Genomic DNA, 57,239 nt, shown 5'->3' with positions numbered 1-57,239 from the left:
GGGTAATCGGGATGGGTGTGTCAGAGGCAGTGCGATTGGCACAGGATAGAGCAGGGTTTAGGGCTGTTGTACACAGGGTCGCTATGAGTCGCAAGCGATTCGACGGCACATAACAACAACAACATTCCTAGTACCACAGCCCCGTCTAAACCCAGCCTGTACTTCTGATAGTTCTCTGTTGATGTGCTATTCCAGTCGTTTTGGGATAATCTTCAGCAGAATTTTGCTTGCATGTCATATTAATAATATTATTTGATAATTTCCACATTCTGTGGGATCACCTTTCTTTGGAATGGGAACAAATGTAGATCTCTTCCAGTCAGTTGCCGAAGTGATTGTTCTCCAGATTTCTTGTTCAATATTTTTTTTCTTTTTAATTTTTTTTAAATGAGATCAGATTTCATTCAGCCAATTGGCCAGGTAGATATCTTCCAAATTTCTTGGCATAGATTTGTGAGCTTGTCCAGGCTCCCTATTTTCTGATGAATTATTCATTCTTAGTAATATGCTACTTCTTAGAATGGTTTGTATCAACAAGTTATTTTCAATACAGTCACTCTGTGTGTGTCTTTCATCTTCTTTGGCTGGCTCCTGCACCATTTGCTATTTTGCCCATAGAACGAATCTTCAGCACTGCAAATCTAAACTTGAATTTTTTATTTCGTTTCTTCAGCTTGAGAAATTCCAACCACGTAATTGCCTTTCAGTTTTCTAACTCCCAGTCTCTGTATATTTTGCTATACTATGTTTTATCTTTTCAGGCAGCCCTCTGAAACCTGTTCATTATCTTATTTTGTCATTTCTTCCTGTCTCTTTAGCTTCTCTATGTCAAAGAGTTTCAGAGTCCCTTCTAACATCCATTTTTATTATGATTATGAATAGCAACAGACTATTGTTCAATTTAGAGCCATAAGATGAGCCCCTTAGATTGGAAGACACTCAAAATACAACTAGGGAGTAGCAGCCTCCCCAAAGTAGGGCCCCCCTAGTGACATCAATGGGGTAAAGTTTTCAGTCAGTAAAGGACATTCATTTGCTGATGTGGCAAGACTCAAATTGAAGAGAAACAACTGCAAGCATCCATTAATAACTGGAAAATCCATAAACAGCAGAGGAACATTGTTAGAAGTAGTGTGAGAAGACAAGCTGGTTGGAAAGGACTGAAAAAAAAAAGAGAGAAACAACTGCAAATATCCACTAATAATTGCACAGCAGAACATATGAAACATGAATTTAGGAAAATTGAAAATTAAAAAATGAAATAGAACACAAAAAGATTAACATCCTGGGCCTTAGTGAGCTAAGATGGATTTGCATTGGCCATTTTTAATTAGAGAATCATAAGATCTACTCTGCTAGGAATGACACATTGAAGAGGAATAGTGTCACATTCTTCATCAAAAATAACATTTCAAGATATATCCTGAAAGTCAATATTGTGATAGGAAACTATCCATATTAAGTAGACAAAAAAATATCTTTTAATATAACTATATCCAAACACAGACACTAACCACTAAACCCAAAGTTGACAAAATTGAGAATTTCTTCCAACTTCTGTTGTCTGCAATGATTCAAACAAGCAATCATGATGCATTAATAACAATTAGTGCCTAGAATGCAAAAGTTGGAAACAGAGAAGGACTGGAAGTTTTAATATAGCTTTGACAAGGGAAATGAGGCTGGATATTACATGTCAGAATTTCATAAAATCAGTGATTTATTCATTACAAATACCTTTAAAAAACATAAACAGTGACTTGTAGGAGTAACTTGCATAGGATATTTATGATACCATTCAATAATTTCCCCATTCTGCTGGATCACCTCTCTTAGGAATGGTAGGCCAGATAGTTGTCTTCCAAATTTCTTTGGCATAGACCAGGGCTGCGTCTGTTTGTTGAAAAATTTCCATTGGTATTCCATCAATTACTGAGGCCTTGTTCTTTTGCCAATGCCTTTAGTGAGACTTGAACTTCTTCTTTCATCAACATTGATTCCTGATCATATTACTTTAGAATGGTTCTGTGCCAGCCAATTCTTTTTGGTACAATGACTCTGTGTATTCCCCATCACCAGACACTTCTCTCTCTCATATGGCTATAGAGTTAGAACCAACTCAGAGCTTTTCCTCCAGTGAGTTTTCAGAGGGTGCAAATTGCATGGGAGGAAATGACTCATCTTTCTTTTGGCAGACCACTAGAGTTCTGCCTTTTGCCTAGCAGCACAACTCCCAACGGACTTGGCCACCAGAGGTCCCTCAAATACTACTTGGAGTAGAATGTGTTTAGTTGAACATGTTTTAGGTGCAAATACTACTGTTGTTGTTATGTACTTCCAAGTTGGAACTGACACATAGCTGACCCTCCAGAAGATTTTCCAGAGGCAGTAATTGCACAGGATGATAATGTCGATCTGTCTCGCATGGAGCTGCTGGTGTATTTGACTTGCCTGCCTGTGGGTGGGCAGCACAACTCCTTATCTCTAGGCCACCAGAGCTCCTTACAAAGATTACTGGGAGTACCTAAACACATTCAGCTTCTTCTCTCCCTTGGTATGTACCCACTCTCAGCTTGCCTGTGTAATTTGGGCACTGGCTAAGTTCTCATCCTTCAGTATGGCAACTCAAGGCTTGAATTTTTTCTTTAGTTCTTTCAGCTTGAGAAACACTAAGCATGTTCCTCCTCTTTGGTCTTCTAACCCCAGCTCTTTGCACGTTTTGTTATAATAATTTGCTTTTGGCTTCTCCAGTTATTCTTTGAAATCTGTTATCAATCTTAGTTCAGCGTTTCTTTCCTTTGTTTTGACCTCCCTACATTCTAGTGCAATTTTCAGAGTCTCTTCTGACATCTCCTTCCACAGACAGCCCCCGTCCACAAGATGTAGTCAATCTGATTCCTGTGCAGTCTATCAAGTGATGTCCATGTATACAGTCAGTATTTATGTTTTTCTAAAATGTATTTGTGGTGTTCCTCAGAGGCAAAGAAAATAAAACTTTTTCTGACATACTTTGGGTCTGATATCGGGAGGAGTCAGTCCTCGGAAAAAGACATCATGCTAGGAAAGGTGGAGGGTCAGATAAAGAGAGGAAGATCCTCAACAAGATTAATTGATACTGACTGTAACAATGGGCTTCAATATAATGGAGACCGTGAGTACGGCATAGGACAGGGCAAGGTTCAGATCTGTGGTTCTCAGGGCTGCTACAAATCATAGTCAACTTGACAACATATAGCAACTATTGCAGAGAAAGCCATGGGATTGAAAAACAAAAACAATACCATATGCCTGAGTTAAATGTTCTAAGTATGAAGACTTGAAATTAGAGATAGACAGAAAGGATATGATGCCAGGCACCCAAAATGACTTCTATACCTACCTGTGTTACCTTCATCTGTTTGGACAACAGCTTCTTGTTCTAGGTTTACGTTTCGAATACGCATAGTGTTCTGGGATTCTCATTCTTCTCAGTGTTGGTCATAGTTTGCTATGATCCACACAGTCAAATTTCTTTGCATAGCAAATAAAACACAAATAGACAAAAAAAGAAAAGTGTTTGCAATGGACAAATCATTAAGTTTCAATACTGATGAATAATAATAATTCTATAAGCAAAATTTTGAATGATGCAGAAAACATTAACAAGAGATGGAAGAATGTAAAAATGGCTTTCTCTAAATTTTTTGCAATATATCAGTAGAGACTATTTAAAAAAAAAAGAAAGAAAAAAAGGAAATGGAAGAAGCACACAGAATCACTGTACTGAAAAGAACTGGCAGGTACAAAACCATTTTGAACAACAGCATATTCTCAGAAAGAAATTATAATGAAGGAAGAAGTAAAAGCTGCACTGCAGATATTGGCAAAAAATAAGACCCAAAGAATTGATGAAATACCAGTTGAGGTGCTTCAACAAACAAATGTAGTCCTGGTCTTGCTCACTAACTGACACCAAGAAATTTGGAAGACAGTTACTGACTGGAAGAGATCTATTTTTGTTCCCTTTCTCATAAAAAGGGATCCAAAAGAATGTGAAAATTATCGAAAACAAAATTGCATATATCACATGTAAGTAAAATCATGCTGAAGATTTATTTAAGAATTGCTAGACCAGTATATCAACAGAGAACTTCCAGAAATCCAAGCTGGATTCAGAAGAGGCATGGCATGAAGGATATTATCACTGCTGATGTCAAGTAGATCTTGGCTGAAAGCAGAGGATATAAGAAAGATGTTAGGGGAGCTCTGGTGGCCTAGTGGTAAGGAGCTGCAACTACAATCCCAGAGGTGCACGGTTCAAATCCACCAGATGCTCTGCCAAGGAAGGAGGGACAATCTCCTCCTGTACCAGTCAGATCTGATTTGACGGTACACTCACACAAAAATAATAATAAAAAAAATAAGAAAGATGTTTACTTGTGTTTTATCGACTTTTTAAAGGCTTCTGCACAGTAAATCACACAAAAAAAATTGGTATCATAACAAGTTATGGATAACATTGAGAAGAATGGGAATCCCAGAACTTAATTGTGTTGCTCATGCTAAATATATACACAGACCAAGAAGCATTGTCTAGACGGGAAAAGGGAGCATTGCATGATTAAAACGAGGAAAGGTATGCTTCAGGGTTAGGTCCTTTCTTCACACCTATTCAAACTGTCTATGGAGCAAATAATTTGAGAAGTTGAACTATATGATTAAGACTTTGTTATTAGTAGAACTACCTTTTTCTCCTATTTTCATGGACTGAATTATGTGTCCTCCAAAATGCACATAAGTAATGATGCAATGTAATGATACTTAGAAGCTGACAGAGGACCTTCTAGAACTGGGACCCTGTATGTGAATGTCTTACCTCTTAAACTGTAAAAGAATAAATTCTGGGTTGTTAAAACAAAAACAAAAAATGTATGTGTTATCAGGATTGGAGGAAGACTCATCAACAATTTCCTTAACACAGATGACACAACCTTTTTTGCTGAAATAAGGCTTGTAAAGAGGACTTGAAGCATTTACAGTAGAAGCGCAAAGACTATCAATATGAACTGTATCTCAACATCAAAAACAAAACAAATTCATTGCCCTCAATTCAGTACTGACTCATAGATGACCCTCCAGCAGGTTTTCTAAGGCTGTAATTGCATAGATTATCCATTATTCTCCCATCGAGTAGCTGGTGGATTCAAACTGTCTACCTTTGGGTTGATAGCTCAATTCTTTATCCCTAGGCTACCAGAGCTCCCTTCTCAATTTTGAGAAAACAAATACTCATCGCAGGACTAATAACATCTCAAGGAAACACTGCATGGTGAAAACCTGGAAAAGGAGTAGGTCAGAGGTATGTCTTGTCTCCTCATACCTTTTCAATCTATATGCATATCAGATCATTCAGGAAGCTAGCCTTTATGAGGAGTGTGGCATTAGAATTGGAGGAAGACTCATCAACAACCTGTGTTGATTCAACTGATACAACCTTGCTTGCTGAAAATGAGGGCCTGAAGTGTTTGCTACAGAAGATCAAGGACTGCAGTATTAAATATGGATTGAAGCTCAACATCAAGAAGACAAAAGATTTTTGCCATTGAGCCAATCGGCAGCATCATGACAGATGGAGAGAAGATTGAGATTGTTGATGATTTCAGCTTGCTTGGCTCCACAATCAACATTCTTGGTACTAGCAGTCAAAAGATGAATTGTGTTGGGAAAATCTGCTATCAGGGACCTCTCCAGAGTACTAAAGAGCAATGATGTCAGTTCTGGAGACTAAGATGTGCCTGATGCAGGCGATTGTCTTTGAAATTACTTGCTATTCATCAGAAAGCTAGACAATAATTAGGAATGGCAGAAGGAGGATCTATGCCTTTGAGCTGTGGTGCTGGAAAGGAGTGCTGAACATACGGAGCACCCCTAAGAAAACAAATGGGTTTGTCCGGAAGAAGGTGAAACAAATTGCTTCTTAGAGGTGCGGATTTGGAAGCTCTGTCTCACATATGTAAGGAATGTTGCCAGGAGGGCCCAGTCCTTGGAGAAGGACATCATACTTGAAAAGGTGAAGGGACAGTGTGGACAAGATGTATTGACACAGTAACTGAGATAACGGAGTTAGGTGTGTCGGGAGACAGTGAGACTGCCTCAGGCTAGGGAAGGGTTCAGAGCTATTATGCATAGGGTCCCTATGAGCTGCAGGCATCTCAACTGCACATAACTCTCACAGATAAAAGGTTAGTCATTAATAATCTCATTTTACTTGGATCCACAATCAACACATGGTAGCAACAGTCAAGAAATCAAAAGATATGCTGTATTGGGGAAAACCTGCTCTTAAGGACTTCTCCAGAGGAGCTCTGGTGGCCTAGTGGCAAGAAGCTGCACTGTAATCCCAGAGATATGTGGTTCGAATCCACCAGCTGCTCTGCTGAAGGAGAGCAATCTCCTCCTGTACCAGTCAGATTCGATTTGACGGTACACACACACACACACACACACTCTAATAATTTTTTTAAAAAAAGGACCGCTCCAAAGCGCTAAAGAATAAGGAAGTCAGTTTAAAGATTAAGGTGCGCCTGATCCAGGCCATGATATGGTCAATTGGTTTCTATGCATCTAAAAGTTGGACAATAAATAATCAAAGGAAAATGAATACCTTTGAATTGTTGTTGTTGGAACCTACCCCTAGCTGATCCTTGGGTTTTCAGAGGCAGTTAATCTCAACGGAGGAGATTGCCCATCCTTTTCCTTGAACCCCACCCCCCACCCTCACCTCCCACTCCCGAGCCTTTGGGATGGCAGTGCTGTTTCTTGCCACTAGGCCACCAGAGCTCCCTCTCTGAATTGTAGTGTTGGTAAAAATAGTGAATATCCCAAGGATTGCCAAGAGAAAAACCAAGTCTGTCTTGAGGGAAGAGCAACCAGGGTGTCCTTTAAAGGCAAAGATGGTGAAACTTCGTCTAACATACTTTCATTATTAGGAGAGGACAGTCCTTGGGAAAGCTGGGGAAGGGGGATGGTCAGAGAAAGAGAGGAAGACCTTCAACAAGACAGTGACTGTCACAGGGGCCCGAGCATTTCAGAGATCGTGAGGATGGTGCAAGGATAGGGCAAGATTCAGACCTGCAAATCATACGGTCTCTATAAATCAGTCAACTTGTGGCACAAAACAAGACTTGTATTTCAAGAGCTCACTTGGAAACGTGCTCAAAGTGGCAAACCTAACTTCTGGGTTAGGGTAGGGAGTACTTTTCTTACTGAAGGACTTCTTCCACATTCAATGAGGAACACTTGCGATGCATAGCCTTAAAAGTTCGTCCTCAAGGGACTCTGTGTAATTTCTAGTCTTATCCACGTAAACCTGCGGTGCTCAGGAAAGCAATAAAGTGAGTCTGAGAGCGCAAGTGGAATTGCTTTAAGGGAGCAGCCTTGCTAATCCAGAGGCGACGCCTCTTGGGCGGTTCAAATTCACCAGCTGCTCTAGGATAGAAAGATGAACAACCCTCCTCATGTACTATTTACAGCCTTGGAAATCGGCGGGACGGTCATCTAGACTGAGTTCCGACCCTGCAGTACTGAGTGTGAGGGGATTTTTCGGTGTGGAAATCCAGCAAACAGTCGTTCCCCTTTGCCTTCTCTACCATTGCCTGTCCCCCAGCCCCCGCCCGCCCGTGGCAGCTGCCGGACCTTAAAGCGGGCCTGTAGTCAGCGCTCCTTATAGGGGCGACCTACGCACAACTGGTCTTTCCTGTTTGAAGGTTTCAGACACGCTCTAGAACTCGCGCGCCACGGAGATCGTATTATCGCGAGAATCTGGGAGGCTGCAGAGATGGCGGCGGCGGGAACTGGCTCTACCCCGGGGGCTGGTGCTGGAACCGGCCCTGCGGCGGCTACAAATGCAGCGGAAGAGGGAGAGACGAAGCCAGTGGTAGCGGTAGCAGCCACTCCAGCCGGAGAGGGAACTTCTGCTGCTCCAGCAACGGAGCCCAGTTCCGGAGAGGCCGAAAGTGGGTAAGACTTCCTGCGGCCCTTGGGCGAGTGGAGATGAAGGCTTGCCCCTCTCGGAACACGGGGTCTCTCGAGAGCCTTCCTGCTCACCGCTGCCGATCCCTGGGCTTCCTTACCTCAGCCGGCACCTCGGCCTTGCCTCCAGGTCGGCGAGTCCCCTAGATCTCAGACTACGCCCCTTTCTGCACCTCCGGTGATCTGTGAGCACCTAGGACTCCTCTCTCCCATCCCACCATACCACCATGCCTGCAGCCAGTACGGAACTAGTAGCTTCTTCTTTTAGCAGGAAACCCACCCAGGCATCCCGGGGTGGAGTGGGGAGCACAACAAAAAGTACAACGGGGCAAAACGTAGAACTAGAAGTAAGGTTTTCTCTGAAAACAATGGGAGTGCTGTGTCTCTGAACCTCTCCAGGGACCAACTTCATTCCATGTAGACTTGTCTCTGAGAACCAGTCTTCCCTGTTTACCCTTACCAACTTGCATTTGGCCACGTTCGTCCTAATATTTTGTCAGTAAACTCTGGCTTTCTTTCTGAGGACAAGCTTAGAAAAAAACAGTGTGAAATTCACCTGTAATTTTGGTCGTCGATTCTAGGCATAGGTGTTTAGAGGTTTCTATCTCCTGAAGATTCTTCACTTGGTCTTAGTAAAAAGGCCGAGAATCGATTCTCCTGACGACTCTTACTGATAGTGTTCATTTATCTTCTAGGGATGCAAACTTGGTTGATGGAAGTGGTGGTTTGGAGACAGAATCCTCAAACGGAAAAGATACGATAGTAAGTATTTCTGTTTGTTGGTTGCCAGGCAAAAGATGATTTGTTTTAAAGGTCTCAAATGTAAATACAATCAAGTGAACTAATTTGGTTTTCTGTTTGCTCTCTGGACTCAGGAAGGTGCTGGGGATACTTCAGAAGCGATGGATACCCAGGCAGGCTCAGTGGATGAAGAGAATGGCCGGCAGTTGGGAGAAGTGGAGCTGCAGTGTGGCATATGTACAAAATGGTTCACAGCAGACACCTTTGGCATAGATACCTCGTGAGTACTTTTTAAAGGCTTTCTGCGAATCACGTTATAAAATCGACTTCAAAATGCTCAAGATTTAAATAATTGGTTTGTAGGCAATATAAGCATAGTACTTTGCCTGCACTTTCCAACTACTGTTCTACGAATAGGGTGTTAACTTAAAAAAAATACTTTGAATTCCCTGAACATTTCTGTCTTCTGAGGATACAGCCTTGACAGGTAATGCCTTTGATTGTGAGTTTACTATATAGTTGGGAGATAAAACTACTTTTTTTTTTTTTTTTAAAGACCTGCCTTTATTGGGAGGCCAGCCCTGGGCCCTATACTTGTGTTTGGGTTGCTGTAAGCTGGGACCGTCCAGGGAGGAGGGGTGTGAGGCCACAGAGCTCCAGGCTGGCTTCTCCTGTCCCCCATGTCCCAGTGGTGCTCTTTGCTGGCTGTGTGCAGCCCCCAGTCCAGGGTTGGATCCCTAACTTTGGGGTTATTGAAGGGCAAGGCCTGCTGGTTCATGGGGTTGTCAGGAGAGCACATCCAGCCCTTCTTGAGCAGCTGCTTCAGCTGTGACAGCCGCATGTTGGGGTTCTCTGGCTTGAGTCTCGGGAGATTTACCTCCTCGAAGGTCATGAAGCCTGGCGGTCAGCTGCCTTCTCAGCCCCGCTGGGCACCGCGATGGCGTCCACGCCGCCCTCCTCCAGCACGCGACGGTTCACGTGGCACCTCCAGGTGGCTCCGGGCCTTCTCAGCTGGCTTTGGAGCCTCCCGATGCAGGAGGTCTTGGCGCAGGGTCTCCTCGATCTGGGCATGGGTGACCATGCCGGGTGCTGCCGCTGCCCTGGAGCTTTGAGTCCTCCTCCTCCAGCAGCAGCTCTGTCTTCTTCTTGCGCTCCAGCTGCTCCAGGTGTTGCTTCTCCTTGTCCTTCTTACACTGCTGCTTCCTCATGACCTTTGTCCTCGTCCTTCCAGTGCGCATCCTCCAGTTCTTGCTGCTTCCTGGCATCGGCTGCTGCCTTGGCTTCCGCCTTCCGGGGCCAGGCCGCCTTGGTGTTCTCGCCCTGGAACTTCTGGGCAAGCTCCTTCTCCCAGCCAAAACTGCAGTTTTTATAATAGCATGTACTAATATGAATGTAGTAATAATTATATTTATAATATAATATTCTATAATGTGCATTTTAGAAGCACATTTGAGACAGAATTAAGACTTATCAAGGCTGGATTTTGGGAAAAGTGTTAGTGTAGAAAACGTGTTATCAAAAAACTGAGAGTATGGGGAGCTCTGGTGGCCTAGTGGCAAGAAGCTGCACTGCAATCCCAGAGGCACACGGTTTGAATCCACCAGATGCTCTGTCGAGGAAGGAGGGGCAATCTCCTCCTATACCAATCAGATCTGATTTGACGGTACACACACACACACACACACACAAATAATAAAAATTGAGAGTATCAGTACTTTTCATGCTTGAGCCATCTTTTTTGTTTAATTACACTCACTTCATAGCCTATATTCTAGTTTAACAAAACATATTTCCAGTCATTTATATATTCTTATAAACTTTCAATCATTTCTCAGTTGACTGAGATTAAATTAAGAAATGACTGAGAATTAAAAGGCTACCTATTTTAGAGATGTAATCATTAGCTATTGGCTATACATTATTGCCTCATTATCTGTGCTAATAACTGTGTTGTGGCTCTCTGTAATGTCCTTTATGGTCTCTCTGAAAGGAGTTCTGATGGCATAGTCCATAAGGAATTGTGCTGTTAACCCAAAGGTTGAACCTGTCTGGTCTGGTGGTTCTAATCCATCAGTGAGTCTGTGAAAGAAAAATGGAAAATCTTTTATCATGTGATTGACAGCCTCTGAAAACCCACTAGGATGTCAGCTGTAGTTCATTCTTAACTCAGTGGCAGGCAGTGAGGTTTTAGGATGGTCCTCCTCTTTTAGTTAATTTATCAAAGTGGGTTTTAAAAATACTCATTAATTCCCAATTAACATGTCACTTGAGGCCAAAAATAGAACATTTAAAAAATAAAAAGAAGAAATACTAAAGTATTAGAAAGAAAGAATTCATAAAGAGATCTAAAGGGAAAAGAAAGATCTGCAGGTAGTTAATAGGGTAAGAATGCTTGTCTCAGGGTTACATTTCGACATACATGGCATAGGAAAGAAAATTTACTAGAGAATTAGAAGGAATCCAGGTAAGACTCAAACCACAGTTCAGAGTTTGAGTGGCTTTGGAAAGACTGGTTTTACCTGAGTTTGAGAAGTTACAGCTGAAGCCCATCTGGGGATGATGAATTATCTTTAAAATAAATAGAGTCAACAGAGTATCAATATCAAACACAAAGATTGCTTTGAACACCTGATTGTTTGAATTAAAATAATGGTATACTTATTTCTAGTATGAAGTTTTACCATTTGTAAATAAGTTTATCACAACAACTTGCTTAATAGGAGAGATTCTGAAGAAAAGTATATGTAAAGGAATTCAATCTAACATTGAAAGACATAAGAATAATCCTTTAATTCCTTGAGTGGTAACAAAAGGTGATAAATGGTACATCTGTCAGGGACTGTCTTTGAACAGTCCCTAAGTAATTTCAACAGAGTCAAAGATAACTTGCCTGTAACTGATTTATTCTTTTCCAGCCAATTTACACCAAAGGTCCTTTGTTCTACGGTCACTTTCTTCCAAGACTAAGGTCTTCTTATACTTTGCCAGTCATTCAGTACCTCCCCTTCTGGCCTACCTTCTCCTTTAAGCATGGCTTCCTCGGGTATATCCTCAATCTGCTGCATTCAGTCTTTCCCCTACATTGGCTTCTTCCTCTCCATCTTCAAATAGGAAGGTTTTTCTCCTTCCAAAACTCACCTTTTATAAGATTTTTCTTTTTGTAATACAACCAGTCTTAATGGTACAACTTATTTACTTTCACCTTTACCACATCTAATTGAATGCCAACAAGACTTTACCAGTATTTTTGTTTCCCACCCTGTTTTGTCCTTTTTTGTTAATAACTTTCCAGGTCAGTCTTTTTTTTTTTTTAAGATTTTTTTTTTTATTATTATTATTATTATTTTGTGTGTGTGTGTACTGTCAAATTGGATCTGACTGGTACAGGAGGAGATTGTCCCTCCTTTCCTGGCAGAGCATCTGGTGGATTTGAACCATGTGCCTCTGAGTCTTTTCTTTTTTTTTTAAATGACTATAATTTAGAGTTATTACAGATTAGCAGAAGGGCCAGAATTCTCATATAACCTCCATTCTTATAAAAACACACACAGAGTTTCTCCTAATGTTAATGTATTAATATGGTACATATACTACAATTAATGATCCAATTCGATACATTACAACTAAAGTCCATAGCTTACATTAGGATTGACTCTGTTCTTTAACAGACATATAATACCGGATGCTTATTATTATATTATACAGAATAGTTTCATTGACCTAAAAATCACCTGACTTCTATTTTACACTGTCAGGCTTTTTTTTTTTTTAAACCTTCTACTGGGAAAATCTGCTGTCAGGGACCTCTCTAGATTCCTAAAGAGCAACAGTGTAAGTCTAGAGACTAAGGTGCACCAGATTCAGGCCATGCTTTCTCATTTGCATGGTGTGCATCTGAGATCCAGACAGTGACTAAGGATGACAGAAGAAAAATTGCTGCCTTTGAGTTGTACTGGAGAAGAGTACTGGATATACCATGGATTGCTAAGAGAACAAGTAAGTCTGTCCTGGGGAACGTGAAACCAGTTTGCTTGTTGGAAGCAAGGGTTTTAAAGCCCCATCTCACATACTTTAGACGTGTTACCAGGAGGGACCAGTCCTTGGAGGAGGACATCATGCTTGTAAAGGTAGAGGGTTAGCGCAGGAGAGGAAGACCCTGAATGAGATGGATTGACACAGTGACTGCGACAAGGGGGAGGTTGGCTCAGCATAGGGCAAGGTTCAGATCTGTTGTTCGTAGGGTTGTTATAGGTTGTTGTTGACTTGTAGCACATAACAACAACTGGTACAGTTGAAGAACCTCATATACTTTTCTACTTTTTGTAATCTCTTTCTTTTCAGATCAGTTTTGTCCCTGAACTCAGCATTTTAACCAAAAGAAATTCCTTTTCAAGGAATTCTCATTACCCAAGGTGGGGGGGTGAAATCTGCCCAGCACAGAAGGCTTTCTGTCTTTCAAGCCTTTCTTTTTCTTTTTTTTAAAAAATAACATCACTGATGAGGACTAGAACTGCTTGAAAGGAATATATGATAAGGTATTATTTGCGTGAAAACAGTCCAAAATAAAAGTGGACTGGGAGATAGGGGGTGGTTTGTACAACAATGAAAGAATTTTTTCAAAGAGAAAAAGCAAACTCAGGGATTGGGGACAGGGAGGAAAATGTGTAACAGTGAATGAGTGGAAATCCAAGTTCTGTATAAACTTTCATTAAAATCTAAAAAAAAAACAAACCAAAAACAAACCCAAAACACATCACTGGTAAATCCTCTGCCTGGACCAACCTGCTTGTATCAATGCGGCCCCTTTACCCTTAGCTTTCACTTTCTGACCTCTTTACATAATTCACCTATTTAAAACAACATCCTTAGAGAGGGACATGATGCTAGGAAGGGTGGAGGTCAGTGAAGGAAAGGAATAGCCTAAACCAGGTGGATTGACATGGTGACTGTTGCTATGGGCTCTAGTGTGTTAGGCAGTGTGAATATGGCACAGACTAGGACAGTGTTGAGATCTGTTTATAGGGCTGCTATGAGTCGTATGCAACTCAACAGCACCTAACAACAACAAAAACCTACTCATTTTTCTAAAGCTCTTTCATTTCTTTGTCTTTGAAAAATCTTTAATTCTTCATTCTGAAATTAGATCATTTGTACTCTTATAGACTAAATGTTTTCTGTGTGATTAATTTGCTAATGAAGCATGGAATATTTTGTGATATCTGTGTTGTCTTTTTTAATAATTGTCTACATTTTTAATTAGTGTTTTCATACATTTTGTTGTCTCATTTCAACAACAATAATGAGATAAGAGATAAGTCCTAGACTACTATATCTTCCTCACCTTGCCTGGCATACTCTTTGCTGTTAATAGTTATGTACTCTTGAGTTGAAACTAACTTATAGCGTACCCTCCAGTAAGTTTTCAGAGGTAGTAAATTGCACAGCAGACTGTCCATCTTTCTCCTGTGGAGCACTTCTGGATTTGAACCATGTGCCTTTGAATTGGTAGCACAATGCCTTACCACTAAGCCCCCAGAACTCCGTACTCTTATTTAGTTGCTTACAAAAATAAAGCATACTATAAAGATGCCAGAAAGAACTTCCCACATGTTGAATTATGCACCATAATACCTTACTAAATATTTATGACACATATTGAAAAATTCTCATTAGTAACAGTAATAGTCCCATTTTGGTGACCTTAAGTACTCAGCTGTATTTATATTTTAATACTTTCACCAACAGAGAAGGATTCCTATTGAATGACTGCTCATAAAGTTTGAGTTCAAAAATTCACTACTATATACCATTTGTTTCTTCTCCAGATCCTGTCTGCCTTTCATGACCAACTACAGCTTTCACTGCAATGTGTGCCATCATAGTGGAAATACCTATTTCCTCCGCAAGCAAGCAAGTAAGATCAAATTCTGAAATGCTTCAAAATGAACAGTGTTTTATGGGAGCAGGAAACCTTTGCCTGTTAACATATTAAGTTGAGGTTTAATACTGACCCTTCAGATCAAATGATGACTGTGCTTTATGCCACTGTAGCTCTTTTGATCATTTAATTGAACATTCCTTTGATGATAGAGGTCGAGTTTGTACTGTTTAATAACTTTTGTCTCCCTTTCTTCTCCCCCCCCCCCTTTTTTTTTAATAGACTTGAAGGAAATGTGCCTTAGTGCTTTGGCCAACCTCACATGGCAGTCCCGAACACAGGATGAGCATCCGAAAACTATGTTCTCCAAAGATAAGGTAGGGATGGGATGTGTGATTATGCCAGAGAATCAGTAGGATTTCTAAATACACTATTTAATGAGATTTTTCCTTCCAATTTTTGTGAATATGTCTTACATTAGTTACATTGTTCTTATTTTTGTTTGATTTGTTCATTTCCTAAAATGCACACATTTAACCTAGTTATTAGGGTGATTACTTAAATAGTTTGAGCTAGCTTTAGAAGAGCAAATAACTGTCTATTCACAATTAATAATCCAGTCTGAGGCAAATCTTCTCAGCCTAGTTTGGATGTTTCTATAGTTGCATATTACAGATTTTGTGGGGAGGTGACCAGTTAATATATCCCTTTTGTTATAAAGAAGAGTTCAGCTAGAAAATATGTGACTAAAATTAGAATTCAAAAATAGGGGATTAGCTCATCAATGAGTCTTTACTACCACATGTAATTCATGGTAGAAAATAAAAAATCAGTGAATTTTGAAAATGAAGTTTGGTTTGTTATCTAAAATGGAAACACAGGATTTATGAAATAATACTATTCCTCTGATCCCTCTGAATGCCGGTATTTTCTGTTCTAGTCAGTTCTGGGTTGTTGATAGCATTTCTTTTAAAATCTACTCATTGACTATGGCAGAAACTCTGGTGCCATAGTCTGTAGAGAGTTGTGATGCTAAACCAAATGCGACATCTCTCTGGTGATTCAGATCCACTGCCTACTGCGAGGGAGAAAGATGGGCAGTTCCCCACACAATTTACTGCTTCCTGAACATCCATTGGAGGGTCAGCTATGAGTAAGCACTAAGTTGAATCAATTATCTGACAGTAACTTAGACCTGTGTGGTTGGGATCCAATAGCAGAGGCCTTGTCGACTAAGCAGAGAAGTTTGGGTTGTTTCTATACAAGGAGTCAGCAAAGGGTCTTTCCCCCACTCCCCGCACACCTAGGCTTTTATCTGTGCAGTAAATAAATAACATGATTAGATTTGGGGGCTTTTCCCTTTTTCCTTCCAAAATTATTGAAAACTTTCAAACATATGGGAAGTTCAAAGTCTAATACAATGCACGTACGTTAATTCTTTACTAGATTTTCCATTTGTTAATATTTTGCTGTATTTGCTTTTTATTTATATCCCCCTAATTTAAATTGCGTATATTATACTTTAACACTGACACTTCTACAGACATATCCTCAGACTAAAGCTAATCTTATATACTATGGTATATAATATTCAAAAATTTAACATTGATACAATATCCATCTAGTATACTCTTTCTGTTTACTCAGTATTATTGTTTCAGTGATACCCTTTATTGCTCTTTGCTCTCTCTAGGACCTAATCTGAGATCATTTATTACATTTAGTTGTCAGGACTCTTTGTCTCTAATTTGAAATAGTTCCATTATTGTTACTTTGACCTACTCTGACATTTCTAGGTTTTCAAAACCATTATATTTGTTTTGTAGAACATTATTCTGTTTTCATCTGATTGTGTTTTTTCAAGATTAGGTTCACGTTAAAACCTTTCTACAAAGAATATTGCATAGTTAATGTGTCTTTTCCCTTATACATCAGGAGGTATAACATACTGATTTGTTTTACTCTTGGCAATCTGAAATCTGACTACTTGGCTAAGAGGGTATCTTCCTAATTTGTCCATTGAAAAGGGACTTTTTTTCTTTGTCACTAAGTAATATTGAGATGATAAAGCAAGATTATGTGATTATCATGTTCTCATACTTCCCCAATGCCCAAACCTATATTTAAGGACAAATATATTGATCATTTTCACTAAAGGCTTCAGGGTTTCCACTATATAATTTTTCTTGCCCAATTTAGTTCCTTTTCAGCCTGAAACATCACTTCTTCAGTTTGTCCACCCTGAAGTTGATCTTTTAATTTTTTAACATCTGGTTCCAATTTGGACATCCTTGCTATGTATCGTGGAGTCAGAACTGACCCACAGCTGACCCTCCAGTGGGTTTTCAGAGTCAGAAAACTGTATATGAAATTGCCCTTCTTTCTCTTATGGAGCAACTTATGGATTCAAACTGTGTGCCTTCAGGTTGGCAGCGCAATTCCTTAGCTACTAAGCCATGATAGCTGCCTTAGGGCACAAGAATGTTTAAATACAAATGATAGAAAATAATTATACAAAGATAGAAATATTCTCTCAGAAGAGAGAATGTTTGGAAGTTTTCATCTCCCAGTTAACATCCAATAGGAATGAGTTGGATCTTTTCTCTCCAACTGAATTGTGAGTTAGATTTGTGGACAGACAGCTTAAACCTATGTACAAACCAACCCTGTACAACATAATTAAAAACAGGAAGTACATACAGGGATGCCACTTTCAAACTTGCTTCATAAACTTATTACTTTATTATTTTAAAGATATTTCTGTTTATGTGGAAGTGTTTCTTTAATGTTTTTATGTATAGAAAGGTACATTTTATATAATAAGTAAAAAGCTATAAACCATACCAACTTAAACATAGGAATATTTTGTAAGGACAGGTTTAGGAATAAAATGTGTTTGTAATCTAGGAACTGTTTGTATACTTAACATCATTTTCATGCAGTTAAGTGTTCAGTAATTGAAAGACTTTTTGTGAGTGTAAGTTTAAAAACAGCTATAAAACTTTCAGTACTTTTTTTTTAAAAAAAATTAGGATATTATACCATTTATTGATAAATACTGGGAGTGCATGACGACCAGACAGAGACCTGGGAAGATGACGTGGCCAAATAACATTGTCAAAACGATGGTAAGTAGACTAAAATTAATTAGGCTTGATATTTAGAAAGACAGTGCTTTATTGTTTTTAGCTCTTTATTGTTATTTTAGTGAACGTTTACAAAGCATATTGGTTTTCCATTCAATAGTTCATGCACATTTTGTTTCATGACTTTGATGACAGTTCTCTTCCCACTTCATCCCTGTATCTGCCATTTTCATTTGTCCTTCTTACCTATCATTTCCTCCCTTTTGTGCTATATCCTTGGGTACATGCTGCCCTATTCTTTTGATTGCTTGTTCTATGGAGCTCATTCCTCCTTGGTGTTATTAATCACGTTCTCGACCTGCCTGTTTGTCAGAAATTGAGTCACAGGAATGCTCCATCCCAGGTTGACAGGATGACTGGGGCCATAGTCTTGAGAGTTCCACTAGTCTCTATCAGACCAGTAAGCGTGGTGTTTTTTGTGATCTTTAGTTTTGTTCCAGAACTTTTCAGCAACTCTTTAATAGTAGTTCAGACCCTTACTGAATTCTGGAAGAATGTGGAACAGAACTTTCAGATCCTTTCAGAGTGGTCAGTGGTAGTTGGACACTATTTAATTCCTCTGGTCTTAAAGTCATGAAGACTGAAGTTCAGATGGTTTATAATCTTTTGAGCTAATAGTCTCCGCCTTTAGTCTTTGTTGTGTACAGGAAGAGACCTATAGTTGACTATTCTCAAGTGGAGTTTTTTTTAATTTCCATTCATTCACTGTTGCACTTTTCTCCCTGCCCACCCCTACCCCCCAGTACATTCTTCTCTTTGAAAAGTAAAAGAAAAATTCTTTCATTGTTTTATAATCCTTCCCCCCAGGTCCACTCCACAATGCAGCCTTCGTTCTGGACTCCTATCATGACAATAACACCTAATCACATATCCCTCTTAAACAGTTTTCTCCCTTATCTGTTTCAATGCAGTATATCCCATCTTTCTCAGTCTCTCCCCAACCCCAATATCAGTACTGTTTTACAACAGTGGCACCATGCAGTATTTGTCCTTTTGTGACTGAGATACTTCACTCAGCATAATGTCCTCCAGGGTCGCCCATTTTGAATAATATTTCTTGAGTTTCTAGTTTTTCAATGCAGTGTAGTAGTCCATTGTGTGAATATACCACAACTTTTCCATCCATTCGTTTGTTGAAGGGCACTTAGGTTGTTTCCAACTTTGCTATTATGAACAAAGCCGCAATAAACATGGTGTGCATATATTGGCTTGGATGTTAGTTATGGTCTCTTTGGAGTATATGCCTAGTAGTGGAATTGCTGGGTCAAATGGTATATCTCTATTTGCAACTTTTTGAGAAAGCGCCACACGGCCTTCCACAGTGGTTGCACCATTTTACATTTCCACCAACAGTGAATAAGGGTTCCAGTTTCTCCACAACCTCACCAGCATTTGTTGCTTGCTGTCCTGTTAAATTTTGCTATGCTGACTGGGGTGAGATGATATCTCATAGTTGTTTTGATTTGCATCTTCTTTAGAGCTAGTTGAACATTTCTTCATGTGCTTGTTAGCCATCAGAATGTCTTCTTTGGTGAAGTGTCTGTTCATATCCAGTGCCCATTTTTCAATTGGATTGTTTACCTTTATCTTGTGGTGCTCAAGTATTTTATAAATTCTGGATATAAGTCCCTTATCTGATAGGTCATTACCAAACACTTTTTCCCAGTCTGTGTCTTCCCTTTCTACCCTGTTGAAGTTTTTGGATGTGGATAGGGATTTGATTCTTAGAAGGTACCATTCTTCTATTTTATCTTCTCCTGGTAGATATTCTCGAGCTATTAAGACCCTATTCATCATTCACTAAAAATATGGAACCTTGACTCTGAACTGTTAAGCCTGTTAACCTTGATCCCTCGTGACTATAATTCTAATTTCACAGGCCAAACAACTCATTCCCTTTTTTCTTTTTTTAAAAATTTTTTTAATTTTTTTAAAAAATTTGTGTGTTTGTTTGTGTGTACCGTCAAATCAGATCTGACTGGTACAAGAGCAGATTGTCCCTCCTTCCCCAACAGAGCAGATCTGGTGGATTCAAACCATGCGCCTCTGGGATTGGAGTGCAGCTTCTTGCCACTAGTCCACCAGAGCTCCCACAACTCATTCCCTTAAAGTATTTGGTGATGGCTAAGAAATTTCCATATTTTTTTCCCATTTGCTCTACTATATTCTTAGATCTATTTACAGCACACACAAATACGTATATAGAAATACCACCTGCTGAACCCTATATGGTTATGAACATAGTCTCATTCATTTACACTTACCTGTAGATCTTGCCTGTATGTATTCATTGGTGAATAAGTATCTGTTATTTCTGTTAATGCAGAATTGTATGTTAATAGTAATTACCTTTGTTATCTATAACTTGTGCACCTTTCCATGTCTTCTTTTTACTTTGTGATACTGTACTAGTTACTCCCTTTTTGTATATTGCCTTTTCCTTCCCCTAAATACGTCTCTTAGTTAATTAGTAATTTTTTCTCCTCTCTGATCCCTCAATTCAACTCATTGCTGTCAAGTCAGAACCATCTCATAGCTGACCCTCCAGTGGATGTTCAGAGGCTGCATATTGCACAGGAGGAGATTGCCTCTTTCTCCTTGGGAATAGCTGACAGTTCAAACCTTATACCTTTGGGTTGGCAGAGCTACTCTTTGTCCAGTAGCCCCTGAGAGCTCCCTAGGAGCTATCAAACTATTTCTATGTGTAAACTTTTATATAAGTTTTAATGGTAGTAATGGACTCATGCTTTGTAAGAGTTACATTTTATTTCCTCTAAAATAATAAGACTAAGAAAATCAAAGTGTAATATTAAGTCTAAATCTCCTAGCAGACCTAAAACACTTTTTCATTTTAGAGTAAAGAAAGAGATGTATTTTTGGTAAAGGAACACCCTGATCCTGGGAGTAAAGACCCAGAAGAAGATTATCCCAAATTTGGACTTCTGGATCAGGTATATTCACATACTTTAACATGGTTTCTTTTGGTTATTAAACCAATTGGGGTAAGGGAACCACGTTTTGTTTACATTTAAGTCTTTCCCACATAACACAGTCTTTATGGGCCCATAACATAAGGTACTCCAAATAAGTAGTATTGCTACGTACTGAAAGAACAATTAACCTTAAACCCTGACGCTTGTTTTTTCGTTCTATTTTTCAGTATGTTTTTAACTTTGAGAAATTTATTCTTTTTAACTTCAGTGTTCCAAATTGTAACATAAATATGCCATTTTAAATTATTTCTTATATTCTGTCTTAATTTTACTCCTAAAAGTATTGTGAATAAAAGCGGAATTGATATTGCATTGTAAGTGTAACATGAGACAAAATAAAATGTTCACTCGTTCTTTTATGGCAAGGCTCACATTCATCATCTCAGGAGGTCAGATATTTCAGCTGGGCCCTAAAATATTTGCTTTGCTAACAATTGAAAATTTGAGATTTCACATAGGAATTTCAGTTTCTGTATTTTCTTATAAAATTGTAATTTCTGGATACCAGTTTCCACAGTGAACTGAATAAAAGGAGCTTGTACACTCCAGTTTGTCATTGTTCCCCCATCTTGACCTTACACTTGACTTACACTTGACTTGACGATCCCTGAATCATTCGAGTTTAGGAACCCTTCAAGTTTCAGATTCTTAGGACTATCTCTTTAAAATTCTAATTTGCTGTTGAAAATAGGATTAACACCTGATATATTGCTATTAGAATTTATCTGTTTTCTGAGCATTACCAGATTGTTTTGATTATATAGTTCCCTTTTAAAATATTTTTCTTTCCAGGATCTTAGTAACATTGGTCCTGCTTATGATAACCAAAAACAGAGCAGTGCTGTGTCTACTGGTGGGACTCTCAATGGTGAGCGTTCAAATGTCTCAGGGTCAAAATACAAGTTACCAGGTTCATATATGCCTAGAACTGAATATTTGTTTACTGAGTATTTATGTTTTTTGTTTACTGAGTATTTATGGTTTTTATGTCCAAACTGCAAATTTTAGGAGTTAGTCAAGGATTTGGCAGATGGTAATGAAGGAAAAACTTTTTTCACTTTATATCACAGACTGGTTTAAAATGAGACAGATTTAGTATAAAACCAAGTACAATCTTAATATTACTTAGTGTGTTAATATTAGGTTCCTTACTCATATCCTCTAATATTTAATTTAGAGAGATGTAGTTACTCCCACTCTTTTTCTCCTTAATTCAGGTATTAATTACCATCTTAACTTCCTATACTCATTTTCTAATTTTTCTTACTCTGAAACCTAAGGCTACTAAAAAATTTTTATGTAATATATTTCTGTATTGGTCACATGCTGTAGTGTGTTTTTCTGTTTGTTAACCCCTCTTCTATTGAGAATGCCCTTGGCTGCTAATAGTAATCTCATGAGAGTTGGGGTAGCTGGGAAATAGCAAGCTATTCATCTGATATGTGACATTATTAACTTATCATTCAAAATAGTAACATTTTAAGTATCTAATCTTTTAAATGTTACTAGTATTCTAAGATGGGTTAGAAATTGCTAAATATGTTCTCTTTTACCCCAGTTTTTTTATTGTTAACATTTGACAAATACATGCTGCCACTTCTGTTCTTACAGGTGGAACCTCTTTTGGAGGTGAATTCCTCCTCTGTGTCCTTTCAGCCTCTCTGACTTAAGTATTTTGTGGTTTGGAAAATGCTTTGTGCTGAACTGTGGTAGAAGCTAAGACTAAATAAAAATTTTAAAGCATTGTGGAAATGATGGCTATAGCACTTATGAGACTGTAGTACCAGTTTAATGTTAGTAATTATGAGCTTGTACATTGTCATATTCTGCCCAACATGGCCAGAGGTCATCTTGGTATTGGTGGTTCTGTTCCAGATAGATTTAAAATTTCACTCTTAATTAAAATGCAAATTACAAAGCTATTAAAAGATTAAGGTCACTCAAAGTAGAGATACTGATGTTGCAGCAGACTAAAGTTAAATCTTTCATGAGACTTAGGAGTCATGCTCGATTTATTCATAAAAGTAAGTTCTGGAGAAGTCTGATCCTGTTTGTGCAGAATATGATATATTTTCAACGTTTTGATCCTTTTTATTGCAGCAGAACTGCTGATAATTTCCAAGCTTGCCCCAGTTCACGATCTAGTAGTCTATGCAGTCGTTGATGTAAAGGTGTTTTCCTGCAGTTCAGGGACATTTTCTGAATGAAAATGAAGGGGAAGAACAAAATTAATTGTTCATAATTCAACAAAAAATTTCTTAAAGTCCAAATTTCAGAAATATACAAAATAATATTCTTCCACTTTGTATAAATTATAATATTTTCCTATATAAAACATAGAAATTATCTGTTGGTGATATTTGTTCTTAATTCCATAAGCCAGGCTAGTCTAGCATGAATCTTAAGCATTGGCATGATCTTACTGTTGTTTAATGAATAGGTGTGAAACTAAAAAGTGCCAAGAAATTGAATGCCTTCTGTCTCTTGCAATGTACAGCCTTACTGGATATTTAGTATCACTGGAGAGAAACACCTTTTAATACTTCTATTTTTTTATTCCTTGTTTGATGTACTTATGTAAACTGCTTTAGCAAATACTATGTATTATTTTTCCTGAATATATTGTGCAGTTCAAACAAGTGAAGATACAGTCTCTTATAGATGTTTGTATTGATTAAAGGTGGGGGAGGAAAGATATATCAGTGCAGTTGTTTTCATCCTATCTGGCTATAGGTGTTTGGAATCTTCATGAGTTAAAATGCATTTGTGTCACACTTTCAGAAAGTATACTAGTAGTTTCAGTTCATTAGGAAATGTAACACCAGTATCATTTGTGCTTACTGCTAGAACACAGTGGTCTGGGCTATGAAACTCAGCAGGCTCATTCAGAACTAGGGTGAAACCCTGTATATTTTAGGAGGGAGCTGTGCTTCCTTTGTCTGGGATGTTACACAAATGCATGTTTGATGTGTTAGTCCTCATGAGATTTCACTTATCTACATGATGCTTCTGTCACAGCTGGTTGCACGTGATTTGCTCTCTCTTTAAAGGAGGAATTGCAGCAGGAAGCAGTGGAAAAGGAAGAGGAGCAAAGCGCAAACAGCAGGATGGAGGGACCACAGGGACTACCAAGAAAGCTCGGAGGTAGGGTATACATCCACCCCTGGCCCATCACCATTGGAGTATGCTTTTTGGATGATAGAGTATTAGAGCCATACTCTTCAGTAGCCTGGCCATTTTTCTTAAATCGTGGACATTTGGCGTGGCAAAATAATCCCCAATTAAGAGTTCTGTTGTTACTACACAGACTAGGCAATACCCTTGGGTTAATTACCAAAGAAGTTAAGTTATGTTGACGCATCCATCATGAGAAAGGGTAGTCAGGGAAGAAGGGGTGAAACCAGAACTGAATGTTAACTCCTTTGTGTAAACTTTCTGCTTCTTCCCTCTCATACTCCCGCCCTTGCCTTTGTCCAGTACTGAAATGATAAAATTCTAGTCACTTCTTACTGAGGTTGGCAGCAAATAGCAGATACTGATACCTCTGAACTTCTGTTAATTTGTTTATAATAAAAGATTAACTAAAGAAAATCACCCTCTTCCTTCTTGCTCTTTCTCCCATACTGAGGATTGAATCCATTTCATAGACATCACTATCTGCTTTTAAAGACTACGAGGACAAGCTCTACAGAGCACAAATAATTTAACCAAAACTGCTCTGCTAAATAAAATTAATGCTTTTCATAATCCTGTTTTGCCTGTAGAGGGCAGGATGCTCAATTGAGTAACGAAAAGCATTTGTTAATGAAATCACATGTTGCAGCTGGAATCTAATAATTCAGAGGACTTTATTACACAATTGAAGGCAGTTGAATTAGAGAGGCTTTTAGTTTCTTGATTTTATCTTTTCCTTTCTGCAGTGACCCTTTGTTTTCTGCTCAGCGCCTTCCCCCTCATGGCTACCCCTTGGAACATCCGTTTAACAAAGATGGCTATCGGTATATTCTAGCTGAGCCTGATCCTCACGCCCCTGACCCTGAGAAGCTTGAACTTGATTGTTGGGCAGGAAAACCTATTCCTGGAGATCTCTACAGGGCCTGCCTGTATGAACGAGTTTTGTTAGCCTTACATGATCGAGGTATGTAAGGTATTAATGCTGTTGTTACTTTGAACTGTTCTCATCAGCTTTATCCAACCTAGAATTAGATAAACATGTTTGTTAGTGTTTTACCCACCGTACTCCCATCTCTAGCCAAAATGGGCAAGAAATAATTTCCTGTGACTCTTACTATAAATTCAACCAACTTACAGTAGATTTTTTTTTTAAATTTTTAAATTGTGTGTATGTGTGTGTGTGTGTGTGTGTGTGTGTGTGTGTACCATCAAATCAGATCTGACTGGTACAGGAGGAAATTGTCTCTCCTTCTCCAGCAGAGCATCTGGTGGATTTGAACTGTGCACCTCTGGGATTGCAGTGCAGCTTCTTGCCACTAAGCCACCAGAGCTCCCTACTACAGTAGATTTTATAGCTTATATTTTGAATTAATTTTAAGTTTACAGTACAGTTGCAAAAATAGCATAGCATTTTCACATGTCCTTCACCTTGAACATAGTCTTTTTGGTGAGGTATTTTCAGGCTCAATTCCTTAAATGGGAATGCAGGACCACAAGGTAAGCGCTTCTGTAGTCTTGTTAAGTAGAGCCGCATTTCCTTCAGGAGGGTAGTATGGACTACTTGTTTTCCCTCAGTCTAACTAGTCTTAATTTTACCAATCTGGTAGATGAGAAAACCTACCTCAAATGTTCTAAATGGATCTTTTTCATTCAGTTCAAACATTTTTCATATGTCATAATTAACTCAAGAATTGTTTGTGCCTTTTGTTTTCCATTTTTCTGTTTGGTTTTTGCTCTTTATTGGTCCCGCAATTTTTAAGAAATTTATGTATAAGGGAGCTCTGATGGCCTAGTGTTAGGAAGCTGCACTGCTATCCCAGAGGTCAAATCCACCAGATGCACTGCTGGAGAAGGAGAGACAGTCTCCTTCTGTACCAGTCAGATCCAATTTGACGGTACACACACAAAAATAATAAAATAAACAAAAAAAAGAAATTTCTGTTTTAGGGATGTTAACCTTTTTGCTGTGATCTATGTATGTTGTCTGGAAGCAGGAACGGCATCCACTTCTGAAATGGCTTGCCTCCGGAAACTATGTATGAACAGTGCTCAGGTCTTTTGTTCATAGGGTCGCTATGAGTCGTCTACGACTCGGCGGCACCTAACAACAACAACATGTATGTTGTAAACATTTTCTCCATTTTAGTGTTTTTTTGCATTGTTTATGGTATTATTTTACTCTGTCGAACTTCTAACATTCATATTAAGTGGGTTGTTTTTATTATTGTTTATTGTTGTTGGTTTTTTAAAAATTCTTTTTCATATTGTTTTTTAGCAATTAATGTTAAAAAATATTATTCATTGGCCTTTAGAATGTAGAAATAAATTTAAATAAACATTAACTCATTGAACCACAGCCTTTAGGGTTGCAGTGCAACTTTTCACCACTAGGCCACCAGAGTTCCCTTTTAGACATGGATGTTATTGTTGTGCTGTTGAGTCGTAGACGACTCATAGGGATCCTATGAATGAAAGACCTGGGCACTTGTATTACTTTCCTCCTTTCTCCAGGTTCATAGGTTTTCCAGAGGTAAGCTATTTTGGAAGTGGATGCCACTTCTGCTTCCAAGCCTGTTTTAATCAGGGAGCTCCACCAAATACTGTCTACCATGGATAACCATTATCACATTTGACACATCAGTGTCACAGTTTTTAGCATTACAGCAACCACAAGTTATCTCTGTACAGCAAATGGACAGACCAGTGCTGTACCACTTAGAAGAATGTTTGACCAAAAACAATTAAAACCAGGCCTGAGTGTCACAGATTAAAGTCACCCACCTTTTGCTTGGTAGCGTCACATTCTGTCCACTAGACCAGCAGCGTTCTCTCTATGTTGTTGTTGTTAAGTGTCATCGAGTCATAAATATATACATATATTAAAAAAAAATAAAAAATTTTTAAAAATACATTTCTGGAATATTGCTTTTAATTTCAGATAGCCTATTATTTTAGCCATAAATAACTTCAGTATGTATCACTAACAAATAAAGATGTTATAGTCACTCTGTCTTAACTAGATTAATAATAATTCACTATATAATACTCTGGCAGCTTAGTGGTAAGGATTTGTAGTGCCAGCCCATAGGCACATGGTTCAAATCAACCAGCCGCTCCACAGGCTCCCAAACAGCTAACTTCCTCTGAAAACCACTGGGGGGTCAATTATGAGTTAATTCCAACTCGATGCTGCACGACAACAACATATAATACTTAGTGCGTAATCGGATTTTTACAGTTAGAATGCCTTTACAGTTTGTTTGAATTGATCCAAACAGATCCATTACTACATTTGAAGGCCCATTATTTCTTGACTTAATACATGTCGCTTAACACATGTTGCTGCTAATAATTTAGAAGTGAATAAATTTTTTATGTAAGATGAATTTGTTATTTTATGTGGATTCGCTGGCTCTTGTTAGTGATGAGTTTGATACAGAAAAGTCAGGTGATTTCAAAGTTTAAAAATGGACTTGTCTTGTTTGAACTGTATTTAATAGCTGTAGTTATGGGTGGCAGAGGCATGTGCAAAAGAACATAGCCATCAGCACTAACTAGTTAGAATCAATGAGTAGGATAACAAAGGTAGCACAGTCTTCTGTGGCCTTAATAAAAATTGAAGATAAATCTAAAGTGCATCCTTTTATTTCAAAACAGTCTCTAACTTAAAAATAGTAATTCTGGCTCCCCACCCCCACCCCCACCCCAGATCCAGTGAAGCGTAAATTGCCAAAGATGCTCTGCTACCTTTGGCACTTTTGATTTGTATTTTTGTAAAGATAATTGCTTTATGTGATCTGCTTCTGTATAGCCAATTGCCAGATAGTTTTACAGGTGAGGAATCTGGGAAAAGCTTAGCTGTGTGAGATGACTGACTCAAAAGAAAAACTAGGCAACTTACTTCTGGAATCCAGAAGCAAAAATCAAGATGGTCCTAAAGGAGGGACATTCTATAAACTAAGTGACCAGTACTGAATTCCATGAAAGGCAGTGACTGAGAAACAACCCATATTGGAAGCACATAATTAGACATAACAACTAAATGAAGTAATTGGGTTCTGGAGCAGAAAGGATATTGTTGGGATCATTGGCTTAATTTGAATATGGTCTGTAGATTACTTAATAGTGTTCTATCAATACTCATTTTCTAGTTCTGATTACTATGGTTCTAGATGATGTTAACATTTGGGAAAGCTGAATGAAGGATATTTTGCAACTCATGAATTTGAGTCTGAAAATGTTTCAGAATAATTGGGAACTCATGAATTTGAAAGTCTAAAAATGTTTCAAAATAAAAGGTTAAATCTTAAGAGTGCAGACACATCAAAATTGCTTGCTATGTGTACAACTAGGAGAGGATAACATCAGTGAATGAGACCTACTAAAGATTAAATCCTTGTGTGCATCAAAACTTTTACATAGGGTGAAAGGAAAACCTAATGGCTAGGAGGTAACACTTTGGCAATACCATCTCAGACAAGGGTCTCAGAATGAATGTTTATAGAATACTACACGGTCTCCACAAGAAAAAACCCCAGATAACCCAATTACAAAAAGGCATTAAAATTTAAGAAAAAATAGAAACAAAGACATAGGAACCCTTTTCACAGAGGAAGGACATTTGGATGACCAATAGACACATGAAGAGATTCTCAGAACCACAGACAATAAGAGAAATGCAAATCACAACCACAAAGAGATACCAATTCACTCACGCCAGTAGCCGTGGTAAAGTATATAATAGGACCGCAGGCGATAAATAAATGTTGGAGAGGGTGTAGAGAGATTGGAATCCAAATACACTGTTGGCAGGATTATAAAATGGTACAACCACTCTAGAAGGCAGTTTGTCATTTCCTCAGAAAGCTGAAAATAGAAATTCTATATGGCTTGGTTATTCCACTACTTGAAATATACCCCAAGGGAAATAGAATTGAAATGCAAAGAGATTTGTACACTGATGTTCATAATAATGTTATTCACAATCAAGAAAATGGAAACAGCCAAATGTCCATCAATAAACAACTGGATTGAGAAATTGTGGTACAGTCACATGATGGAATACTATGCAGCACTCAGAAGCAGTGATTTTGAAAAATACTGTATAACATGGGAGAGTCTGGAGAGTGAACTTAGTATCATAAGGACAAATACTGCATAGGACCTCTGTTACAAAGATAGAAGGATTACTAATGTATACAAAAGTCCAAAGGGGAAGGGAGAGGAGAGAGGAGTTGGGCTGAGGGTGGGGATGGGAGGAAATCCTGAGGTCACAGAGTTTGAGGGGTAGAGGAACAGGGTGAAGGAATTAGGAAAGATCCAGTGGAGACCTGAAAAGGTGGGGTAATGGTAGGTATGGATCAATGATGATTAATTTTATAAAAATGGGAATGATGGTATGAAATACAATGTCAGTGGGGAAATGTGTGAAACTCAAATGGGAAAAAAAATTCCATGCGATACAGAATATCCAGTAAAATTACTTTTAATCTATCTTAAATAAAAGTAACAACTGTCCTCCCATTTTTATATCTTTTCTTTGCTTGTATCTTATGTTGAGACTTTCTGACCTAAATTTTCTGAGTTTTCATTTCATTTAACTGTAGCCTAAGCACCTAATGTTTTTGTGGTAATTGTCTCCAAGTACTTCAGATAAGTTTCAGGTCTGTTTTAATCTTCATCACTATAGCTCCTCAGCTGAAGATTTCTGATGACCGGCTGACTGTGGTTGGAGAGAAGGGCTATTCTATGGTCCGAGCCTCTCATGGAGTACGAAAAGGTGCCTGGTATTTTGAAATCACTGTGGATGAGATGCCTCCAGACACTGCTGCTAGACTGGGTTGGTCCCAACCCTTAGGTAAGCTGACGTGCTGATATGGACATCACAGTAATATAAGTATGTAATCCATCCAAGTTTAGAGGATTATGAACAAAAATTTTCTGAGAGATAAGCTAGTAGCATTTCTTAGGAATGTTTCTTCTGTAACTCTTTTCAGAATTGACTTGTAATTCTCTAACTTTCTATATTTCTTTTTATTGAGACAGGTAACCTCCAAGCTCCCTTAGGTTATGATAAATTTAGCTATTCTTGGCGAAGCAAAAAAGGAACAAAATTCCACCAGTCTATTGGAAAACACTACTCTTCTGGCTATGGACAAGGGGACATCCTGGGATTCTATATCAATCTTCCTGAAGACACAGAGACAGCCAAGTCACTTCCTGATACTTACAAAGACAAGGTGAGTTTGTCCTTCCTTAAAGGAGTGCTAGAGGTTTTAAGACATGTGGCCACCAGTGCCTGGAGTCCTGGCTGTGTGAGCTCTTCTGATGCTGTCCACTGTTCACTTTCCCCCAAACATTCTATTATGAAAATTGTCAAACCTAGAATGGAGTTGAAAGAATTTTGAGGTTGAGTGTCCATATGCTCACAATCTATATTAATCATTAATGTGTTTATCCATTCATTAGCCTAGCTAGCCATCTAGTCTACATTTCAAAGAAAATTCACAGGCACAGTATGCCTCTTCATGTACCTTGGTGTGCATATCATTTGCCAGAGTTCCTCATTGTTGGGGTTATTTGGGGGTGGGCTCCCTTATTGTTTTCTTTAATGTAAATTTTGTATTTGGTGTTTAAATTCTAAATGTGTAGGGAGCTTTGGTGGCAAGAAGCTGTACTGCAATCCCAGAGGTACGTGGTTCGAATTCACCAGATGCTCTGCTAGAGAAGGAGGGGCAATCTCCTGTACCAGTCAGATCTGATTTGACGGTACACACACACAAAAAATAATGACATTTTATAAAAACAATAAATTTTAAGTGTGTTTTCACTGGGTTTTGAGTTTGATCCACACTTTATAAAGACCATTTCCATTCCTTTTTCTTATCAAAGGTGGGCCTTTGGATCCGTTTTTTTTAACATTTCCCTATCTCCTTTAAAAAAAAAATTACATATATATCCCGATAGGAAATGATCCCCAAGACAGCTTACTGAGTGAAAATCCAGGGTACAGGACAGAATATGTAGAAGAGCTGTTGTTTGTATAACTTGGTTTGCATGTTTGTTTGTGTGGTATAGTTTTTAAATGTTCACTATTTAATTTGCCTAAACTCTCCAGAAGGGAAACTTGAACACTGATTGCTTTTGGTGTTGGAGACTGTTTACCTTCTATTGTATCTTAGTACATGATCTTAAAAAATGGAATTTATACATTAATAGCATATCAAAACAAAACATTACCTTACTGCCATCAAGTTGAGTCCAAATCATAGCAACCCAGGATGTGTTTCTGAGGCTATAAGTCTTTATAGGAGGAAGCTATCAACCTTTTCTCTGGTGAATTCAGGTTGTTTATCTTGTATTTAGCACCTGTGGAGAAACAGGAAAGTAGGAGTGAGCTCTTAAGTAATGACATTAAACTAATCCTTCAAAATTATATTTATTGTTTAAGGCATTTTAGGTCTTGTTAACATTTTTTTTTCTCCACTGAAGTTATAGAGAAAGGAGAAAAAAGTTAGCCACTTTTATGGGTATTATTATTTTGGTGAGAATGTGTATTTACCTATCTCTGTGTCTCCTCACAGATTTTCCCTGTAAAGGCCTTTATTGAAAATACTCGACAATTATGTACTATCTAGTACTTCTGAATAATTATAAAGTAGTTTAAAATCTAGCAATACTATGTTCACAAAGATTACTAATTGCTGTTAAACCACACTTGCTACAGTTTTCATAAATCTGGCTTTAAAAAATTTTTTTATGATCTAGTTAATGCTTCAGCATGCTTCCTTCCCTCTTTGTTTTCAAGGCTTTGATAAAGTTCAAAAGTTACTTGTATTTTGAAGAAAAAGATTTTGTGGATAAAGCAGAGAAGAGCCTAAAGCAGACTCCCCATAGTGAGGTGAGTTATAGTCATAACCTCAAAACCAAAAGACCTTGATGCCGGAGACCAGTCCCCTAATTATTAAAATGACTCCCTGAGAACAGTGGAGAATTATACAGATAGCTAGTAGGCGAGCACACACAGCTACTCTCTGTGCTTCCACAGTGTATGCGGTTTTTGTAGTGTCATTCTGCTGCTAGAAGAGAGGTCACCAGAGACAGTCTGTAGGAAAAAACAGTATCAAAACTATGACCTACTTTAAAAAAGAACAACCGAAAAAAACCCCTATGACCCACTAAAGGAAACCTCCAGGAGACTAAAGAAGCAAATCAGATATATTTATTCTTTATCAAGGAAAGTATTGAGCTGAGAATGAAATACTGGACTAGGAAAGCAGACCTTGCTTTGTGACCGTGAGCATCAGAACTAGAATGGTTCACTCAGCAATTTTTAGAACCCCTTCCCAGAGTCTCCTTAAAGAGTCTGCACAAGGTCTTGGTACAATCAAAGGCTTGTACTTCTGGGCCAGCCACAAGGACCAAAAATTAAAGGAGAAAAAGAAAATTCTGAGCTGGAAACAATTCCCCACAAAATTGCCATGAACCATCCAGGACAGCAATAGAAGGGCATGTAAGAAATAGAAACTTGTCCTAATCCACAATATAAGTATCCTGAAAAATCTACAGCCAGGAGAAGATAAAATAGATGAATGGGACCTTCTAAGAATCAAATCCCTATGCACATCCAAAAACTTCTTAAACAGGATATAAAGGGAAGCCACAGACTGGGAAAAAGTATTTGGTAATGCCATGTCAGGTAAGGGACTTATGTAGAATTTCTAAAATACTTGAGCACCACAACAAGATAAAGGTAAACAACGCAATTGAAAAATGGGCATAGGCACCACAACAAGATAAAGGTAAATAATCCAATTGAAAAATGGGCACAGGATATGAACAGACACTTCACCAAAGAAGACATTCAGATGGCTAACAAGCACATTACTAAATGTTCAAAATCCCTAGCTCTAAGAGAGATGCAAATCAAAACAACTATGAGGTATCATCTCACCCCAGTTAGAATAGCAAAATTTAACAGAACAGCAAGCAACAAATCCTGGTGAGGTTGTGGAGAAACTGGAAACCTTATTCATTGTTGGTGGAAGTGTAAAATGGTGCGACCACTGTGGAAGGCGGTATGGTGCTTTCTCAAAAAGTTGCAAATAGAGATACCATTTGACCCAGCAATTCCACTACTGGGAATATACCCCAAAGAGACCATAACTGACATCCAAGCCGATATGTGCACACCATGTTTATTGCAGCTTTGTTCATAATAGCAGAGTTGGAAACAACCTGAGTGCCCTTCAACAAATGAATGGATAGAGAACCTGTGGTATATTCACACAATGGAATACTACGCTGCATTGAAAAACAAGGAACTCAAGAAATATTATTCAAAATGGGTGACCCTGGAGGACATTATGCTGAGTGAAGTATCTCAGTCACAAACAGGACTGACCTCAGGGCTTGGGGGAGACCGAGAAAGATTGGTTTAATAATGTACACTGCATTGAAACAGATGAGGGAGAAAACTGTTTAAAAGGGATATGTGATTAGGTATTATTGTCATGACAGGAGTCCAGAACGAAGGCTGCATAGTAGAGTGGACCTAGGGGGAGGGATTGTAAAACGATGAAAAGAATTTTACTTTTCAAAGAGAAGAGTGTACTGGGGGGGAGGGGGAAGGGAGGAAAGTACAACAATGAATGAATGGAAATCTAAAGTCTCTGTAAATTTTCAGTAAAATTATTAATAATAAAAAAATTACAAAAGAAATAGAAACTTGTTTACAGTTAATTTTAAGGAAAAATAGTAAAGGGACTAGGAAAGATAGGCAATCCACTTCCAAAATATATCAGGTCTTTGAAAACCCTGTGAATAGTAGAGCACATTTAGAGTAGACTAACAGATATGTCAACTGAGGCTGAGCCCTCAAATTTGGAAACACAAAGGAGGAGGAACAGTTGTAAGCAGAAATTAATGATTGGAACATGGAATTTGAGAAGCATGAATGTAGGAAAACTGGACATTGTTAAGAAAGAAATTGAAAGCATAAATATTGGCATTTTAGGTATTAGGGAAATTAGATGGATTGCCATGGGAAATTTTAAATCAGATGATCATATGATCTATGCTGGAGATGAAAAGGTGAGAAAAAGCAGTCATTTTCATAGTTTAAAAGGCCATTTCTAGATTCATCTTGAAATATAATATTGTGACAGGATACTATCCATACACATACAAGGAAGACCTGTTAATACCACTGTCATTCAAATTTATGCACCAAAAACAAGAACCAAAGAAAAGGAAATAGATTATTTCTCCCAACTATTGCAGTCAGAAATTGATCAAACATGTCACCAAGATGCATTAATAATAATGGGTGACTGGAATTTGAAAGTTGGAAACCAGGAAAAAGGATCAGTAGTTGGAAAACGTGGACTTGGTGATTGACGGAATGAAGCTGGAGATAGAATGATAGAATTCTGTACAATCAACGATATGTTCATTGCAAATACTTTTTATAAGAAACACAAACCCAGGCTATACACACAGATTTCACCTGATGGTATGCATAGGAGTCAGATCAATTATACCTGTGGAAGGAATCATTGGAGAAGTTCAGTATCAGCAATGATATGTCTGGAGGACAACTACCTGGGCAACAGACTGGAAGAGAAGCATATTTATTCCCATTCCAAAAAGTGACCCTACAGAATGTGGAAAATATTGCACAATATCACTAATAATCACACACTAGCAAAATCCTGCTGAAGATTATCCAGAAACGACTGGAACAGTGTATTGACTGAGAACTACCAGACATATTTCCAATGTCAGATGGATCTTGGCAAAAAGCCAAGAAGAGTACCTGAGGAATGTCTTATCCGTGTTTCATTGACTCTGCAAAGGCATTTGACTGTATTGATCACAGCAAATTGTGGTTGACCTTAAGGAAAATGAGAGTCCCAGAACACTTGATTGTGTTTATGTGGGCCATAGTCTTTGCTAGGCTTCCGAAAGCTGGACAGTAGGGATGAAAGAATTAATGCCTTTGAGCTCTAGTGCTGGAGAAGATTATTGGATATACCATGGACTGATAGGAGGGGAAAAAAGGTTCGTCCTAGAGAGGGTGAGATCAGGATGCCTTGGAGGCAAGGATTCCAAAGATTTGTCTGACATACTTTGGACATGTTGCAAGGAGGGTCCAGTCCTTGGAGACAGACATCAAGCTTGGGAAGGTGGAGGGACAGCATAAGAGAGGAAGACTCTTGATAAGATGGATTGATTCAGTGACTGGGGTAATGGGGGTAAGTGTGTCAGAGACAGATTGGCACAGGATAGAGCAGGGTTTAGGGCTGTTGTACTTAGGGTCGCTATGAGTTGCAGGCAACTTGATGGCACATAACAACATACGTGGGCCAGGAACAGAGGAAGGAAACATGGTATGGCTCAAAATCAGGAAAGGTGTGCATCAGAGATACATCCTGTCTTCATTACCTTTTCAATCTATGTGGAACAGATCATTTGGGAGGCTGGGCTTTGTGAGGAGGGATGTGGCATCAACAACTTACATTACGCAGTTGATACAGTCTTGATTGCTGAAACTGAGTAGGACCTGAAACACTTGCTGCAGAAGGTCAAGGACTGGATTGAAGCTCAACATCAAGAAGATAACAGTTGTCACTACTGGGCCAATTGGCAGCACCATGATAGATGGAGAAGAGATTGAGTTTGTTAACAGTTAAAGGTTGCTAGACTCCACAGTCCACACTCCTGGCACCAGCAGTCAGGAAATAAAAAAAAAAAGAATTGCATTGGGAAAATCTGTCAAGGACCTCTTCAGAGTACTGAAATGCAATGATAACCTAGAGACTAAGGTGTGCCTAATCCAGACCACGGTTTTTGCAATTACTCTATGCATCAGAGAGCTGGACAGTGACTAAGGATGAGAGAAGAAGAATTGATACCTTCAAGTGTGGTGCTGGACAAGAGTCACAGACTTCCAAGAAAATAAATAGATCTGCCTTTGAGAGGGTGAAACTACATTTCTTCTTGGAAGCTAGAGTTCTGAAGCTCTACCTTATTTGGGCACGTGGCCCAGGAAGGACTGATCCTTGGAGAAGGACAGCATGCTCAGAAGGGTGGAGGGACAGCGCAGGAGAAGGTAACCCCGGATGAGATAGACTGATTCAGTAACTAGGGAAATGGGAATTGGTGTGTTGGAATCAGTGAGACTTGCTCAGGACATGAAAGGGTTCAGAGCTGCTGTACATAGGGTCGCTATAGGTGACTCAACAGCAACAACAACAATAAGAAAGCAGTTAAGAAATCTAGGGATGATACAGCCAGAGAGAAGATAGATGGCTCGCTCTTAGAAGAGGAGGCAAAATTGCTTTAGCAAAAGGAGCCTTTTCTGAAATCACAGTATAGAGGTTAAGAGAGAATAAAAAAGTGAAGACTCAGAAATTATCAATAGAATATTCACACATCCTCAAGGCAGAAATGCAGAAGTGGTGCCATAAAGCAAGCAAAAGGTACAAAATAAATAAAAATCTTAATTAGCTATACCCACACCAAACTCACAGTTCTGATTTATAGTGACCTTATAGGACAAAGTAGAACAGCCCCATTGAGTTTCCTATTTAATGGGGAAATTTCAGTACTTTCAAATTTAATGGGAACAAATTTCTCATAGTTCTTGGAGAAGCTGTTGAGTTTAAACCTTTCATCTAGCAGCCCAGCACTTTCCCTACCATACCACCAAAGAATCAGTGGAAGACCACATTACTTTTTTTAAAGACAGCATAATGAGTGATCATTACCAAGGCTTTTAGAATGGAGTTTCTGATTTGCTGTGGACTTGACCATAAAATAATTCCCAGTAGGTTTTCTTTTTGCTATCTTGCAAATCAACTTATTGGGTACATTTTTATGCTCCATTTTTTCCTATTGCCTGAGTGCTAGTAGAAGTAAAATTTATTTCTGTAAGTTTATCTGTACTCATGATTTCTTCTCCAACTCTTAAAGAAAAAAAATAATAAAAATATAGCATAATGAACAATCATATGTAGACCATCTGTTTGATAAAGCTACATTAAGATTTCAGAAAGTAAACCTGAGCACCAACTGTAATGGTGCATGTAAAAATGCTTTTAAAAATCTAAATACTTTAGGGGAGCTCTGGTGGCCTAGTGGTAAGGAGCTGTAACTACAATCCCAGAGGCGCATGGTTCGAATCCACCAGATGCTCTGCCGGGGAAGGAGGGACAATCTCCTCCTGTACCAGTCAGATCTGATTTGACGGTACACGCACACAAAAATTAAAAAAAAAAATCTAAATACTTTATAAATGTAAGATATTTTTGTTACAAAAGATTAAGCTCCTCTTGAGTTACAGTACAACTGTGGTCTGATATAGTGTCAGTACTTTTAAAGGATTTTCTTCGTAAATTCTTTGATTGTTTCATTTTTAAATTATGAAGTAAAACCAGTGGTTTTTGTTTCAGATAATATTTTATAAAAATGGTGTTAATCAAGGTGTGGCTTACAAAGATATTTTTGAGGGAGTTTACTTTCCAGCCATCTCGCTGTACAAGAGTTGCACGGTATGTATATTTTCATCCTGTGAATGTAGCTTGAGGGAGGGAGGTGGGTGAATGGAAGGAAAGATCTCTAAGAAATCTAAATAGGCCTGAGAGCAAAATGGGAATGTATTTTTATTAATTGTACCAGGAATATTTTGGAGTTTTTAGGAAGCATTTCCCTAGATAAAGATCATGCTTTTAGTGTAATATTTGTACTCTGGAGCATGATTTTTCTTTTTTAAATGTAAAAGATGTCAGTGTATTCATAAATTATGTCAGATCATGATAAATCACAATCATCTACCATTATTGTTTAGTAACTTTTGCTTATATTAATTTTTTTCCCTTTTTTAAAAAAGTGTGGTCCGGGGAGAGGGTTGGGAGGGGAGAAAAGTGCAACAATGAATGAATGAATGAATGTGGCGGGGCCGGGGGTGTGGTGTGTTGTGATCCAGCATGAAAAAGGGAACTGTTAATTTTTTTTTTAAATTTATTGAAAAATTTGCTGCTTGGAGGTTTCTGTGTATTTTAGACACCACACATTACAGTTTCAACTTGAACATCACAAATGCATTTTAAAGATAAAACTGTCCCATGTCAGATTGTGTTTTATTGTCAATATTGTGTTTTTTTCATTCCTGTTTGAATGGAATTTATCCCAGGTTTCCATTAACTTTGGACCATGCTTCAAATATCCTCCAAAGGATCTCACTTACCGTCCTGTGAGTAAGATTAAAAGTGTCAGAATTGCATCCTTAAGAGTCTTTATTATTTCTTATTACGGTTCTTTTAATCATCCATTTCCCTGTTTTTCATTCCTTCTGCAGATGAGTGACATGGGCTGGGGCGCTGTGGTAGAACATACTCTAGCTGATGTCTTGTATCATGTGGAAACAGAAGTGGATGGGAGGCGGAGTCCCCCATGGGAACCCTGACTGGGTTCTTCCTTTTCAAACGAGGACATTCTGAAGAATAATACTTGGGTGTATTTTGGTTTTCCCCAAATTGCTGTAAGTGTTATCTCTAAGATGCTGCCGAATACAGCTTCTAATTTTTGCAAGTTAAAAGTCCAGAGTGGGAAGCTGGAGAAGCTTGCTGTTCTTGTAATATTCTTTCTTGACTGTCAGTGGATGCTCTTATGTTGTATACCATATGCCAACATCTGTTAACCCTACGATCCTGTAAAATTTTCTGTGAAATTGGTGCTGTACCACAGACCCTGTAAGCAGGGATTTGTTTTCTTACTGTATTTTCTGCGGCGTGAATAATCTTGTCCAAGTAGCTAACTTATTTAAAGATCTTTCTTTCTGTGGGTTTCAACTCCATCCCATCTATCTCCCTGGTAGTAGTTGGCTTATTTCTTTGAACAGCTGATGAACTCGATAGCTGTACATTCCCAAACAGTCTCAAAGTTTCATTATTGGTGCAGATGTTTTTGTCTTTGAACATTGGTACCTTTGAAACTACTAGGTCTCTAGAATTAATATTGTGAAAGCAATGTTTTTGAAGCCTTAACAAGGGTAGAAACTCCAATAAAACTTGTTTTCATGTTTCTGTGTCATTTGAATCCTTCAGTTTAGGGTATACAAAGGTAACAGTGTCCCAAGAATGAGTAGTGGGAAGAAGGAAGGGCAGTGAGTGGAGGGAGAGGCAGGTTTCTGACTTGGATCTGGCTCCTCCCCTGTTGCTTCTTTTCTTTTTTTTTTTATTTTTTTATATGTTGCTTCTTTTCAGCTAGCTAACCAACCACCCCTCCATCCTGGGAAGATTGGACTTGCAAAGAGGTGAACAAGAGTTGAATGGGCAAATGGTATTTTGTCTGTTTTTATCTTTGAACATTAGTGTCAGTCTGTGAAGGCTGTTTGCCTCCCCTATCTTTGTTTCAAAGAATGCTGATTAAAAGGAGAGTTTTTAAAATACTGAAAATTGTAGTATGAGAATGAGCCCTCCCTTGGGATAGATTTGTGGCTTGCTTGCCTCCCCTTTTTTAGATGACAACAACACATCAGTCTTTTGGCAAATGCAGTCCTTCCAGGATTCCCCCAGGACTCTTGCATATAACTTTTGCTAAGTTAATAGGTAGAGTGGTTCACCAGGTGGTAGACGTTATGTTGCCACCAAGTCACCATATGTTAGGTCTGTGGCTCTTCAATTACTTTCTTGTCACTATGCTTTTTAGGAAATCTGCCAGATTTCAAGTGAGTATTGGTTGCTGTGAGTCAGAATTGACTTGATGACTGCTAACAATAATATATGCACTTTGACTAATGTATTTCTTCAGAGCCCTTATATTTCACTACTCACGTATCTTAACGAGTATGTTTACAAGCTGCTCACCCCTATTTACCAACAAACTTTTGGACTAGTCTTAAAGGGGATACCTGGTTATACAAACATGCATGTCTTAGAGGTTTGAAGGATTCCAAGAAAATAAGAATAATCATATTTAGAGGAAGATGGAAGTAAATTCATCATAATACATACTACCAATTATTAATTAAATACCCACTCTACCTGAATTATAACATTAGATTTATCATAAGTTACAGAAATAATGATTTTGCTGGTTTATACTTTTGCTAAGAATATGTTGTTAATATTTATTTGAAAGACTCAGAGTATCCACTCTTCATATTTGTTGTTAATAGCCATCACATCAGCCCTTTATTAATGACATTCGCATTTACAGAACAAAACTCTGACTTTTGTGATTGTTGGAAATAGATCACCAGGCCTTTCTTCCTAGCCCATCCTAGTCTGGAAGCCCTGCTAAAACGTGTTCAGCATTATAACAAATGTCTTCACCTCTCCATATAATCTTACATAAAATAGTTTCTATGAGCAAGCCATCAGTGACAACTTACTCTAATGTAAAATTGTAACGGACAAAATATCTTCCCAAACACCACAAAAGTAGTTACAGGATTTGAAAAAGACAAATTATAATCCATTAAACTCGTGATCTTTGTTGAGAGCCCATTTCTTTAACATCTGCCCATTTTCTTGTGAAACCAACCAGAGAATGCCTCTTTATACATCTTTTAAAAAAATAACCATTTTGTTTTAGCTGGGAGAGTATGATAGTTCTTTCCCAGAAATGTTTCTTCAGCTATAATTTCATCCATTCTAAAATAGATTAAGAATCAGAATAAATAATAATAAATACTTTTCATGGTAAAATTACAGTACCTCAGTAAATACCAGTGTCAACGCTATTGTTAATTTGTTTAATAAATAAGCTTGAGTCCTTTTTCCAAAGGGTGAAATCGTGAATATTGTTCACAATAGAAAAGATAGTTTCAAGTGGTAATGGCTACTTCTTCATACTTCTTAGAAATTTTAACAGAGTTACCCAAACTTCTATTTTTAAAGCATGAATTCTCCTGGAAAAGGAATGTACTGTCACTCATTGCCCATCTCCCTCCAGCCATGTCCTCTCCTAAAATAATGATACAGTAGCTTATTACTGCCAAAAAGTTGGCAGCCCCAAGCTGAGCTGACAGCTATGGCGTTTTCTTCAAGCTAATAGGAGTTACCCTAAACAGTAAAAGTGCTAATCAGGGGCTGATGTAATAGACCTTATGCTGAAAGTTGTATTTCCTTTGTCTGCCTAAACAATCAGGAAAATAATGTTCTTGTTTCTCATAAGTTCTGTTCTTATGTTTCTTATGTTGTTGCTCTACTTTTAGTTAGATAAATGAAAATCATCATCTTCATCTTCCAGTGCCCACTAAAAATGAGTTGTAGAGTTCTATAAGAACTAATTTTAATCTATTATGGAAATTAATTTTTTTACCAAAGGGTCTAACAATAGAGTCTAAGTAATTGAATGACATAAACCTCCAATAGTTTCTTTCCTTTTATGAGGAAATGAGCTACAGGAATTTGGTTAATTTTACTTTGTCTTTAACTCTTCTGGTATGAAGTTATAATTAGAACAGATTCTTGTTTTCCCCAATAGAATTTTATGTTTTTATATTAGCTTTATATTATTTTTATATTAGTTTTATGTTCTTTATTCTGAGTAATACAGAAAAAGTGGAGATAGTCTTAATTATTTTTGTCTCTCCTAAAAAAACCTTGATGTTTCTTTCTGGTGGGTACCTAATATGGGGAGTTGCTCTTATAACTGGACCCACTCTGTAAGCCCAGGTTTGTTCATACAGTACCTATAGTAAATGGAGTTTTTGAACCTGTAAAGCATTAAGTCCCAGCCCTTGTTCTGAGCATTCACTGCATTCATATTGGTTAGTAGCATTTTAAGGTACTTTTAGGTGAGCAAGTAAGGACTCAGTAAAAAGTTTTACAAATATTTTGAGTCTTAACAAACATTTCACAGCTGATAAATAAGAAAGAAGGCTCTCCTCTTTGTCTAAGACCCTTATCTCTTTTCTTGACGTTCATATTTTACCAAATTGAGTCCTAGTATTATTCTCTAAACATCTAAACACTGTAACCCATCCCTCTGTCCCCCAGTGAGGATTTAAAACAGACAGCATAGCTAGGAACAGTTGGAATGGCAGGCTGGCCTTTTAACACCGGACTTCAGAAGCCACACTGGAGTCCAGACGATGGCGCAGGTGATTGGCGAAATCCAGCTGGGTCTGTGATAAGACCTGGTTGATGATAGCTTTCGGCAGCCATCCCTGGAATAGAAGAGACGAGTGGTAATCTCTAGGTGATACTCCACTTGAGGCATCTTTGCCCCCATCACAAACATTGCATTGCCTGCTGCTTGGTCTCCCAGTTCTGCTTCTAGTTAAGTTTTCTTTAACTTGGGAGTTGACCCCGGGTCAGCGACCAAAAGATTGCATTGGCATCTTGCTGTCATAACAGTGTTGGAAGCTCAGGATCTGTAGTCAAGACCAATTTCAACCCTTCATTTTCCCAGTCATCTAACCCAGACCAAGTTACTTTCCTCTCTCCTACTTGGAATTTCTGAGCATACTTTTTTTTCCCCCTCTAAAATGTTGCAAATTTGAGTTGAGATTTTTAAGTGAGATAAGAGGGAGCTGTTGCAAACTTGGGACAGTGGTGTATCACCTAGGCCATCGCTGAAATCCTTTTCCTCACCAGCAGCCTGTGCTGCTGCAAAAATGGACGAGGATTTTTCCTGTTCCTTGTGGAGAGGTGTAGAGAGGGAAGAGCCTGCTTTGCTTACTACCACCTACCTCCCGTACCTGAGCCACCTGCCCTACCACTCACCTTGAGGTCAATGCTGAGTAGCCATGTGAGCTTGGTCTTTGAAGGACTTCCAGCCAGTGGATGAAGCACCATGCAAGTGGGACCATGTTCAGCTCTGAGAAACATAGATGGTTAAGAAGACAATTAAGTTCCAAGGCCAACTAGGGAGCTTTGGTGCCTTAGTGGCAAGGAGTTGTGCCCACCTAAAAGTATGCAGTTCATGTTCCATGAGAGGGCGATGGGCAATTTTCTCTCATGTGATTTACTGCCTCTGAAAACCTGCTATTGCGTATCAACTTAACGGGTGTTACACTGGCCACTTACAGAGCAATGTCTTACTCTGAATGTCAGAAGTGTACCCCTTGCCAAAGATGATCTTTAATATGGTAGCAAGGCTACCAGCTCATCAGAAGCGATGTTGTTCTAGCTGGAGCAGGAACCTGGAGGCCCCCAGCTTGGCTTTTGTGTTTTCATCATGGGAAGGTCAAGGAGGTTCCAGGGTGGTGTCTGAGGCTGAGACACTCAGGAGGCACCGTGTTCTAAGTGGTATCAGTTATTTTAGGATTTCAATTGCCAGTCCACCTGATCCTGATCTTACTATGTGAACTTAAATCCTGCCCTTGCTGTAGAAAATAAGATCTTTACATTTCCTGGAAGCTAAGAAAAACTGGTTCTTAGAGGGGGGGCCAATCTTGTCTTTATTCTTTATTGCTTTGGAAAATGGGAATCTACTTCCTTTGTAAAGGACACTTGGAGGATGAGGACTAAGGTGGTGGTTGTTGTTATGTGCTGTCGAGTCGCTTGCGACTCATAGCGACCCTATGTACAACATCCCTAAACTCCACTCTGTCCTGTGCCAATCACACTGTCTCTGACACTCCCATCCCAATTATCCCAGTCACTGAATCAATCCACCTCATAGAGGGCCTTCCTCTCCTGCACTGTCCCTCCACCCTCCCAAGCATGATGTCCCTCTCTAAGGACCAGTCTCTCCTCACAACATGTCCAAAGTATGTTAGACGGAGCCTCAGAATCCTTGCCTCCAAGGAGCCACCCGGTTTAACCCTTTCCAGGACAAATCTGTTTTCCTAGTAGTCCATGGTATTCTCAATACTCTTCTCCAGCACCACAGCTCAAAGGCATCAATTCTCCTTCTATCCTCCTTGGTCATTGTCCAACTCTCTGATGCATAACAAGTGATTGCGAAGACCATGGCCTGTATCAGACACACCTTAGTCTCCAGAGAGACACCATTGCTCTTCAGTACTTTGGAGAGGTCCCTAACAGCAGACTTTCCCATGGCAATGGGCCTTTTAATTTCCTGGCTGCTGGTGCCAAGACTTGACTATGGAGCCAAGCAAACTAAAGCTGTGTACAATCTCAATCTCTTCACCATCCATCCTGATGTCGCCAATTGGTCCAGTGGTGAGAATCTTTGTCTTCTTGACATTGAGCCTCAATCCATATTGTAGGCTGCAGTCCTTGACACTTTGCAGCAGGCGCTTCAGGTCCTCCTGAGTTTCAGCAAGCAGGGTTGTGTCATCCGCATAACGCAGGTTGTTAATAAGTCGTCCACCAATCTTGACCCCACATTTCTCCTCATAGAGTCCAGCCTCCCGAATAATCTGTTCTGCATATACGTTGAAAAGGTATGGAGATAGGATGCATCCCTGGCGTACGCCCTTCCCAATTTTGAACCATGCAGTGTTCCCTTGCTCTGTTCTGACGACTGCCTCCTGGTCCAAGTATAAGTAGGATTCATATTTTGGACCTGGGGCTTCAAACCATCAAATGTGGTAGACGTATGCTCACAGGCTTATTTGGGAAAGAGATCGCTGAAGCTACTAGCATTACCTAATGACTCCTTTCTGCTCAGGCATCTCCCCAAAGTGTGTGGCCATGCCAGCCAACACACAGTTGGAGCCTCGGCGCTTGGCACAGCGCACACTCACAAAGTCGCGGGGCCCCACGAGGTTTCCTGCAGATTCCGCAGCCAGTTCATGAGTGATGACTGTGTCTTTTCCAATCTTCTGAAGAACCTGGAAAGCCATGAGAGGACCAGAGTCATTACTTGACCAGTTCTGGTTCTAAGACACCACCCACAGGGCAGCCTGTTGGGCTTCCTTTTCAAGCTAGGCTACCCTGGATCTCTGCCACCCCTGCTAGGACTCTCCTTACCTTGATCTCTTTGACATTGGGGTTCCATTCTCCCATTGCCTCCATGCGGTCTACGAGCTCTGCATAGAGCCGCTCCATGGGCTGGTCTACCACCACCTCCAGCCGGAACACCTTGCCTACTTCTGGGACCACTTTACTTAGCACCTTGTCCCCATTTGCCTGTCGGGAACAGAAAAGATCCCAGGTTAAAGGTTAGAGAAGAATATTCCTAACCTGGGACACACAGACAAGACCAAGCAAGGTAGGAAGGGAAGAGCAAAAAAAAAAAAGCCTCCACACTTGGCATGAGGAAGCCTAGGACTGTTACCTGTAAGTGTAGAGTGGGGTTATCTTCTCACAAGCAACACACATTTGAAAGGTTACCATCCAGCCCCCAGATTTGTGGTTTGAGTAAATTCAACAAAAAAGACTTTTCTTGGACTTGAGGAAAACTGTTCTTAGCTGCCATAAAGTGTTGAATACAACTCATCCTATGAATGGTAGATTGAAAGCCTGCTCTATCCTGCACTGTCCTCACAGTTCTCTGCCATGCTCAAGCCCATTGCAGCTGTCACTGTCAGCCCATCTCATTGAGGATCTTTCTCTCCATCTCCTTTCTCCAGCCTGGTGTCTTTTCCCAAAAACTGGCACCTCCTGACAACATCCTCAGAGTATGTGGGCTGCACCTTCTCCATCCCTGCCTCGAAGCACCTCCCTGCCCTGGTTGGAGAAAAACTACAAAGAGCCCATTTGCTACATAGAGTGGTGGATGGAACCTGAAGAGATTCAAGAAGGCTGTGTGGGACCTATGAACCTTAGGTCTCTCAAGTAAGAGCAGTGTTAAATCTAGACCCCAAGTTTCCTCACTCTCAAACTTCTGGTTAGGAGCCAAGTATGACTTTTAGCAACCCTATGAACAACAGATCTGACCGCTGTCCTATCCTGTGCCCTCCTCATACTTCCTGACACACTAGAGCCCACTGCTGCACTCACTCTGTCAACACTAGTCGTGTGCTTTTTCCCATTAGCCTGAGGACTTGGAGGAGTAGTTTCACCTGAACTTTAGTAATGGCAGCATGTAAGATTTTACTCCACATAAAGGCACCACATTTTCAAGCAATAGAACTGCAAACCTTTAACGTGGCCCTTGCTACTGGCTGGTGGAGCTCTCAGAGACAAAGAACCCTAGAATGTCCTGGGTCACCTCTGTGCTCTAGCCCAGCCCTGTGACAGTGGAGCCTCTCCACTCACCAGCACAAACACTCCATTTATATGGGTTTGCTTATCCACAGGATCATGAGGTCTCTTAGACACACTGCGTAGTCTCTACTGAATGGGTGCATATGGTGTGATTGGAGTATAGCCAAGGGGAAAAGAAGAGTTGTCTCAAATTGGAGTCTCCACGTATCTCTGATGGAGGCAGGTATTCCAGGGCAAGGAGAGTTCTCAAAAACACTTGCTGCCTGGCGACTGCCTGCATACAACAGGAATCTGAGAAGAGTAGGGATCCCTGCTGCTCTTCACACAGACGGAACGATGAAGAGCTGTGGGCTCCTCCGCCCCACACCTACCTGCTGGTTCTCCTCCTTCCAGCCTTCCTGGTTGCTGAGAATGCCCAAGGCCTTCTGCATGGCCTCCTCACCCTGCCGAACATAGGCCATCTCCTGTTCACTGTAGAGGGTTTCTTCTAGCCGAGAGCCTGGATACACAGCCAAGGAGACACAGCACTGCTTCAGTTCCCCCACTCCCTCCACCCCGCCTCCCACCAGCTTTCATTGTTTGATCTCTTATTTCATCTTTCCTCTGAAGTACCAAGGCCATAATGGGGTTCAGACTGCTGGTCAAGTTAAACATACATAAGCTGCAGGTGACAGTGAGGGTGGGGTCTGGCCTCGAATGCTATTCTCATCCTCCCAAAATAGAGTGAATGAGTAGGGGAAAGAAGTCTGACTGAGGTCTCGGGGTCTGGAGTAACTCGTGCATGCAAAGGGCCTCCTCGACTGGCAGAAGCACTTACCAAGTAGAGAGCTCCGACGCCGGACCTGGTTAATCCATGCACTAGGGGCCGGACCCCCCATTGCCCTCCGGTTTAGCTCCTGACCAATGGCCAGCACTGCTTGATGCCTAAGACCTGTGGGCAGAAGTAAAGAAAGTGTCGTCAACGGACAGGAAAAGCTTAGAAAAGGATCGTTCCACTTGCTATCTTGTCAGAGATAAAGAAATAGGCCCTGAGAAGGGCAGTGATTTGCTCAGGAGCACAGTCTTACAGCCAGCTCTCCAATTCATTGCTCTTTGCATGTGGCTGCCTTCCATCTGGCGTGGTGCGACTTGATCCTCCTGGAGCCTGCTCTTCCACCCCAGAAGTCACCCCTCAAGAAGGGAGAGAGCTTTGTTCACTCAACTAAGAAAACACAGGGGCAGGAAAATAAGACTGCCCCCTGAGTCTGAGAACTTGGGGGCAATCAGGGTCCATCACATGAGAAAATGTTCAGAGTGACACCCAACTGCCACGTGCAGGCCTTCCCAAGCGTGACTTCTATCGAAATGGTAGTTGGTCCAGCCTAATGTGTTTGAGAAAGACTTGTTTAGTTATAGGGGGTTGTTTGAAACAACCTTGGGATCCTTATGAACTACAAAAACGACACTTGGTAACAGGTTTGTCCCTCTTGGTGACTGTACGATCGTCACTTCCCTGCCCACACACACCCACCTTCTCTCATCTTGTTTTTCTCTGTCTTCACCCCTGGTCTTTCTCCTCTTTCTACCTATGTAGAAACCTTGCCAACACTGCTTGAGGGAGGCAAAGCCTATTTCTGCATCTACCACTGGCCAAACATATCCTGGTCCCTTCCTGATTCCCAGCCATCACTAGCTCACATAAAAGGCAAAAGGGGAGGTGGGAGACTAGGAAGAGCAGAATCAGAAAGAAACGGGCACATTAGAATCTCACCTAACTCTTCAGAAGGATGAACAGACTCAGAAGGGAAAGGACTTGCCCAGAGCCAGAGCCTTAGCTGAGATCAGAAGTTGGCTCCCAGTTCAGTACTTTGCCCATTAAGTCGTGTTACCTGAGAGTTACAGGTTACCACTAAAGCTTCCTCCTCCCCCAGGAAACTTACCCTTCATGTTGCGCATATGTCTGTAGGAGCTCCCAGCGCACAGCTTGAACGTTGCTAGAAGCATTGTCTGCTGGCAGGACAAGTGCGCTGCTGCTGCCGCTGCTTTTATCTCTGCTCCCAAGGGTGCTGCTTCTGACCTGAGCCTCCCCAGGTCTGCCTCTGGGTCCTGCAGCTGTGGCTGAGTCCCAGTCGGTTCTGGGTCTTAAATGCCCTGAGCTGAAGGCTGTGCTTCATCACCAGGAGATAAAAATGTCATTACTCACTGTGCAAAGGAAGGGGTCAAGGATGGAGGCATTGCCTCACACTGCTGCTTTGACCATTTGCGGGAAGCACGTGAGGGCTGGGGGCAGAAAGTAGAGCGGTTGGTGCCAGACTCGGAGGAATGAAGAGGGCAAAAAAGCAGCCCTGAGAACAAGGCAGTGGGGGCATCCTTATCCTCGGACAGTGGGTCTCAGGTTGTTTTTTTTTTTTGTCTCAGGTTTTACCTGTTAAAGCACTGTACTGTAAAATGCAGATTCCCAACCCTCATCCTCAGAAATAGTTAATAAGTCTAAAGTTGAGGCTCAGAAGTATGTATTTAAAGAATTCCAGATGGCTGTGTTCTACATTGAGAAAGTTGGAGAGTTCATTCAGTCCCCCACCCTTACAGATGAGGACTTTGATGTCCAGAGCATGGAGGTGACTTACTCAGGGTCAAACAGATGGTCAGTGGCAGGGCTGTGACAGTACAAGAGTTGTGATCGATTCTTCCCACACCCCCCTGGATACATCTGTTCAACTGTTTATGTATTTACTCATCAGTTTACACAGATACCATCAGTTTCTATAGCTAGTCATTGATGTCCTATTCTGAGTCATTTCTTGCTGGCTCCCTTAGAAGTTCATGTTGTACCAGGACTAACAATACCTCAGGGCCAGGCGAGGCTCGCTCTGTGGGCCCACAAAGCTGGGTCAACCAGACAAGGAGGTAAGGAGAGGGGACCTGGCCTCAGCCAGCACCCACCTTCTTCCTCCTTGAGCTGCTGGGACTGGGCTGGCTGTGCCCGGGGGCTTGACAGGCGCAGAAAGATCGAAAGGACAGGATATTGGGGTGCTCATTCAAGTCTTTGTAGTCTGTGGATCATGTGTTGCTAAGCAGATGTTCTCTAAGCAGCCAAGTTTCCTCTGCAAATACCACACACAGTTAAGCCAGGCACGATGAATGAGTCTCTCTCCTCCCACAAACTAGGCTGCTTGCTGTACTGTGATGACATCCTTTCCATGTAGAGAGGTCCTTGAAGTGGCTTTCAAGCCAGATTCATCTGGCAGTGTAAGTGGGGGTAGAGAGACCAACACCTGACTCCCACCCCCTGGCCTTATCTCCTGTGTGTGTCGGACCTGTCCCAATGCCTGAAGGCAGAGGAAGGTCTGAAAACTGGGTTCAGTCCTCACCTGCTTTCACTTTCCCTCACTCTAGAGAAAATGACAGGAACACACCGGCAACTTAGAGCCGGTGTAGGAGAGAGCGAGCCCCTTAGCCTGTCTCCACTGCAGGTGAAGAGGTAGGAGGGGACCCAGCAACCCACACAGCTGCTAGTCCTGGTCTTTGAAAGCAGCAGCTGCCTGCAGGGCCCCGCTCAGTCCTCACACACCATCTTCCCTGGCCACCCCAACCTTCTAGAACAGTGTGCTGCTTTGTCATTTGCAACTGTCAGTACTAAGTTGTTGTTGTTGCGTACCACTGAGTCGGAACGGACTCATAGCTGACCCTCTAAGCAGACTTTCAGAGGCAATTAACCTCACAGGAGGTGACTGCCCATCCTTCTCCCGTGGAGTGTATAGTGGCCTTGAACCGCGTGCCCTTGGGCCACCAGGGCTCCCTATTGTTAATACTAATAGAAGGCACAAAGTCAGGTGGGTAGAGATGTTGATAATTCCTCCGGTTCTAGAAGCCATCTATGTCTGACTTTGCTTTTACTTTTCAGTTGTGGTGCTGGAGAAGAGTGCTGAATATCCTGCAGACCAGCAAAAGAACAAATATGTCTTGGAGAAAGTGCGACCAGGGTGCTCTTTTGAGGCAAGGATGGTGAAACTTCATTTCACATACTTTGGGCATGTTGTCAGGGGCCAGTCCTTGAAAACAGACATTGTGCTGGGAAAAGTGGAGGGTCAGAGAAAGAGGAATAGCACGTTAGAGACGGCGAGGATGCTATAAGGTAGGGCAAGGCTTAGATCTGTTGTTCACATGGTTTCTATAAGTCATAGTCGATACCACAACAATAGAAGGGTAGAGCTTGGTCCTGATTTGTTTAACTCTAGTGGCTGTCTCTTCTGTGAAGTTTTTATGGCTCGAGGTAGGCCTTCTGTCAAATTCCCCTTTCAAATTCCCACAACCTCCCAGCTTGCTGCTCCAGGGTACAGAACCTTCCTCCTTCTCCACTGGGTGACAGCCAGCTGGGCAAACAGGGGTACAGGTGTATCATTGGCTTAAGAAACCTGCCGGAGGCATTTCTAGCCTTCCTGGTTTTGCAGAAAAGAGCATTGAGGGAAGCCCTGGCATCTACTTATTTACCAAGTTCCAGCCTGGGCCTAGGTCCTTTTGGCTTTCAGAAACATTGGAAGTAGAAAGGGCAGAGAGGATTCTGGGAAGGCTGGAGCGTTGGTGACCAGGCTTGTGTCTCTGCATGGACTTAAATGGCACGTGCACCCTTACGCACACGTGTGCCTGCCTTGGGTAGACTTCGTGGGGAGGTGGTTATTACAGGACAGGTCATGCAGATAATGTTCAAGGTCCTTCTGTTGCCATCCTGTGGAGAATTATGGCCATTCTGAGAGGGGAGGAGGTGGTGTGAGGAAGCCAGATGACTGAGACCTATGGCTGTTGCTGATGTCAGAAGGCAGCCCGTTGGCTCAGGGCTGGTGTGCTGGGTGACCTCCACAGAGGGCCAAGGCCCCTTTCCTCTCTCATCCTGTCCAAACTAAATGACTAGTTAACTCTTGCTGTCCCTCTGAGCAGTGAGGTGGGTAGGGATGTTGGAATTTCCTTTGATTCTGGAAGTCATCTTTATCTGACTTTGCTATTTGATGAGGGCAGAACCACTAAGGGAAGAAAGCAGATGGACCCAGATGACAAGGAAGGATAACCAGAGACCTGCCTCAGGCAGTGTTATGTCAGAGGGAAGGCCCCACCAGCAGACACTGGACTTCAGGGGCAAGAACAAGTCCTCCATTCCTTCATCCATCCATCATTCATTCAACAATACTTTCCTGAATGTCCACTATGTAAGTATAAAATTATGAGGAAAAATGAACTATAATCAATTTGGAAAGTTATAAAACAGTTCAAGAGTAGTGAAATACAGAGGATGAACATGTAATTCTGCAGGGAGAGGAAAGAAATAGCTTTGAAGATTCTGGGAGGCAGTGACATTTGAGCTGAATTTGGAAACTAAAATTCAGATAGAATTAAGCAGGCTTTTGGTGGAGTTTGGAGAAGGAATGAGAATGGGGTGACGTATTTCAGGGCGAGTGATGGCGTGGAATTTGGAGAAGGAATGAGAATGGGATGACGTATTGCAGAGAGAGTGATGGCCCAGAACAGTCCTGGGAGTTAGTTATCAGCTGGCTGTCTTGGAGGACTTGGCTAATTGTAACTTTGGGTGCTGTGTCGTGTGCCTGGAGATGAAGGCCACAGAGGTCAGCCTACAAAAGGGTGGGAGTGAGAAGATCCTTTCCAAGTTCCTAGGAGATAGAGGTACCTCAAATTTTGTGAGCTGCTTGCTGCTTTAATCTAAACTTTAGTTTAGGGGTAATTTTTTATTTTTAAATTCCTTTCGAGAATTTAACGTTTAAATGCAGTAACAGTATACTGAGAACTCACTTGAGATAAAGTCTAGACTTGTAAGCACTCTCTGTGGGCTTTGCAGATTCTCCCTAGCCTTCACCAGCAGTTCCTGTAGTGCCCCCTTCCAGTCTTCTCATCAAGGCTTCAGCCTTCAATATGGATTACATCTCAACATCAAGAAACAAAGATCCTTACCACAGGGCCAACAGGCAATATCATGATAATTGGAGAAAAGATTGAAACTGTCAATTACATCTTACTTAGATTCACAATCAACACCCTTGGTACCAGCAATCAGGAAATGTATTGCTTTGGGCAAATCAGTTGTCAGAGATATCCCTAAATTACTAAGGAGCAATGATGTCAGTTTGAAGACTAAGGTGTGCCTGATTCAGGCCATTGTCTTTTCAATTACTTGCTATGCTTCTGGAAACTGTTGTTGTTGTTAAGTTGTTAAGTGTCATCAAGTTGTAGGTGGCTCATAGCGACCCTATGAATGAGAGACCTGGACACTTGTATAACTTTCATCTTTTCTCCAGGTTTATAGGGTTTCCGGGGGCAAGCTATTTTGGAAGTAGATGCCACTCCTGCTTCCAAGCTTGCTTTAGTTGGGGAGCTCCACCAAACACTGTACACCATGGGTAACCATTATCACATTTGACACATTAGTGTCACAGTGCTCAGCTTCACAGCAACCACGAGTTAGCTCTGTACAGCAAGTGGACAGAACAGGACTATATGATCTAGAAGAATGTTTGACCAAAAACAGTTAAAAACAGGTCTGAGGGCCTCGGGTTAAAATCATCCACTTTTGGCTTAGTAGCATCACTTTCTGTCCACTAGGCCAACTGATCTCTCTCTATATTGTTGTTGTTAAGTGCCATTGAGTTGTAGGCGATTCATAGCAAACCTATGAATGAAAGACCTGAACACTTGTATAACTTTCATCCTTTCTGAGAACTAGACAGTGAATAATGATCCCTTTTCAATTACTTATTAATCTTTTATTCTTATTAACATCAAGCACTGCACTTAAAAATATATTCGTATCAATAAACATGATACATATTTTTTCGTTGGAAAGGGATATCATACTTGGAAAGTTGGAGGATCAGCAAAAGAGAATAAGACCCTCGACCAGATGGATTGATACTGTGACTGCAGCAATGGGCTCAAGTGTTTCAGAGATAGTGAGAATGGCACAGGATAGGACAGGTCAGGATTCAGGTCTGTTATTCATACTTGACTCAACAGCACCTAACAGCAACAGCATAGCATTAGCTATCATCAAAGATCAAAGGCTTCCTCTTGTGCCCTACCTTGCCCTACTCTAAAGAGAATTTTATAGTTTTCCTCCTGGCCTCCTTTACAAATATTTAGCACTATAAGACTGTTCTCTTCTTTTATGATTTGCCCATTAATTTAGTAAAAATTAAAAAAAAAACCCAAACAATCAAAGCAAAACCTCAAACAACATTAACTCCTTGTTGAAGTCAGAACTGACTCATAGCAGACCCGTTTTAGAGGCTGTAAATCACATGAAAGGAGGTCGTTCATCTTTCCTTCCCCTACAAAGCCTCTCGTGGACTTAAATAACTAAAGAGCCACAACCTTTGGTTAGTGATGCAACTCCCTAGGGACTGTGCCAGCAGAGCTCTCTAAATTCCACAAGGACTGGGATTTTTCCTAAATAAGTCCCAACCACGGGGGAAGGAATGGCAGTCTCCTCCTGTGCGAATAATGGTCTCTGGAAACCCAGATGGTCAGCTATGGGTCAATTCCAACTCGAAGGTACACAGTGGCGTAGCAGTAAGGAGCTACACCGCCAGCGCAAAGTTTCACTATTAGAATTTACCAGCTGCTTTGTGGCAAAAACATGGACAATCTCTGCCAATGTGTGCCATTCTGGCCTCTGAAATCTTACTGGAGGGTCAGTTATGATTTAGTTCTGACTTAGTACATAATAACAGTCTCCTTTATAACAAAAACTCTCAAAAACTCATTGCTGTTCAGTTGAAACAGATTTATAGCTGACTTTCCAACAGATTTTTTGGAGGCTGTAAATTGCACTGGAGGAGATGCCTATCTTTCTCCTGGACAGCTGCTGGTGAATCCCAATCACCAAAGAGGTAATTTTTGGTTAGCAGTGCCACTCCCTACAAACTATATCACTAGAAGTTAAAACCAGGGCCTTTTAAATTAACATAGCACTATATTATAATGAAATGTGCAAGGAGCTGGAGTTGGAAAATCAAAAGGGACAAACTTGCTCAACACTTCTAAAGCGGAAAAACAAATTCAAGCCTTGAGTTATAATACTTAAGGATGCTATGGGGAGAAGTTTGAATGACCCAAGAAACATTAAAAGAAGATGGAAGGAGTACACAGAGGCACTGTACCAAAAAGAATTGGCTGACACAGAAGAATTTTATGGAACAACATATGATCAAGAGCCTATGATGATGAGGGAGGAAGTTCAAGCTGCTCTGAAGGAATTGGCAAAAAACAAGGCCCCAGGAATATCAATTGACATATTTCAACAAGCAGTTGCTTCCCTACAAGCACTCACCAAGAAATCTGGAGGACAGATACCTGGCCAACTGACTGCAAGAGATCTGTATTCATTTCCATTTTTTTTAAAAGGTGACCCAATAGAGTGTGGAAATTACTGAATGATATCACTAACATCACAAGCAAGATCCTGCTGAAGATTATCCAGAAACAACTGGAACAACACATCAACAGAGAACTGCCAGATGTGCAGGCTGGGTTGAGAAGAGGTCGTGGCACTAGGGACATCATAGCTAACGTTAGATGGATCTTGGCTGAAACTAGAGTACCAGAGGAATGTCTGTCTGTGTTTCATTGACTATGCAAAGGCATTTGACTATGTGGATCACAACAAATTGTGGCTAACCTTGACAAGAATCAGGATCCCAAAACACTTAATTGTGTTCATGTGAAACCTATACTTGAACCAGGAAGCAGTAGTCAGAACAGAGCAGGGAAACACTGCATGGTTCAGGATCAGGAAAGGTGTGTATCAGGGATTCATCCTATCTCCATACATTTTCTTTTTTTAAACTTTTTTTTAAATTTTATTTTATTTTTGTGTGAGTGTACTGTCAAATCAGATCTGACTGGTACAGGAGGAGATTGTCCCTCCTTTTCCCGGCAGCGCTCCATACATTTTCAGTCTATATGCAGAAAATATAATTTGGGAAGCTGGACTTTATGAGGAGGAATGTGGCATCAGGATTGGAGGAAGATTTATCAACAATCTGCATTATTCAGATGACACAACCTTGCTTGCAGAAACTGAAGAGGACATGAGGCATTTGCTGCAGAAGTCAAGGACTGGAGACTTCAATGTGGATTGAATCTCAACATAAAGAAAACAAAGATTCTTACCTCTAGGCCTATTGGAAGCTTCATGATGGACAGAGAAGTGATTGAGATTGTTAACAATTTCAGATTGCCTGGTTCCACAATCAACAGTCTTGGGACCAGTAGTCAAGAAATTAAAAGATGAATTGCATTAGAAAAGTCTGTTGTCAGGGTTCTCTCTAGAATACGGAAGAGCAATGATGTCAGTCTGGAGACCAAGGTGTGCTTGATCCAGGCCACGGTCTTCCCAATTACTTGTTATGCATCAGAGAGCTGGACAATAACTAAGGATGATAGAAGAAGGGCCAATGCCTTTGAGTTGCGGTGCTGGATAAGAGTGTTGAACATACCATGGACTGCCAGGAGAACAAACAAGTGTGCTGAGAGAGTGAAACTAATTTGTTTCCTGGAGGCAAGGATTTTAAGGCTCCATCTCATTTACTTTGGGCAAGTGGCTAGGAGGGACCAGTTCTTGGAGAGGGACACCATGCTTGGAAGTGTGGAGTGACAGCACAGAAGAGAAAGATTCAGGATGAGATGGACTGATGCAGTGACTGAAGCAATGGGATTAGGTCTGTTGGAGATGATGATTGGTTCAGGATGAGGCAGGGTTCAGAGCTAATGTACACAGGGTCGCTATGAGTCACAGACAACTTGATAGCACATAACAACAACAACCTCTTATAATATCATATGCAAGCAAAATACTGCAGTAGGTCATTCAAAGATTCTAGAACAGCACATAGACAAGGAACTGCCAGTAGTTCAAGCTGGATTTAGAAGAGGTTGTGCCACCAGGGATATCACTGCTGATAACTATTCTCTGCTAAAAGCAGAGAATACTGGAAGAATGTCTATTTGAGCTGTATTGACTATGTGAAGGCTGTTGACTGGGTGAATCATAAGAAGTTATGACTAACATTGAGCAGAATGGGAATCCCAGAACACCTAATTGTGCTCACATAAATCTATACCTATATCAATAGGCTGTTGTGGGAACAGAGCAAGGCAACAAACACTACATGGTTTAAAATGAAGAAAATAGTGTGTCAGGGTTGTATCCTTTCTCCATATCTATTCAATCTGTATGCTGAACAAAATTATTCAAGAAACTGGACTCTATGAAGAAGAATGTGGCATCAGGATTGGAGGAAGGCTCTTCCATAACCTTTGGTATGCAGTTGACACAACCTTGGTTGCTGAGAATGAAGACTTGAAACATTTGCTGCAGAAGGTTGAACACTGCAGTCTTCAACATGGATTACATCTCAACATAAAGAAAAGAAAAATTACCACCACTGGACCAAAAGGTAACATCATGATAATGAAGAAAAAAATTGAAACTGTCAATGACTTCATCTTACTGAGATCCACAATCAGTTCACTTGGTACCAGCAATCAGGAGATCAGGAGGTGCATTACCCTGAGAAAGCCTGCAGTCAGGGACCTCTCTAAATTACAGGGGAGCAATGATGCTAGTTTGAGGACTAAGGTGCACATTATTCAGATCTTAGTCTTTTCAATCACTTATTATGCATCTGAGAGCTGGACAATGAATAGGGATGACAGAAGAAAAATTGAAACCTTTGAACTATGGTGTTGGAAGGCAGTACTGAATATTCCATGGACTTCCAAAAGGACAGATCTTGAGGACAGGTAAGCCAGATTACTCCTTGTAAGCAAGGATGGCAAAATTTGGTCTCACATACTTTGGACATGTTGCTAGGAAAGGCTATTCCTTGGAGAAAGGCATCATGCTTGGAAAGGTGGACAGGTGGTAGAGAATTGGAAGACTCTCAACCAGGTGGAATGACACAGCTGCAGCAATTGGCTCAAGTGTGTCAGAGATTGTGAAGTTAGGGGAGGGTTCAGATCTGTTGTTCATAGGATTTCTCACAGTCATACTCCATTAAATGGCACCTAATAAAAACTCTACACCCCTAGCCAACATATCCAGCTGGATCAAAGAAAGATTTTCTTCTGACTCTTTTTTTTTTAATTGGGAAAAACATATTGGGGGTACAAGGAGGTGAGGGTTGGGGGCAGAAGGGTGAGGATGGGCCAGGATGCAGTTGCAGAGCTGCACAGTTTGGTC

At 40.3% G+C, this 57,239-nt stretch overlaps 2 protein-coding genes and 1 pseudogene across 2 annotated transcripts; 1 reads left to right on the top strand and 2 right to left on the bottom strand.

Annotated features, from left to right (window-relative positions):
• The first annotated feature begins 7,816 nt into the window (after nt 1-7,816).
• ASH2L (ash2 (absent, small, or homeotic)-like (Drosophila)) lies at nt 7,817-38,409 on the top strand. Its single transcript, XM_006900294.1, has 16 exons — nt 7,817-7,998; nt 8,706-8,772; nt 8,886-9,031; nt 14,577-14,665; nt 14,912-15,006; nt 17,662-17,757; nt 20,631-20,726; nt 21,561-21,636; nt 23,819-23,912; nt 24,689-24,906; nt 29,632-29,799; nt 29,988-30,181; nt 31,750-31,842; nt 37,397-37,495; nt 38,137-38,196; nt 38,302-38,409. Exons 1-16 carry the CDS (start codon nt 7,817-7,819, stop codon nt 38,407-38,409), a joined length of 1,881 nt encoding a protein of 626 aa, XP_006900356.1.
• Nucleotides 9,302-10,512, bottom strand: LOC102844043 (annotated as a pseudogene).
• A 3,597-nt stretch (nt 38,410-42,006) lies between the features above and the next one.
• On the bottom strand, nt 42,007-48,032 carry STAR (steroidogenic acute regulatory protein). The gene is made up of 7 exons (XM_006900293.1): nt 47,935-48,032; nt 46,833-46,946; nt 46,387-46,514; nt 44,837-44,995; nt 44,513-44,697; nt 42,680-42,773; nt 42,007-42,120 (listed from the first exon to the last, which is right to left on the bottom strand). The coding sequence occupies exons 1-7, from the start codon at nt 47,996-47,998 to the stop codon at nt 42,007-42,009; spliced, it is 858 nt and encodes a 285-aa protein (XP_006900355.1). The 5' UTR covers nt 47,999-48,032.
• Between the last annotated feature and the right edge of the window lie 9,207 nt (nt 48,033-57,239).

Source organism: Elephantulus edwardii, unplaced genomic scaffold (assembly GCF_000299155.1).
Source record: "Elephantulus edwardii isolate Elephantulus edwardi_28Jun2011 unplaced genomic scaffold, EleEdw1.0 scaffold00279, whole genome shotgun sequence".
Taxonomy (NCBI): Eukaryota; Metazoa; Chordata; class Mammalia; order Macroscelidea; family Macroscelididae; genus Elephantulus; species Elephantulus edwardii.
The sequence above is the reverse complement of the archived record's forward strand: the minus strand, read 5'-3'. Positions and strand labels throughout refer to the sequence as shown.

Excerpts from the sequence above, each read along its gene's own strand:
- ASH2L (XM_006900294.1), top strand. The coding sequence starts at position 7,817 with ATGGCGGCGGCGGGAACTGGCTCTACCCCGGGGGCTGGTGCTGGAACC. Across the intron at positions 15,007-17,661 it reads CTATGTTCTCCAAAGATAAG|GATATTATACCATTTATTGA; the intron begins GTAGGGATGGGA and ends AAAAAAAATTAG. Across the intron at positions 37,496-38,136 it reads CGCTGTACAAGAGTTGCACG|GTTTCCATTAACTTTGGACC; the intron begins GTATGTATATTT and ends AATTTATCCCAG.
- STAR (XM_006900293.1), bottom strand. The coding sequence starts at position 47,998 with ATGCTTCTAGCAACGTTCAAGCTGTGCGCTGGGAGCTCCTACAGACAT. Across the intron at positions 46,515-46,832 it reads GCGTCGGAGCTCTCTACTTG|GCTCTCGGCTAGAAGAAACC; the intron begins GTAAGTGCTTCT and ends CTGTGTATCCAG. Across the intron at positions 42,121-42,679 it reads TACTCAGCATTGACCTCAAG|GGATGGCTGCCGAAAGCTAT; the intron begins GTGAGTGGTAGG and ends CTTCTATTCCAG.